At 33.0% G+C, this 56,440-nt stretch overlaps 8 protein-coding genes across 18 annotated transcripts; 5 read left to right on the forward strand and 3 right to left on the reverse strand.

The window, feature by feature from the left end:
- Positions 1 to 281: 281 nt before the first annotated feature.
- Positions 282 to 5,298, reverse strand: LOC142546924 (chlorophyll(ide) b reductase NOL, chloroplastic). 2 transcript variants are annotated; one of them, XM_075654903.1, is made up of 13 exons: positions 4,915 to 5,298; positions 3,913 to 3,981; positions 3,199 to 3,260; positions 2,903 to 2,989; positions 2,622 to 2,689; positions 2,500 to 2,548; positions 2,344 to 2,429; positions 2,018 to 2,075; positions 1,601 to 1,651; positions 951 to 1,001; positions 790 to 831; positions 514 to 624; positions 282 to 423 (listed from the first exon to the last, which is right to left on the reverse strand). In XM_075654903.1, exons 1-13 carry the CDS (start codon positions 5,159 to 5,161, stop codon positions 376 to 378), a joined length of 1,029 nt encoding a protein of 342 aa, XP_075511018.1. In that variant the 5' UTR covers positions 5,162 to 5,298; the 3' UTR covers positions 282 to 375. The 2 variants fall into 2 exon arrangements, 1 of the variants encoding a protein (XP_075511018.1); XR_012820551.1 differs by having other exon boundaries at positions 395 to 423; positions 1,594 to 1,651.
- Positions 5,299 to 5,737: 439 nt separating this feature from the next.
- Positions 5,738 to 12,358, forward strand: LOC142546925 (protein RBL-like). 4 transcript variants are annotated; one of them, XM_075654907.1, is made up of 8 exons: positions 5,738 to 5,873; positions 5,970 to 6,024; positions 6,125 to 6,223; positions 6,876 to 7,963; positions 8,072 to 8,333; positions 10,279 to 10,403; positions 10,975 to 12,212; positions 12,319 to 12,358. In XM_075654907.1, the coding sequence occupies exons 1-7, from the start codon at positions 5,838 to 5,840 to the stop codon at positions 10,987 to 10,989; spliced, it is 1,680 nt and encodes a 559-aa protein (XP_075511022.1). In that variant the 5' UTR covers positions 5,738 to 5,837; the 3' UTR covers positions 10,990 to 12,212; positions 12,319 to 12,358. The 4 variants fall into 4 exon arrangements, with proteins under 4 accessions (XP_075511022.1, XP_075511023.1, XP_075511020.1 ...); XM_075654908.1 differs by having other exon boundaries at positions 5,750 to 5,873; positions 5,987 to 6,024; XM_075654905.1 differs by having other exon boundaries at positions 5,826 to 6,024.
- LOC142546926 (uncharacterized) lies at positions 11,103 to 13,651 on the reverse strand. Of its 2 annotated transcripts, XM_075654909.1 has the most exons (3): positions 13,158 to 13,651; positions 12,131 to 12,912; positions 11,103 to 11,238 (listed from the first exon to the last, which is right to left on the reverse strand). In XM_075654909.1, the coding sequence occupies exons 1-3, from the start codon at positions 13,297 to 13,299 to the stop codon at positions 11,203 to 11,205; spliced, it is 960 nt and encodes a 319-aa protein (XP_075511024.1). In that variant the 5' UTR covers positions 13,300 to 13,651; the 3' UTR covers positions 11,103 to 11,202. The 2 variants fall into 2 exon arrangements, with proteins under 2 accessions (XP_075511024.1, XP_075511025.1); XM_075654910.1 differs by lacking the exon at positions 11,103 to 11,238 and having other exon boundaries at positions 11,970 to 12,912; positions 13,158 to 13,647.
- Positions 13,652 to 14,437: 786 nt separating this feature from the next.
- Positions 14,438 to 17,636, reverse strand: LOC142546927 (uncharacterized). 2 transcript variants are annotated; one of them, XM_075654912.1, is made up of 2 exons: positions 17,461 to 17,636; positions 14,438 to 16,859 (listed from the first exon to the last, which is right to left on the reverse strand). In XM_075654912.1, the coding sequence occupies exon 2, from the start codon at positions 16,834 to 16,836 to the stop codon at positions 14,614 to 14,616; it is 2,223 nt and encodes a 740-aa protein (XP_075511027.1). In that variant the 5' UTR covers positions 16,837 to 16,859; positions 17,461 to 17,636; the 3' UTR covers positions 14,438 to 14,613. The 2 variants fall into 2 exon arrangements, with proteins under 2 accessions (XP_075511027.1, XP_075511026.1); XM_075654911.1 differs by having other exon boundaries at positions 14,438 to 16,863.
- Positions 17,637 to 20,040: 2,404 nt separating this feature from the next.
- LOC142546928 (myosin-binding protein 1-like) lies at positions 20,041 to 24,125 on the forward strand. Of its 3 annotated transcripts, none has more exons than XM_075654913.1 (4): positions 20,041 to 20,101; positions 20,182 to 20,233; positions 21,414 to 22,465; positions 22,745 to 24,124. In XM_075654913.1, the coding sequence occupies exons 3-4, from the start codon at positions 21,484 to 21,486 to the stop codon at positions 23,884 to 23,886; spliced, it is 2,124 nt and encodes a 707-aa protein (XP_075511028.1). In that variant the 5' UTR covers positions 20,041 to 20,101; positions 20,182 to 20,233; positions 21,414 to 21,483; the 3' UTR covers positions 23,887 to 24,124. The 3 variants fall into 3 exon arrangements, with proteins under 3 accessions (XP_075511028.1, XP_075511031.1, XP_075511030.1); XM_075654916.1 differs by having other exon boundaries at positions 20,050 to 20,233; positions 22,745 to 23,769; positions 23,800 to 24,125; XM_075654915.1 differs by lacking the exons at positions 20,041 to 20,101; positions 20,182 to 20,233 and adding an exon at positions 20,262 to 20,413.
- A 3,933-nt stretch (positions 24,126 to 28,058) lies between these two features.
- Positions 28,059 to 31,687, forward strand: LOC142546929 (protein WVD2-like 2). 3 transcript variants are annotated; one of them, XM_075654918.1, is made up of 7 exons: positions 28,059 to 28,265; positions 29,334 to 29,712; positions 30,059 to 30,138; positions 30,238 to 30,328; positions 30,442 to 30,513; positions 30,649 to 30,759; positions 31,185 to 31,687. In XM_075654918.1, exons 2-7 carry the CDS (start codon positions 29,341 to 29,343, stop codon positions 31,470 to 31,472), a joined length of 1,014 nt encoding a protein of 337 aa, XP_075511033.1. In that variant the 5' UTR covers positions 28,059 to 28,265; positions 29,334 to 29,340; the 3' UTR covers positions 31,473 to 31,687. The 3 variants fall into 3 exon arrangements, with proteins under 3 accessions (XP_075511033.1, XP_075511032.1, XP_075511034.1); XM_075654917.1 differs by having other exon boundaries at positions 28,060 to 28,265; positions 29,337 to 29,712; XM_075654919.1 differs by having other exon boundaries at positions 28,082 to 28,209; positions 29,337 to 29,712.
- A 6,644-nt stretch (positions 31,688 to 38,331) lies between these two features.
- LOC142546931 (uncharacterized) lies at positions 38,332 to 39,967 on the forward strand. Its single transcript, XM_075654921.1, has 2 exons — positions 38,332 to 39,083; positions 39,791 to 39,967. The coding sequence occupies exons 1-2, from the start codon at positions 38,561 to 38,563 to the stop codon at positions 39,886 to 39,888; spliced, it is 621 nt and encodes a 206-aa protein (XP_075511036.1). The 5' UTR covers positions 38,332 to 38,560; the 3' UTR covers positions 39,889 to 39,967.
- Positions 39,968 to 46,583: 6,616 nt separating this feature from the next.
- On the forward strand, positions 46,584 to 55,796 carry LOC142546930 (uncharacterized). Its single transcript, XM_075654920.1, has 13 exons — positions 46,584 to 46,770; positions 46,883 to 46,945; positions 47,358 to 47,528; positions 48,063 to 48,194; positions 50,014 to 50,153; positions 50,942 to 51,028; positions 51,682 to 51,807; positions 52,935 to 53,087; positions 53,431 to 53,496; positions 54,268 to 54,369; positions 54,566 to 54,736; positions 54,867 to 54,946; positions 55,574 to 55,796. The coding sequence occupies exons 1-13, from the start codon at positions 46,740 to 46,742 to the stop codon at positions 55,626 to 55,628; spliced, it is 1,377 nt and encodes a 458-aa protein (XP_075511035.1). The 5' UTR covers positions 46,584 to 46,739; the 3' UTR covers positions 55,629 to 55,796.
- The last annotated feature ends 644 nt before the right edge of the window (positions 55,797 to 56,440 follow it).

A 56,440-nucleotide genomic window follows, 5' to 3' on the forward strand; every position in this document is an offset into this window, starting at 1 on the left:
TCAAATTTTATATTTATCTAGACTATTAGTTGAGCAACAAGGTTCTTTTTTAAAAAAAAAATTAAGCAAGAAGGTTGAATAATAACAATTTCTGATGAAATCTTTTTCGTAATTTCAAAACTGTCATTTAACATATTTAACTCTAATGCGTATTTAGTTTTGTAGAATATGTTTAAAATTTAATATTTTATAATTGTAGAAAAAATCATCTTACTAATTTTCATGTTATATTTAATTTTTTCTAATATAGTAATTACATTGAATAGATTATAGAATAAATATATGGATGTGTGAGGAAACAACAATTTCTTCATTCTGAACAAAAAAATGTACCATGAACTTTCTCATTGATTTTGTCTCTCAAATCAGTACATGTTAATCTTCAAGAATGTATTTATTCCTCCTGGCACCAAAAGCAAGTCTCTGTGTACCAAATGAAACGAAAAGATAGTTATATTTTGAATCAAAGCTAGAATAAACAGATTGACAAGTGCATATATTGTGTATCTTAACTGAGAATATCTGAGAGTAAGCTTTCAGTCCTGTAAGGAAACGTATGTACGTTGGCTTTGTTGACCCGTTAGATGGAATAGACCGAATGTTTGGGACGAGGTACTCAGCCACCTGGTAAGAGTGGCAAAGTATACGCGTGGGATGGTGATCTCTTTACTTCACAATGAAAGGAGATTTTCAACAGGGAAGAGACATACAGAAGGATGATTCGGGGCTGAGCAAATATTTGTGTTCCAAAGGGAAGGTCGTGAAAACAAGGCTTAAATGATAACTCACCACTTCAGATGGTTCAGCCAACACATTGATGAAGAACTTCGCCTGAAATATGCAGAAGTTGATCGATAGTAAGATCTATAAATGATATTATCCACCACTTCCTCAAAGATCAAGATTGCCAAACAAATAATAGTCCAAGATTCAAAATAAAATAATCCCACCTGCTTCGTGTTTGCACCAGACATGAGAAGATCTGTTGTCACCATTCCTGGCTGCACAGAATGAATAATAGAAATGAACCATGATTTATAATGTTCACAGGTATTGTTTTCCAATACCGCAGAGAAGGTTATAAGCTTTTGTGTTACAAACAGGAATTTTAGGATACAGATAACAGTGGATAGACAACTGAATGTGCTATAACGTACATTAAATATTTACGTATATAAATTAAAATCAAATAAAATATTTTTATAATTGAAAATATCATAGTAAATTAAGTTTTTAACAAAGTCTATCATATACATTTTTATGTTTATAAAATTGGTTTGTTTGTTTTTATCTAAATTTTGAACCAAACATTTTTTTCGGTTGGTTAATTTTTTAGACTCGATCCGAATAGTTAAAAACCAATCAAATATGCGGTTTGGTTTGGTTTGGTTCAGGTTCTTGCCTATCCCTACTTTAGATTACGTTTGGCGTGAATGGAAAAATGGATTTGGATTTCTAGTAGAGTTTTAGCATCTTTAAATTCAGGTCCTGTTAAAGTTCTGGATGCAAGAACCTTGAGAAGTGTGTAATGCTCCTATATGCTTTTACTGATGGAGTTTCTATTACATTACATAAGCAAATAAAAAGATGTACGTTGTACCGAAAGATTATGGACGACAACATTATTGACATCCTGCATCCTCAACTCAGCCTGTGGAAGAGAAGAAATGAAATTTATTACTTGCACACCATAATGTTTGCCATGACTTCACCAAATATGCAGCTGAAAATGCACATAACAAAGTTCAAACAAGATTTCTTCCGAGAAAAAGGAAAGAAAAGATAAAATTTTTTGCAGCCCATGAGACAGTAGAAGATGTGAAAATTTGATGGGTAAGAAATACAATGTCCGAGTAAGGCAAGTGCTAGAAAATTCCCAATTTAGCGTTTAGTTGTGAGGTAAAGATTAAAACGAATGCTCAAGAATGGAAAGTCAGTAAATACACGCATCTTTGAGAATGTCTGTATTTGCAAAATCATATATAGCTAACAACATTCATTTGAATTCCGCACACACTTGTAGTGATTTTGTCAGATGAACCACACTACGTTTAGTAGCTCCGTAGGCAGCAAATCTGAGAGACAAGAAAAAGAATATGTTAAAACGGACAGACGATCAGTTATCAAGAAAAATAGGGAGCCAAAAAGCAATCACTGGATAACGTAAGTTCCAAAATCATAGCATTGGAATGTGAATGTAAGCCCCGAGAAATCAAATCATAAGACATATTCTTTCAGCGTAAATTTTTTACAATTATGCAATCACAGAAATTGTCAAGCAAATCAAGAGAAGTTAATGAGCCCCAAAACACAAAAAACAAAACAAAACAAAACAAATTCTACCTTGGAGTTGGTCGTCCATCAGATCCGGCTCCATCAATATTAAAGATATGTCCTCCTCGAGTCTGTGTTTGCATCATCTTTATTGCCTAGAATTATCATGCATTAGGTAAGTCCATCTGTTTACAGGGAAAATGGTGATGAACAAATGATGTTTACCTCTCGACAACATATCATCAAACCAAGGGTATTTGTGGATACAACTTCACTGCAAAGAGGGTACAACAGATATAAAAAGCAAATCCTTACCTAAAAACTGAGAAAGTGTAACTACAACTCACATTAAATCTTCATCAGATGCCTCTACCAATGGTTTGTAACTATAGGCATTCGATCCTGCATTATTTATCTGCATCATTCTGAAGATGGGGTAATACAGAACAGATACTGGAATCTGAATATCTATCACTCTAGCAAAAGATGAAAGCAAAAAAATGATAAAACTATTGTAAAGCAATAACTCAGAGGAGATAATCAATGGTCCTTCAATTAACGTCCTGACGTGACACCACAGAAATTTTTAATGAGGTTGTGGTTAAGACATGAATTGTAAATCATGTACCCATATATCAATGTATTTGAGGTGTTCCTTTGCAAAAGCAACTAGTTTCCTCACATCATGCCCCTCTCTAACATCACATGTGGTACCCTGCACAAGGAGGGTCAATGACATAAACAACAAGCCTGGCATACACAATTTCAAATATACAAACTTCAGAGTAGCGGAGTGGGTTTTTGTATGTCTCTGATTATTCCTTCCAATTGATTCCTTGCGTGTATCTGAATAAGTTTTTCCAGGAAGTAACCAAGGCAGGGAAAAAAATTAATAATAAGCATGAAAAGTTGTGAAGGAGGTACCCACAGATGCTGCTTCCCTGATTCAATTTTCAATGTTTCAAGAGCAGATTTCACTCGATCATCTGAAATCATTAAGCACATCAAAATATTTTAAAGCGAGTGCTTAGAAAAAAGAGTAGAATAATGTTTCTGCAGTAGACCAAGACAAAGATTTCCAGAGGGTCTCATAAAAGTGGTTTTTCTTTTCAGTAATCAAGTTTCTGAAGGGTAATTATCAATAAAGAGAGTTTGCAGTATTGTTAAATTTCATCAGATTCCAAATCTTCTCAAAAGGATATTTCATACAAAATAGATAGACACGGGCAACATAAATAATAAAATGAGTACTATTTTGATTCTTATGGGTAAGTAATCTGAGTGTCTTTTGAAAAAGTATTGAGTTTTTAAAAAGATAACAGGCTTGGGATAGGATAGTAATGATTACAGGAAAAAAAGGATGGGGCTGAGTGAATTTATATTGCATATGGAAAGGAGCAACACAACATCCGACTAACAGTTACTTCTCTCAACTGGACTTAGATTGTTCATGTTTAATTTCCAGAGAAGTATGCCTCAATTAGTTCTCTTACCGGAGCCATATGAAGCTTTTGTTGGAGACTAATTGCCCCAAAATTATCCAGGTCAATTAATACATTTTATCAAAATTTGAAGACAGCATATGTTAAGTTTTTCTAAAGAAATATGTTGTCAAGTTAAAGAAAACCATCAATTTACCTGATCTGGAACATATCACGACATTGTCACCAGCTTTTAAGAATTCTCTTGCAAGTGCATACCCTATTCCTGAAATGCAAAGATGAGGTTAAGACATTCCAACCATAAGTATAAAAGAACTAAAGGTGCATAAACATGTTTATAGAATTAAGAAGTTAAACATATATATGACAAATAAAGCCATTATCGCGCCACACACTTTATTGATAGAACACCCTTTTATACAGAGGGTAGTTTCTTCATCAACTATTGCAAAAAAGTGTTGAAACAATTACTTCAGGGTTCTAGGATAATAATTAAGGGGGAATTTATTGAAATTTTTTTAGACAGTACATTTCTTCAAAAATAGATTGCCATCAGATAAACTTCTAAAACAAGTTTTATAACAGCCAACCAGTAGCAACACTTAGAATTGAAAGGTATTAAAACTACAATATATTGGAGAGAAGTTGCAGGAGGATAGGATATAAGAACTTTTGAGTTTAATACTTGAGCTCTAAATCAAGACCATTGTGTAGTTACAAAAATCCGTCTTTCGGAACAACATGTAACCTGCTTAATCTTTTGTATCTGTGTAAGAACTACTTACAAAACTCATTGATTGTCTTTTTGTTCGCATTCAGGTGGACTTGTTGGGTACCTACTTTATTGTCATCGATATTTGATCTTTTGTGTACAATGGATGAGGGGTTTGCAAACCAGCCTATAACTGCTCGGGTTATTCGGTAGGATATGGCATTTGTATATATCACATCATTCTTTAAAACCGTAACTCCAACATGTTGAACAGTTTCATAAGTGCAAACCATGAAATATAATCAAGAAGCTAAGGCAGCAGGCACATTGTTTATACTATTCAATGAAATGATTCATTACAGTGATGATACTTACTCAAAATGGGCAGATAAAGCAAAAAATAGAAAAATGAAACAGAAACAAGCAAAACTAAGAAGTGTCCTGCTTCATAAACAAAAAAGAATAAGAAAAAGAAGAAGACCCGACCTTTGGTAGAACCAGTTATCAAAACATTATAGGGTGCAACCATTGGCTCAGTTTTGCTGGCCATCATCGATGAAGCAGAAGACATAGCCTTTACTGGAAAAAGGGACTTTTGTGAATGGAGTTTAGATATTATGGGATCTCTTTTTATAGTGAAAGTCCTTGACAAGAAACTGTGTCGACCGAATTTTGGCACTGGCTCAGCATGAAATTTGAGGATGGGGGAATTTGACAAGACCGTTGCCACCATTGTTGAAGCCAAGAGACGAGATGAAAAGATCGAAAATTCCGGACGATTGGTTAGTTTGAGAAGACTTTTATCCCAAAGTTCAGGATTTGTTTCATCGGAATTTAAACCAAAATGAAGACTGATGTGGTCAGATTATTTCTTGGTAACACAAAATAATGATAGATATGGACTTAATTAATTGCATATAATAATAATAATAATAATAATTAGTGCACTGAGACACGCGTTGCGTACTTGTATAATATTTTTTATAATTTATTTAATTTATATTAAGAATTGAACCTATAAATTAAACCCTAAGAAATAATTACTTTATCTATTGAACTATATGTAACTTGTTTTAAAATTTTAACATTTTATTAATATATATAAATATTAAAATAGACCATGATACCAAAATTAGTTAAAATATTTTAAATTTAATAAAATAGTACACAAGTATAAATAATAATAAATATAAATAAATGTAAATATAAATAATAAATAAATGTGTGAATAGTCGAGTGGGGCAGAAATCCCGTGGCATCGGCTTTGAAAGCCCACCTCTCTTTCCCGCTTCCGAAGCAGAGACCCTTTCGTTGAACCCGTGCCGGCAGCGACACCTCCGCCGTATAATCAATATACTGTTAAACATTCTCCACTTACACCGCATTAATACGTAGAGCCTGCTTGTTTTATGCTATTATTCCGTCCAATTTCCGCTGAAGTCCTTGTCGGTTCCGTTATTAATCCTGTTTCCCAACTTTTTATTTTATGGGTTCGTCGTCAAATTTTGTATCACTCAGTGTTTGCTGTACTTATTTTTCTGAATCTTGATTCATACAGTTTTGAGATAAAGTGCATGATGAACGTCCCAATTATTGGTAATTTTTATTCAGATACTAAAAATTTCATGTCTTGGATACTTATTCACCTGTTTTGTCGCTTTATTTTCGTTGTTATTTTGTTCTTGTCTTTGTGGAGACCCTTTACAGGGGGATTTTCCAGAAGTGATAGATGAGTATCTGGAGTATGGGGTTATGAAATGTGTTGCCTTCAATCGCCGGGGAACCCTTTTGGCTGGTATGATTTTATTTTATTTTTCGTTGTCCACTTTGTGTCTATCGGTACTCTTTTGTATTGTTTAATTATTTATTCTTATTTTGTTTCTTTGGCAAAGTTACCGAGTATACGAACTTTCTGAGAAAAGCCTCTAAAAGGTGTAATAGCTGGGCAGTGTGTATTGAATTTTTATCGAACCCCAAGAATGAGTTTTGGATTGTCAATGAGCTCTTTATTCGAGTTGAAAGTGGGTTTGACAAAATTTCACCCTGTCAAAAGTTGGTGTTGCTTTAATTTGTTGAATTATGGCATGCTCCTTTAACATCAGTATCTGAAAAATGAAGGCCTGCTGTCACAATATAATGCTATGACCTTTTTGAAAAAAATTGTGGTAAACTGGCTGTGGCACTGTACTGCTGTCGATCCCCCTCCTCCGTAGAGTTTTAGTAAAATATTAACATTATAAAAGGTTTTGAGCTTAGAAATAGATTGTTTAGTTGACTAGTTTTTACAGTTTTTATGTTCTTCAGTTCATGTAATAAGTAACAACCTTACCGACCATCATTAGACATGCTTGCCTGTTTTTTGTGAGATACAACTTTCTGCTCCTTGCATGCTTCCGCTACCACATTTATCGGGTTCCCTATTTGATATGTCCAATTTCTTTCACCAGCTGGGTGCTCTGACGGAAGTTGTGTTATATGGGATTTTGAAACCAGAGGTGTTGCAAAAGAACTCAGGGACAAGGACTGTGTTGCTGCCATAACAAGTGTTTGTTGGTCAAAACATGGTCACCGCATACTGGTATCGGCTGCTGATAAATCATTGACTCTTTGGGATGTTGTCCAAGGGGAGAAAATAGCTAGAATGACTCTTCAACAAACGCCACTGCAAGCTCGTTTACATCCCGGTTCCTCTACTCCATATATGTGCTTAGCTTGTCCTCTGTCATCTGCCCCTATGACTGTTGACTTGAATACTGCAAGCACAACTGTGCTTCCCGTGTCATTGTCTGATACAGGAAATGGCACAGCCCCTCAATCACACAACAAATTTTCAGATGGATCCTCTCCTTTTACACCTACAGCAGCATGCTTTAACAAATACGGGGATTTGGTTTATGTGGGCAATTCTAAAGGGGAGATACTAATTATTGATCATAAAAGTAACCATATACGTGGTATTGTTCCTATTCCAGGGGGTTCTGTGATAAAGAATATCATATTTAGCAGGAATGGGCAGTATCTTCTCACAAACTCAAATGATAGGACTATCAGAGTCTATGAAAATCTTTTGCCTGTGAAAGATGAGCTTAAAGCTCTAAACGAAACCATTTGTAAAACAGACGAGCAAGATGAGGTTGAAAAGTTGAAAGCTGTCGGATCAAGTTGTTTATCTCTCTTTCGTGAGTTTCAGGATTCAATCACCAAAGTGCACTGGAAAGCACCATGTTTTAGTGGTGACAGTGAGTGGGTGATCGGAGGTTCTGCTAGCAAAGGAGAGCATAAGATCTATACGTGGGACAGGGCTGGCCATCTTGTAAAAATCCTTGAAGGTCCCAAGGAAGCTTTGATTGATTTAGCATGGCATCCTGTGCACCCTGTTGTTGTGTCTGTCTCCTTGGCTGGATTAGTTTATATTTGGGCCAAGGATCATACTGAGAATTGGAGTGCATTTGCTCCAGATTTTAAAGAGCTTGAGGAAAATGAGGAGTATATAGAAAGGGAAGATGAGTTTGATCTGGTGCTCGAAACAGAAAAGGTGATTGAATTTTTTTGGATAAGACTTTCTTGTAATGTTTTTCTTATTATATATTTCTTTATCTTATCACTTGTGTCAAATGTGCTTGCGTGTCAAATGTGCTTGCAGATGAAAGATTCAGATATCAATGAAGATGATGAAATTGATATCATGACAGTTGAGAGAGATCCTGCTTTCAGTGATTCAGATATGTCGCAGGATGACATATCTTATTTGCCTCCTGATCCATCTCCAGGTGTTCCTGAGCAGCAGGATATCCGTGTTTTAAGTACTTCAAAGCTAGAGGACACTGACCAGTCCACATCTCCTCTGTCAGAGGACATGGAACTGAATGGTCATTTAACAAACCATGAATCCAGTCCACTTAATGGTAACATCCATAAATTTAGTGATATTTTTTCAGGCTTTATCAGTAATTTCCACTTACTGCTTATGCACCTATTTTATTAACTGGATATAGTGCCTGAACATTTATTCAGCTTGGGGGGTATGTTTGTTTTATGTCATTTGAATCCCTTTTTTTTTTTTTTGGGGGGGGGGGGGGTTGGTAAATTGTCTAGTTGTTTCACATTTAACTACTGTTCCTATTTGGGTGGGTGGGTTGGTAACTGGTAAATTGTCTAGTTATTTCACATTTTTTACTACTGTTGGGAGTGTTGGGAGGTAAAAGACCATGAACCCATGACACAGTATCAATATTGAAATAGCACTGAACATTTTTTTTTCCAATTGAATTTACACCCCGAATTATTTGTATTAGAATAATCTTTGCCTCCATTACTTCATCATGGAAATACATTTTTCTCTGCACACCTTAAATCCTACATCCCCTCCGTGGGGTTTTCTCCCCTTTGAAGTGTAGTATATCTTGCATGGCTAGTAATATTTTAGTTGGCAATCGACCATGTTGGTTCTGTATGAGCCTTTGATTCCTTGAAATCTGAACAACTATTGGTCAGATTTTCATTTCAAGTTTCTTTGCTTTGTTCTTATGTAATTTCTGTATGAATCGGAGCATGAATCCTTTGTCGTGTTGTTGGCCTTTAAAAGCAGCAGTATAGAGGCTTAATGTAGAATGCATTGTGTTCCACGATTTTTTTCCTGAGATACTTGGTGTCTGCTTGGACGTGTGCAGAATTTTAACTAAAAATTTGTTTGGCGTATAGAAATTGGTTTTCAGATTTATTTAATGTTATAATTACGTGGTTTTGAAGATGCATTTGGATGGTTTTGAAAAATACATAATCTGGCTTGCATGAGTGCACAGAATCATGTCGATCAAATATCCAAAGAACAATTATAATAGTTGATAAATTATTGTTTATTTTTAATAATTATGTTACATTTAGAAAAACGTATATATTATTTACATGTCCTTCAATGTCATCAATGTGCGAAAAATGAATGGTAAGCTATCCCCTCTACATAGAGCTATTTCCGTTGATCCTCTACCTCCACTTCTGCCTTCTATTTTAAAGTTAGAGTTTTGTTTTTCTTTCATCATGATAAACTAATTATTAAAGGTTCATAGTTGACTTATTAGAGGAAATAATGGTAGTTGTGGACTTATGTGCTATAATAGTGCAACAGAAGGAGTGTGGTTTCATGAGCCAATGGTGAACAGCGGTGGTGGTGCTTGTGAATTGAGGTTTTAGAAAGAAAAGAAACTGTATTGTGTAAGCAAATTCTTTGATTTATGGTGTGTATAAGTTCAATGTTGAAGATGAAGTACAGGCTCGTCTGGAGTTGATTACACTTAATGGTGAAAAGTTTGTCAATTTTAGAAAAACTCTTTTGGCTGTTTTTGTTTTTGGTACTGTTTACCCTTAGATATTCCAAAAATTAAGAGCTGTTAGGATAACTAAAGGTGTTTTCAAAACTATGACAGGGATGACTGACCATCCTTAAAAAGGATTAAAAAACTCTTTCGCAAAACATATCCAAACAGACCTTGAATTTTGTATCTGCTTAATTCATACTGTTATGATACTTTATGGTGTGCAGTAAGTTCCTGGCAGACAGATATCTTGATACCGACTTATCAGTTAAAAGGCGTTCATAAAATCAGCGAAACAATAATCCAATAAGATTGATGTTGGTGCTATGGTTTGATAAGTCTTGAGTATCCATTATACTCAGAAAGGATTTGAATCGTAAATTTGAGTTGGGGGGGCCTTTACTGGATGATTTTTATGCCTTTATTTTACAATTTGCTTAAGCTTTATTCAAGCGCTATTATCTTTCAGCATCATGTGCACATAGCGAATCATCAACTTTTATTTTTGTTCTGTTGAAGTGTTTCAATTATGCTGCAGAGGACTTTGGTGGAGCATCTTTTAAAAGGAAGAGGAAACCCTCTGAAAAGGTCTTGGAATTTCAGGCCGAGCATGTTAAGAAGCCATTGTCAAAGATGAAAACAGATAGCAATTTACTGGAAGCTGTAAGATCGATCGCCTGCTCTTGTACAGTTAGTTAAGCACAGGGGGAATGCAACACATTCGAATGGATTTATCTAGTCTTGCTGTTTCATGTGCTGTTGCTAAAACTAGGAAGCCAAAATTTCCTTTTGCTGCAACTAGTTTAAATGAATGATATCATGCCCTTAGTTAAAAAAATGTTCCCAGTTTGAACTATTTTCAAATTTCATGCGACACTTTAGTTTGGGGTTAATCTGGGGCCAAGCTTTGATTTTATGTGATAATAATCTGTAGTAATCTTTTATAGATGGACAATTTGGAATTAAAGATTTTTTAGAAATGGCTGATACTGTTCCCACAGACAAAATGCCTTAAAAGATGTATTAACCTTTTATCTTTCAACTTTTTCTTGCAATATCTTGCCTACTTAAAAGTGCGTGAGCAAATATTTGTTTAGTCATGAGCCTGAAAGATTTCAAATATAAATAGCAAAAGGATACTCGTCTTTTCTTCTTTTTAATCATTTTTAGTTTATTATTTTTTTAATTGATGCTTTTAATCAATTTGAGACTGCTGATACTTTGACACCAACAGGGTACTGCATCATGACTTGGGACTTTGTGAACACACGATCTGGAGGGAACAAGCAATTGATGATAAAACCAGAGGCATCTCAGCAGTCCGATTCATTTCACTTGGTGCATTGTCAATTCTTGTCTGTTGATGGTAATATCATGGAAAAATGATAGGTACAGAATAGGTTGATTGCAACACTTCTGTCCATTCATGTTGAAGAAGCAAAGATTGGAGTTTGTCTGAAGATTACTCCGAGAATTTTTTCCTATGTCTCCTGAACTCGTACATTATGAAATTAATGTTTATATTTATATTTATTGAATTTATAAGATAACAAGTTTCTGTTTTTTTAATGGTTTAGATCAGATGTGTTACTGACTAAAGTATATTATCGACCAATCACTTATGATGGATGAATAGACAAAGTATACCTGTGGCTTATATATGAGAAAGCTCACTTGTTCTGTTTTTCTTATATCAGTGTATGTTTATTCTGTCTTTATTTTTCATGGTGATGGAAACTTTCCTTTTTGATTCTTCATTTTCAAGGTTCTGGATATTATTAGAGAAATATGGCTTTCCATCTTATTTCAGTTTAGGGTGCTGTTTTATTTTTTTGTTTAATTATCAAAGAAGTGTGAGTCTTGTTGTATCAGAAAGTTTGCTGTAAAAGACAAGTTTACTTGAGCTTCAATCCTTTTCTACAATTATGACACATCGAATTTTTTGTAGAAATATGGTGATCTGCCGGGGTCAATTTTTTGTTTGAATGGATTTTTGTTCCGTGCCTCAGATACCCCTTATTACAAATGGTATTTTTTATTGTTTGATATTATGGATTTTTGTTACGTGCCTCAGATACCCCTTATTACAAATGGTATTATGTAGGCGGAGGTATGATCGTGTCAGTTACTAATAAAATGCTTTTATGAGGTATTCCAGTATTCAATATCTTTAATGCTTTTATGAGGTATTCCGGTATTCAGTATCTTTATTAATTTTGGTTCCGGCACTAATACACCATGGAATTGTATATGCATATCAGGCTTTACAATCAAGGACATTATCTACTGTGTCTAGATTTTCCTTGTACTCGTTGTATACTTGAAATTATTTACATACTTGCACATCTCTTGAGTCTCTAAATTTTAGCTTTTCCTGATGTAAATTTGTAGGTGACATAAGCACTGAGCGCCACAATAACTAACACAGCTACCCCCATGTTCACCAGCAATTGCCTTTCCTCATTGAGTTCTGTGAGTGCTTTCACTTTTTTCTTGTAGTTTCCCATTTTGAAAGCACCGTAATCACCTTCCCTTGAATGAATCTTTTGTTTTCCTTTTGATTCTGTGTCTTTGGAAGTGCCTACAGCCTCATCTTTGTCAAATTTCTTCTTCTCGACGTTCTCGACCTGAGGTAATTCTTCTATCTTCTCCAAGTTCTTCCTTTCCTTGTCCACCGTGATTGTTGGTACGATCGCTTGATGCCTATTTGACGGTACATGGTCTTCTGTCAACTCTATGTCTTGTAGAACTACATTTTGGTCATTACTCACTGGAGTAGCGCTGTTTTTGTCCCTTTCATCATCCAATATCTTTTGTTGTCTCATATTTTTCTCATCTGGCAATTCAATAGTTCCCATGGGCGTGCTATTTTGCGGGAGAACTTTATCCTGGCCCTTTTGAAGGGTAGCGTCAATGCTCGTAGTTTTTGGAGAAAAGGTCTCTGGAGTTTTCTTGGGAGACTTCGTGCCTTTGTCCACATATTTTTTCGGCACTGTAATGGTAAGGTTGGCTCCTTGGTGCTTGGCTCGAACTGAATTCATTTCACAGTTTTCTGGAATCTTGAAATCCTCTAGAAAACGGCTCCATTTGTTTCCAGCAACTAGACGTTCCCCCCGAACCCGGATAATATTCCTGCCTTCTGTTGAAACCTTAATCTGTTCCTTCATGAAACCTGACCAAAACAAAGGAAAAATTGGAGTAAATGACTAGTCCCTGATTCCCGTGCTATTTTTAGGTGCAGCACATTAACTTCTTCTGAAGTTCGCCTTTGTCACAAATTTATTTTTCCCCGAGTATAATTGGGTAAGAATGTGTTTCATAGGTTGTCTCAACTTAGGATATCTCCTTTATCGGGGGGAAACATTCTGTTACCCACCAAACCATCTATTTAATCGAAAAGTGAAGGGAAGCACGTACCAGGAAGATAGATGACAAGAAAACGAGATTCATCGTCTTGTTCCCATTCTGAAATGGGCTTGAAATCTTCATACACAGGTCGAACCCCTGCAGACCTTGACGGCGGCTTCGCCGTGCCACTACCTCTCTGCCGCATTGCCATTTCGGTTACAATAAATGCTTGTACGTATATCTGTTTGTTATGACGATTTTGATGGTCTTATGTAGGAGCTTTTCCTTTGGTTTGTGTTTATATAGAGAGAGAGAGAGAGATAACGAGGGAATTGAACAGAGGTTTGCTTTCAAATGATGCTTGGATGAGGTATATCTCTTGCCAAGTTAAATCTCAAATAGAAAGAATCCCTTGTTTGGGTAACGCGGTTGACCACATTACTAGATTTGCTATTTCCTTTGCTGAAAAGAAACAACTTTTCCAATATTTGTGGCTTAGCATTACGTGTCAAAGTGGCTTTTTCCAGCCCTTAGCCACATACAAATGTGGCAAGCTTTTGGCTGACCCGGTCTGTTATTTTTTATTATTTTATTTTCTAGAGACTACAAAATTTTAATAAATTGGTGTAAAAAGAACTCCAAAATTGGAATATTTCATAATTACTGACAATATTTTCTTTGTTAAAATATAAGAAATTATAGCCAATGATCGAGCTTAACCAGACCGGATTTCATCGGACAAGATCGATGTTCTAGATTTCGGTTTGTATCCCTATATTCCACACGTTTGTCTGAGTGTTTTACTTTAGTCATGTGTTGTTGATTAAAAATTATAGTATTATTTTGTATTCAAAAACACTAGTCAAAAATTTACTACTCTCACCCCCTCTCTCTGTTTTAACGACAGACTGATCTACGGTCAGCCAACATTCCGACATGTGTTTGACTGTCCATCACATTAAACTTCAATCATGGTTTCAAATGTATATCATAGTTATACATACATCATTAATTAAAGTTAAACCCCAAAATGACTATTTTTCGTATGTTGACGAAGTTTTTTTTTTTTTTTTTTAATTCCAGACGTACCCTTCAAGTTAAACCCCAAAATGACTATTTCAAATGTCTCTTCTGCCTGTTACGGGTTCAAATTTTTCATCATCTTGCAAGAATCGATCATCCCACCACCGCATGAACTCCACCAAGATTTACCCTTTGTATCAAATTTGATGGAATCATAATTGTTCAAACACCACTTGGATCCGTGAGCTAAAAAACATAAGATTGAAAAAAACAAAAAGATCACTCGATCCCGTTCTAGCGTTCCATCGAATTTGAAAGTAGAATACTGAAAACAACACATATGAAGCTTAATTATTCGAGAGGATGAACAAGAATTACGCTACTCATCTGAAACTGGACTAATAATAAATAATTAATAACAAGGAATAAGAAAATTCCTGCACAGATAAGCGCTTGGCCTAATTTTATTGTATAAAATCAAATAACTATCCAAGAGAAGCACTCATATTGGAGCAGCACAGGTCGTCCTGAAGTGTCCGGTTTGATTGCAGCGACTACAATGTACGACCCTCTTCACACGGCCACGATCTTCCGCTCTGACTCGTTTCTTCCTTGGACGGCCAGGTGGACGCAAGGATTTAGGTGGATTGATAATAATGTCCATTGGGTTATTATACACAATAATATCAGTAGCTTTGTTGGAATTAGAATCTCCTTCGGAAAACTCCTTCCAAAGCGTTTTATCAGGGATGGGATGTATAGTTTGGGAGTACGTTTTCCGATAAGTGGCAACCGTGAAACTACTCTCAGTAAATCGATGGACGTTCTGTCTGCATGAAAGTAAGGCTGCAACGGCATGCGCACATGGTAAACCATAGAGTTGCCATCCCCGGCAAAGACAGCAACGGCTCCGAATATCAACAATATTCGTTCCCTCGTGAGATATTACCTCGAACTCTGCTTCATTTGCTCGGAGAACCTGATAAGTTCGAGCACGTTCAAGGGCCTCTGCAACTCGTCTCTCAGCTGTAGGAACAAGAATGGAAGTCCACTGCATACTAGCCTCTCGACGTTCATTGAACCAAGTCATGAGCTGCCTTCGAATACATTCCATCATCTGAATTATCGGAAGACCCGAGGCTTCTAAAATCCAAGTGTTCAGCGATTCCACTATATTAGCAGTCAGATGTCCAAATCTTGTTCCCTCAAAATAAGCGGTAGCCCATAGACGAGGGGGAATTCGCCTTATCCAGTAGGCAGCATCTTGAGATATCTCTTCAATCTCTAGTATTTTGGTGTCAAATTCATTAACAGTTAAAACATGAGCGGCTTCCCATAAAAGGTTAACGAGCATAGTATTGTTAAATTCTTTGCGGAAGCTTTCACTTAAATGGCGCATGCAAAAGCCATGGAAAGCAGTGGGAAAATTTGCTTCCACTCCATCTACGATGCCCTTCTGCCTATCTGATAATATCGTAAGCCTTGGCATGTTTTCCGTATTAACCTCGAGCAAGCTATGAAGTTCAGATAGAAACCACATCCAGTTATCATCATTTTCCTCATCAACAACACCAAAGGCCAGAGGAAAAAGGCCACCGTCCCCGTCAAAACCAGTAGCAAGAAGCAAAGTACCAAGGTATTTGCTCTTCAAGAATGTTCTGTCCAGCCCAAGAAGAGGTCGACAAGCATTCAGGAAACCATAGATGGATGCTTGGAATGAGATAAAGAGGCGCTGAAAGCAATTGTCAGCCGGATTTGTATAAACAGATGCAATACTTCCTGGGTTCGTCCGTTTCACTTGCTCACAGTACTGCGGAAGGAGACGATAGCCTTCTTCAAAGGATCCACGCATGGCAGTCATAATCCTCTCCTTTCCACGCCAAGCTTGCTTGTACGATAAAGTAATACCATGAACTCTGTGAATCTCTTCCAAGATCTCTTTCGGCTTGCAATTGGGATTTTCTCGAAGGCGTTGCTCCACAGAATTGGCAACCCACTGGACTGAAGCTTGCTGATGCCCCAGATGGCTGATTCCTCCACACGTATGGCTATCATTAATGGTCCTAATTGTGAAAGTCGGTACACCAGGGAGTTTCGCAGCATGAATGCGCCAAGGGCAGCCCTCACTGGCACATTTAGCAGTGAATCGAGTTTTATCCGATTTAATGGTCTGCACTTCAAAGTGCAGAGCTATAGCTGTGTCCCTCAATGCCCTGCGACAGGCTTTAACATCGGGGAATTCTTGCCCCACCACAAGTTCATGGTTAGGACTTAGAGCGAGAGTTCGTTGCTGAAGGACAGAAGCGGGAGTAACTACTAAAGCATTCTGGTGAACAGTCATTTCATGCAAGGATCCAATACTAATGTCCTCATGCTGGAGTACAGCTAAATCCATATTCTCGTCAAGTTCTTGGTTATCAGATACAGCCAAATTGTGCTCGGGGATAACAAGTTCGATGTTCTCTCCATGTAAATGCACCTCTTGAACTTCGTGTTCGGGTTTCTCTTCCATTGCTAGCCCGTCCACCTGCTCATATTCGTGCTCATCAACACCCTCGGACAAGTGGCTCTGCCCCAAACCAGCCTCATGCTCAGGAGTCTGTCCCATCTCCAAGCCACGCATTCGTGCAATATCCGTGTCATGATTAGGGCCTAGCACAACCTGCGGGTTCTGACCGAGGTTTCCATTATGATTCTGTCCAAGCCGCAATTCCCGGTTCGTCATTTTCTATCGTCCAGGGATGATACCTTCCTTCACAATGCCACATAATTGACATCTCAGAGTTAATTTAGCCAGAACTTAATGAAAAGAAAAATCTTTAGAACGCAAAGACACTTTTGTCTGCTAATCTAGCATGAAAATATCCACTCATTCTCAAAAATACACGAAATCAACAGATTCTTAAAAAAATTTACTTACCGGATTGGCTAAACAGTATAGAATCATATTTGTTCCACAAACATAAAATAATTTCCAAAAGAAGCAGCAGCGGAACAAGCTTATATATCATTCTAATACAGTAAAACGTCAATTAGCAAAGAAAAGCATATGCCCCCCAGTATTACACCCAGAAACACGTATAGACAAGTGAGAAAAGGATCAAAACCCACATAAAAGAACAAATCGAAACAGTATCCGAATTAAAAATACCCAAAAAAAAACAATTTTTTCTCAAGTTTTCAACCTTGAACCCATAATAAACAAAACCCAGATTCAAGAACACTAGAAACTACAATAATCTTGGGAAAAAAACACTACCGATCAACCCCCAGTAATCTAACTCAAAACCCAGTAAGAATCAAGAAAGGTTATGCTTAAAAAAGATTGATTAAATAATTAGAGGGATACCTGACAAGTAACAAGATTTTGAAATTGGCGGGTAAAAAAGGTATAGGAAAGAAGGAGAAAATTGGGAAAAAAGAGAGAACAAGGGCAGAAGAGGGGCGGGGCGTAGGAAGGAGGGTTGAGATGGGAATTCCAGGCGCTCCCGAAGCTTTGAGAGATGGGTATTTAGGTCAAAACTTGTAGGGGATATGTCATTCTTCTTTTTCCCCTTTTTTTGTACTTACCATAATACCCCTTTTCTATTTTCCTTTTTCTTTTCTATTTTCTCTATTCTTTTCTTTTATTTTCTCTCTATTTTTGTGAAGAATGTCAAATTGTAGTTCCGACATTTCAAAATAATAATGAAATGATATTTCAATATTATATGTATCATTTAATATCAAGTTGGACCATAACATTAATTTCATTTCGTTTTTTTCTAGTGATCGGAGATGACAACGTACGGATATCTTAAAATGACGACAAAAGAGTCGAAATACCTAAAATTGAATACTCCGAACGAAAATATCACACGTGACAAATCATAATTCAATATTTCAAATTGATAATCGAAATATTTCACGTCAAAAACTCTTTTTTTTAACCAAAATCATGATAGATTTGGAAATAAATATACATTATCGTACAATTTTCTCATGTACTTTGCTGCATTGCTCTCTTTTCAGTCGGGACATTAAAATTAGATGACTACATTCTTTTTCGATTTTCCGATAAGTTGGACTTGTTGCTGTTAGGCTTTAGCCATGAGTAATACTTAAAATAATATATATATATATATATATACACACACACACAAATGAATATATTTAATTATAATTTAAATTTGTTATACCATTTGAGATCATATTCAAATAAGGATACAATCCTATTATCAAATAAAATTATTTATCAGTGCATTCATTATATTAATTGAATAAAACTGTTATTAATAAAAAAATATTATTTATCTATAAAATTTAAAAAAATAAATAAATATTTTTCAAAAAATAAATAAAAAATTTATAATTAAATAATAATATTGATGTATGGATAGTCAATATACAAAGATTTTACGATGACATTCTTCACTTAAATTTTAAAATGTAATATTGCCTAAAAAAAGTTATAGTTATAAATTGTGAGACATATCTTTTACGCGATCCGACTCGTGAGAAATATAATTTTATGTGAAATTATTATTTTTCACTCAAGATATGAATCAGGTCGACTAGTACTATGAATGTAGACATGTGAGATCGTCTCACAAGAGACTTATTCACATTAATTTAAGTATTTTTTCTACCTTGAGTAATTTTTTGTAAATATGTTGACAAACATTTTATTTAAACTATTGATTTCTAACAATTTTTAAGGATTGTAACACATTATTATTTGTATTTTTTCTTTGAAAAGATATTAGAATGAATTTTAAGATAATTTTTTTTTCAAATATATATATTTTTTATTTATAATATATATTTATTTAATTTAATGAACCATAAAAAAATTGTAAACACTTGAATAATTCGTAGTTATTATGTATGTCATTATAAATTTAAGTTTTTCAAATAAATTTATCTCTAGTGAAATAGTAAATATTTGAAATCTTATAAATTATTACTTTAATTAAATATATAAATATATTCTTATTTAATACTATTTCAAAATCAATATATGAAAAATAATGAGGAATATTACTATTTTTTAAAAATAAACTAATTAATAACATTGAAAATTGGAACATCATTAAATATAACACTAATTTACATATATTTTTTAGCATGAATTTTTTTGTCAATCAAATCTTTATCTTAATTCATTTTTAATTTTTTACATCAACTAATTTGCTAATCATACTTTATAAAATTATAAAATAATCACTCTTGTTTAAAATTGACAGCTTGACAAAATAATAAATTATTATCGAACCCGGCGCTTTAACTAATTTTTTTTTTTTAATAGAAGTTTTGTCTCATTCAAAGACATTATCGTAAGATGAAAAACAATAATAAAATCGAATGAATCTTCAAAATAAATTATGAAAAAGTAATTGCTTTTGATGGAAAGTGGGGAAGGGTGGCTGCCTTTCGGTAATATAGTATATTGACAACTCCGAGTAGATCTTTTTTTTTTTTTTTTTTTTTTTTAACTCCGAGTAGATCATTCATCACCAAATGAATACAAATTTACATTTTCTTGTCTAAAATCATGTCTAGATAATTTATGTACTTACACGATCTAATTATCGGGAGATGAAATATTTTTAAAAAATCAGAGAGGAAGAAAAATAAATTATGAACATTAAGAAAAAACGGGGGAGAAGTCGAAGATATCTTAAGATTATTAATAAATAAAAAAATGTCTGTGAAAGTAAAATGGAAAGAAAAAAATTGGTAACAAAACCGTGTTTCTTAGATGTTCAAGTATTATAAATTAATAAAAATAGTCAGTTTTAGAATAAATAGCATCAGAAATATATAATTCATGGGATGTAATATGTCGAATATGTTTTGAGATTCACCTATGTATGTATGTATGTATGTATATGTCATAATCATCTGTCAATGTCTGTTTTCTGTTTCAACTTGCCTTTAGTTTTCAATATAATAATCATATTTCAACCAATCCCACCTCTGAAAACTGCGTGCACAACTCACATGTACATGTAACTATTTGCAAATCTTTATCGGTTCTTGACTTTTTCCGTTTCTTGGTTTGAACCCAGTCCATTTTGTTTCTATACAGATCAGCTTGGTTACCCAAGTCCTCCTTGTGGAAACTGTCTTCAGCTTATCGGGTTTGATTCTGCCTGTCTTCTTGTCATTTCTTCTGGCTTTTAGTTGTTTATATAGATTTCTAAGCTGATTTCTTGGATTAATAATACCAACGAAACGTAGTGATTTAATTCTTAAATGGGTTATGTTTAGGCTTCTGTTTGCACTTGATTCTATGCTATTTGGGGCAGACTTTTGCAGAGGTTATGGTCATGGGTTATGGAATTTTTTCTGTTTTTAGACAATATGATAATGAAATTTGATGTTTTTATGATCTGAAAAAGAGCTTTGAAATCTTAAAACTCGAGTATGTATGCCCGTGTTTTTGTTTATATAAAGGACTTAAATTTTTACTTTTTATTGATCAAGTCTCTTTGGCAATTTATCTGATTTACTATTTCCAGTGGTCTCTGTTTTTGAGCTTGGTTCAAGATACATGGGGGAAATATTTTTCCCCATTCATACTCCATACAAAGAAATATTTATATGTACGACCCATGCATCTCACTATATTTAGTGTTTATCTGGTGTATTATGAAACTATACTAGGATTGTTTATCTGGAGTATCAGATTGAGTAAACTGATTATTTCTTAGCATGATGATATTTGTTTATGCGTAGTTGAATACCTTCCTCTTACGCCAGACGAACAATTGTGAAGTATATTGCCATGATCACATGACAATTTCATGAAAAATAATGGAATGATCAAAAGTTTGGAGAATTCTTAGGCTTAAAAGTTTAGTGCCTTGAGTTTGGTCTGTCTTCTTAAGCTTTTGAGCTTGACATACGTAAACACGATCCGTTCTCACGCTTTGTAAATTAATCTTCAAATGGGACTTCCTTGTGGACTTAAGTCTTCTCATTGCTCGCTGAGAGCCGAAACACCAGCCATTGACCTGTGTCCATGATGTGGAAATATTTTGGCACCAAGTTTGGCCAATTGAATGAGATTTATCGCGAGTGGGCCGTTGTAGTCATTGACTTCTGAAGTGATGGGAAATTTTACGTGTATCACATTGGTTTTGCAAATAACTGATGAGTGTACTTGATTGAGCTTAAGTTTGATCAGTTATGATTGTTTTACTTTTTCAGATGATGCATAAAGATTGCTTTTAAAGTTGATTTATATATTTCTGTAAGCGTATGCTGCCTTAAACCTTAATTTTTGTCTCACATCATTATGTTTTTCAATCTTTCCAGTTGTGGGATTTGAAGCTGTTAATCATCAGCGGCATTTTGAGCAAATTGGATCCATTTTTTTATTGGAGATATGGTCAGAATGGAGACGAGGCAGACTCAAAAGGTTGAAAATGAGCAGAAAGCTTCCCTCAGTATCGCCTCTTCCTTAGTTTCAGCAGTGCATGAATGGCTGCTGATTTTTATGCTTTTTATTGATGCCGTTTTCTCCTACTTGGTCACGACTTTCGCTCGTTACGTCCGACTCCAAATCCCGTGTTTGCTATGCTCAAGACTCGATCATATACTGGGAAAGGAGAGGCCTGGCTTTGTTTGGGACTTGTTGTGTAACGAGCACAAGTTAAAGGTCTCTTCTTTAGTTTTTTGTAAACTTCATAATAACCTCGTAGATGTTCACGGGACGTGTGAAAATTGCTTCTTTTCATCTGCTGAAACCAAGAACGTGCCAAATGCCGAAACATATAGATTGCTGCTTGGGAAATTAGGGAATGATCCTCAACATTGGCTCGATGATGAATATAAACTTGGTTCTTGTAATACAAGGATGTGTTGTTGTAATGAACTATGGGCCTCAAGAAATCTTGTGCCGAAGTTTTTCGGTACCAAATCAACTGATTCTGAGAAATCTGAACGATCAAAACTATACTTATCGAGGAACGAGGATGCTGGTCTTTTGTCACACGTAGAATATGCAAAAGTCAAGGTTACATCTGACACTGAATCAGAAACTCAAATTTCAGACGATGAAACTCGTGGTAATCATATTCGTGAAATTGATATGCCAGAACAGGATTCGGCAGCTGTTGATGGCCTACCAGAACCACAAATTACTACAGTTACTGTCTGTCCAGCTTTGGAGAAAACAGTGGAGCCAGATGGGGCTTTCAGTTCGGGTTGTAATGCCAAATCCAAGGTTCCTCTTGGGCATGGATTAGAGGAACTTAATTGGCATGACAAAAATGATGTTAACACACCTTCCGATCTAATTTCTTTTACTGAGGCACCTCCCTGGCCCACTGTTATTGGGGCTCATTTTGAAGAACCCAAAGAAACTAGTAAGTCTTACTGCATATTTTTTTTCCATTATGTATCATACTTTTAGTGAATCCCTATACCATTTCACCCTAGTTGCTATAAAATGGTGTAATTGGGGCAACAATAACCTCTGTTGCTCTGTGTTGGGCAGCTTTTGAAAGATGATGCTTGAGATTTGGAAAATCTGATTTATATGTTGCCATTAATTTTATTGGTATAGTGGGGACACATTTCATCCTCTAGGTAGTCAAAAGATCTGTCCGATGATCTCTGACCTAATCTATGTTTTATTCCTTCAGATCATTCAAGAACCTCTGTCTTGGAGCAAGACGCTATGGCTGAACATGGAGAAACTTCTAAGATGGGAAACAACTCAATGGACAGAGCAGATTTAATGAAAGAAAAATCAGTAGAACGTGGAGAAATTTCAGTGATTAGAAGTGATCCCGTTACAGCAAATGAAACTCAAATAGATCCAAAACATAGTACAACCGATTCAAGTTTGCAAATTGCGGATTCTTTAGAACTTGTTGATGCTTATAGATTAGCCATTGGGGCTAGGGGGAGGCAGCTGTCTGGGAAACTCTTGGAACAACAAATGTCTATGAAAGAATCTAAGAGAGCCAGTGAAGATTTGAAGCTCTTGTTTTCACAAATATCTCCAGCCAGAGGGATTGAATTATCCTTAAATGATAGCCCTAGGATGGTGCACATAAATAATGAAGATTATATATCTATGGATGATTTTAGTCCTTCCTTAGGGGTGCAACTATTTCAAAGAAGGATCTCGCTTGAGAGAAATGAATCGAGCTTATCGCTAGATGGGAGCACAGTGAGCGAAATCGAAGGTGAAAGTTTGGTAGATCGGTTGAAACGTCAGGTTGCACATGACAAGAAAATAATGGGTTGTTTGTATAAAGAGTTGGAAGAAGAGAGAAACGCCTCCTCGATTGCTGCCAATCAAACCATGGCCATGATTACAAGGTTGCAAGAAGAGAAGTCGTCGATCCATATGGAGGCTTCTCAGTATTTAAGACTGATGGAAGAACAAGCTGAGTATGATGGTGAGGCCTTCCAACAAGTAAACGACCTTCTCGTGGAGAAGGAGAAACGTATTCAATGTCTTGAGGAGGAGCTTGAACAGTTCAAAAATGGCTCATCAAATAACTTTTTCGGGCAAAGTTCTATACCAGATGTCCCGGATCAAGAAACTGAAAAATATTCTATTCTAAAATCTTTGGAGAAACTTGAGGAAAAACTATTTGTCTTGTCAAAAGATGAAGTTCAGCTCAATGACACGAGGTGTACTCAAGAACCGGTCGGAATAGGAAGAAAGAACAATCTCTTAGAAAACACGTTCATGAATAGAGATTCTGAGTTGGGTTCTATTCGGTATGAGCTTTCTGTTATCAGGAAAAGATTGGAAGAGCTTGATGTATAGACATTGTGGTATCGAGTGTTGAATCAACTCAGAGGACAAGGGCTCAGAATATAACGAGAAACTAAGACTTCATACATGGGAAACTCTATCTAGTTTACATGTGCATTGATTTTACACTTCTGATTCTGAAGCATTATCATTTCAGTGTAGCATTCAAACGATTGGTCTTGTGCCAGTTCTTGGTGTGATTTGGAATCCAGTTTTTTTCCAAAAAATAAAATAAAAAATATTTGTTGATGATGGAAGAAACACAAGTCCAATATCCAACCATTGAAGAATTCTTTAATTCTGTTCACCTATAATCATAAATTACCATAAATTTGAGGTAAATGCATAGTTGAAAATATGTGGTCCATTTAAGTGTGAATTATAGTGTTGAATATAGAGGTAGAGAGGTAAGAAAAATAATAATATGACTGGCTATTTGTTAGTCAAATTGCTAATAACAAAAATATAGAAGCATAGAACGAAAATAATCTCGTAAAGACAAAATACTAAACGAAAATGGTCATATTATTGAAAGTATGAATTCATATATAAAAAAATAACAAGAAATCAGTAAAGCAAACCGAGGCTAGTACGAAACACAGTTGTATAGATGAAATAACACATAATGATATTGATGGTGTAATGTATGATATCTTTATGCTTATTCTGTTCTTGTTAAATCGATCAATTGTCATTAGCCTTTTGTCGGTGGATTTTGTGTTGTCACTGTTATTTCAAATGATTTAATCTATGCATGATGCATTTTCCTTTATTTCCTGTCTTAAATTTCTGAGAAAATATAGTTTTATATTTTGTTTAAAAGAACGTACTTACGAGGACAACAAGATTCATCTTCATTTGTCGTCCCACAACCAATGAACTGATATAAATAAATCTTTATAGAAAATATGTTTGAATTCGATATCAAGTGATAACAAAAAATATATATAGCGTCATTATGTTGATGGTTTCTGTTGTCTTCATTTCACACAAAACTGTTTGAAATTAAACAAGCTTATTTTGATTGATTAAAAAAGTTCGTTAAAAATTCAAATTCAGGAAGTTAAGTTTTATAAATTCGACTTATTTATTTTCTCCATTTACTAGAAAATAATGAAAATGTACTGATTGTTTCAAACTTCCACTGCTTGTAGTTTACTGGCACTCAATTCCACGGGCCCACCATGTCCGAAATAAAGAAATCTTCTCGTTTAAAGAAATATGGTGAGATATGTCTTCAGAGACTCCGTGTTTATTGACTTATTCTTTAAATACTTTGATTTTTTTTTTGTGTCAAAAGAATATATATACACTTCGATTTTTTTTTTTGGTCATGAGACATCATCTGACTCATACAGAGAAAAAAATTTATCGCTATCGATAACACTTTTAAAGAAAAATATCGATTTATTATATATATATATATATATATTCTTTAGATACTTTGAATTTTTTTTTTTGGTCAAGAGACATCTGACTCGTACAAAAAAAAAAGTTTACCGCTATTGATAACACTTTTAAAGAAAAATATATTCTTTAGATACTTCGATTTTTTTTTTTTTTTTTTTGTCAAGAGACATCTGACTCGTACAGAGAAAAAAGTTTACCGCTATCGATAACACTTTTAAAAAAAATATCGATTTATTATATATATATTTTTTAGATACTTCGATTGTTTTTTTTTTGTCAAGAGACATCTGACTTGTACAGTGAAAAAGTTTACCGCTATCGATAACACTTTTGAAGAAAAATATCGATTTAGTATCTATATATATAAATGCTATATATACATATAAAAAATATACATGTATTATTAATTTATGTGCATGTTATCAATATTCAAATACTTAAAATAACAAAGTAAAACAATATTTAAAATAAAAAATGTAGAAATCGCTTTATAAATATATATACTGTTAAACATCTGTTAATTAATATTTGATAAATTAATAACTTCTTTAAAATAATATTTTTTTATCGCAGTTTTCTAAAATAATAGTTTTGATAAATTAATAAGATAATGATTTTTCATATAATGTATCCGTCAATATCATAAATTAATAATTATCTAAAAATAAAATTTTATAAGAAAATTTTGTAAAATATGATTATATTTTGTTTGTTTTCCTTGAAATTTAATCTAGTAATTTGATTTCTATTGTTGCTTATTTGTATGATAAATTTTATTTGATTAGTCAATATATTGAAAATTATTTACTTATTAAGAACAATGAATATCACTTACTTATTTTTATAAATATATATGTAGGATAAATTTTATTTTTTTTATATCAAATCAAGGAATATGATACAAACATTAGCGAAACACAATAATTTTTTATATAATAAAATTTATGTTCGCCATTTTAAAATAATAATTTATTAATTTATCTATTAATTAATATATCTCTAGATTAATAAAAATTTATGACTTCAGTATTATTAATTTCTAGAAGTTTTACTCTCATGTTTGATTTTTCAAAATGATTATATGAAGAATAGTGAAATATATTTTAAGAGTATGTGTCTTGTGAGACGGTCTCACGAATCTTTATCTGTGAGACGTGTCAACCCTACCGATATTCATAATAAAAAGTAGAGTAAGTATCTTGTGAGACAGTCTCACGAATCTTTATTTGTGAGACGGGTCAACCCTACCGATATTTACAATAAAAAATAATACTCTTAGCATAAAAAATAATATTTTTTTCATGGATGACCCAAATAAAATATCTGTATCACATAATACGACCCGTGAGACCGTCTCACACAAGTTTTTGCCTAAAAATTAATTTTCTTAACATAAAAGTAATATTTTTCATGGATTACCAAAATAAAAGATTTGTCTCACAAAATACGACCCATAAGATCTTTTCACACAAGTTTTTGCCATATTTTAATTAGAGTTGAGAGAAGATATAAAATGTAAGATGATATGGATTTAAAGAGTTGGACTAGATTTAAATTGTTTGAAAGTGGATATATTTTTAGTTAAGATAATGTGAAGTCAAGGATAAATAGTTATTTTATCACTGATCAAATTACAAATATATACATTGAGTGTAGGGAAAAATAATACATAAATGTATGAGATTTATATGTGTGAGGAATATTTATTTTAAAATATTTAGTTATGATAATTTATTTTATAAATTCATGCTGACATTATTTGATTAAAAAAATGTAAAAAAACGAAGGTGGTACTCGATAAAAAAGGAGTAAGATGAGAATTGAATGAACATTCGCATTTTTTATACTTATAATATAATATAATTGGTATGACAATGTCTATTCCAATTATAATTCTTATGTTCATGGGATCAATCATTCATCCACTCCACATCTTCTATATTTATAAAATGTTTTCCCTATTTAACTTAACTTATATAAATCTATATCTTAATAATAATAATTTTAAGAATAACTTACCTAATATAAAACTATATCTTAATAATAATAATTTTAATAATAATAACAATATTTTATTATAATTATAAAAATTAAAATATCAAAATAATAATCATGAAAATAATAATAATATCAAATAAATCACTGTCATTTATATATAAAAAAATTGTTGATAAATAAAAACTTAATGAGCATAAAATAACAATATATAATAAAATTAAATAATTGTTAAATAATAATTATTATAATATTAAATTAAAGGATAATTATTTATAAAAAAACTATTACTTATAAAAATAAAATTAATATCGACGATGATAACGATAATTTCATAATAATTAATAGAGTATCAATATTTATAATTTTATTATTTTTTAATAATAATATTAATAATTTTTTTGAATATATAAAATTTAATTTTACAAAATATTTTATAATTAAAAATATTTCATTTTGTTTTAATATTTTTTGATATCAGTCATTTGATACCGTATTCACAATAAAAATTACTATTTTTTCATGGATGACCCAAATAAGATATCCGTCTTACAAAATACGACATGTGAGACAGTCTTACACAAATTTTTACCAAGAAATATATATAATTAAAAAATGCACACCCTAAGAATTTTAATTATACAAACATAAAGAAATATTTTCTATTCAATCCTTGTGAAATTAAATATTATATATTTAACCTTAGAGAATGGCAAAAAAAAAAATAATTATGACAGATAAAAAACAAAAACAAAATAAATGAAAGACATTAAAAATGAGAAACAGTCCAACGTTTTCGAGATTAGAGACTAACCAAAGGACTGGAAAATAAGCAAAAAAGGAAGGTTAAAAAAAAAACAAAGCCAAGAAATGAAAATTCCTCTGGTTGGCGAGGGAAAAAACGAGTTGGGCTCGCATTATTTGTAGGTGGTGTGCTGTTTTTGGGGGGAATTTGTTACGTTGTTCGGAAAGATTTAATTTTTTGGGTAAGTTAATTGGTTGTACTTTTGATTTCTCTATCGTTTAATGTGTTTGCTTTTGCTGTTTGTTTGTTTCGATCTTTGTGTTTCTCTTGAGTTTTCATGATTATCTTGTTACGAGGAAATTATTTGATAATCTTGTTAATTTATGGATTTTTCTTTGTTTGTTTGTAGCCTCTTTTTTTTTTCCGTGTGGTAATGGGGTCGACAGATGAGGGAATTTTTTGGTGTTTGCCATTTTCTGTACGATTATCTTTACTATGGATTCATTGTTTATTTCATTGATAGGATTTGATAATCTTGAACCGACATCAATAATCTTTGGCTTAGGAGACAAATTTGCTACTCTTCTCATTCAATTGATGGATTTGAAAGTCAGGCCTTTACTATTATTTTATTTTTGAGTTTCAAATGAAATTTTAGCTTTTAAATTACATTTATGTACTCCTAGAGTAGGACGTGTTCAGTTTCTTTTTCCCGAAAAGTCTTCTGCTAATGCCATGGGAAGAAGCCCAACAAGTCTTCTGCTATGTCATGGGAAGAAGCCCGACTTTTGTTCTTGTTAGAAAAATAAAGACGGTTAGTTATTTTTACTGATGGTCCTAAATGTATTTATTGGAAAACTTGTTCTTTCCTTTTTAGCGATTTCATTTCCTTTAGGTTCTTGTTATTCCCTTTTGAAATATCTGCAGAGAAGATTCACTATTCTTCTAAATATTTTTCATTGAATTCTAAGTTAAGACTCTGTAATCTTTGATCATCAACGCAACTATAGTTTATCTAGCTTTGTGATTTTTTCGGTGTTGTTTCATATTTAATATATATGTTGCAACGTTGGTACACACCTAAATAACCACAGGTAAATATTGTCGAGTCATGGTTTACACTATATTTTTCAGTAAACGTGCTTAAGTCGCACAAATTCCACAACCTTCCAAGGTTTCAAGATTATTTTCCATGACCTTGAGTTTATTTTATGTCCTTGAAGTACCAAAAAACTTGTATCATAATTTGAAACATTATTACGTGTATCTGAATATGGATATCACTTTGATGTTTTGTTTTATTATCTAGCAGACAAATGGGGAGAGATGTTGCAGGATTACATGTTGGCAATAAGCCCAATGCTATCAATGTGAAACCTAATGGTACCGTTCTTGTTTCACCCAAAGCCGTACCAGAAAGTGTTGAAACTAAGGATAGTGAGCCAAAGGGTCATGCTACAAAAGATGACCTTCCAGAGAAAGTTGTGAAGGCCGGGACTCAGAAATTGAGTGATAAAAAATCAAGCTCGCCAGTAAAGCCTGTGTCAGGTTCAGTCATTAATGGGACAAATAATGCAAATTCTTTTGAGCCTACGACCCCTGGCGTGGAGGGTGAAGCCAGTGATTCGGGTCCAAAATGTTCGCCGATGTCTGGTGATTTGCTGTCTCCCAGGACTGGAAATTCACAGGTAAGTGCATTATATGTGCCTTGTACTTGTAATCTCTTCCCGATTCTTCAGACGTTGAACTGCTTATGAATTATATATGCTAGTCACCAGGTATATGCATTGAATGTCCACATATTCAATATTTGTGCAAAAGGTTTTATGTGATTGAATAAATATTTGTAAAATGCAATTTAAATTTTGGGGTTTTGATCTCATATAAGTATTTTGCTTGGTATGCTCTACGCTTCATGAGAGACAGATGTCTCATGTTGCGAGCTTTAGAACTTAAAATAAGCCTAAGATAGATAAAGATATTGGTTGCTTGGGAATTTGCATTTGGTTCTGATGTTGAACATTTTTGTTCCAGCTCAACTGTCCGTTTACTCCAAGGCATCCTCTTGACAAAAAATACCTCGATGACGATGATAATTGCTCCTTGGCGTCCTCGTATCCTAATATTTGATTTTTTCCTCGTTCTTCTCTTTGCTCTCGAATATCTCTCTTTTGCTGTATTCTTGCAAAGTAAAATATCCTTGATTTTTGTAGCACTGCAACATCCCGAACTAGTAAATTCCAAGTTACAGTGGCTGTGGGCCCATCATTCGTATGTGCGGACCGTTTAGAGAGGCGCAAGGAGGTATTTCTGATTGAGTGCTGCAGAATTAATAATTTCGTTCGGTCATTTATTCTCATTTATGTTTTCTGTCCATTTAGCAAAAGAAATCTTATATTTTTCTTCACTCTTTATAGTTTTACTCTAAGTTGGAGGAAAAGCATAAAGCTTTGGAACAAGAGAGAGTTGAATATGAAGCTAGAACCAGGGTATGGCTTTATGATTTAGTTCTGTTATCTTTGTTCTTTATCATTATTTAATAGGCTTTTCTTTTTAGCCGCAACCTGCAGATCCCTTCTATCTTCAAACTTTATTCATCATTCTGTATCTTGATCTGTAAGTAGGATGAAGAACAAGAGGCTATAAAGCAGCTAAGGAAGAGCATGACATACAAGGCAAATCCAGTTCCTGGTTTTTATCGTGAAGGGCCTCCCCCGAAAGTTGAGCTTAAAAAGGTGCTAAGAAATCGATTTTCTTATGTGGTTTGGATGGAATGGCATGCATATATGTATGTGCGATATTTATGATTCGATTTTGATTTGTTTACTTCTTAATACTTAGGATTAGACCTTTTTCTCGCATGATTATTTGATCTTCATCAAAAGGATGAATTTCTGTTAGAAATTCTTACTTATGGTAGCAGAGCTAATTTAAGATAGCAGCGTCTTTTACGCAGATCACATCATAATTTCTAAGCACTTCTACTAATACTCTTTGTTATTACATCTATCAAAACCTCGTAACATCAGTCAAAACCTTATGGTAGGAGGGCAAGGAAAAAAGCGATGGCCTTGTCATATTTCCCATTTTCAATTAGTAAATAAAGTCCCAATTTCCTTATTGTTTTACCTACTCGTCACGAAATATTCTATTAATGCAGCTGCCTTTGACGCGTCCCAAGTCCCCAAATCTGACCCGTAGAAAGAGCAATGGTGATGAAGCCAAATCATCCCCGGCCAAAAAGGGACTTTGTGGACAAGCAACTCGTCACAGCGCAGGCCTTTACGGAGAAGGTAAAGGCTCTCCCTTTACCCCTAAAATCAAGGATCGGATCAATGCACGTAAATCAAATGGAACCAGCAAATTCAAGGACCACCCTCGGCAACTGAAAGAGGTAGCTGAAAACCCTCCACTCAAAGAGCTTGGAAGCGCAGAAACGGCCTATTGAATCGTAATTTCCTTCAGTAGGCTTAGCTTTTTCTTTTCTTACAATTGCCATAGTGACTTGTCAAAATTTATATCTAAATTGTGTTCTGTATATTTTAATGTAATTCATAATGTTTTCATGTATCGAGTACAATGGCTGCCTTTTGAACTGGACACTCTTATAATGCTACTTGTATTGTGTACGAGGGTTGCTTTTTGGAACGTTATCGCTTTGAATTATTTCCTCCTTCCTATCTTGTAGAGCTCCATATGTCTATGTGTCTTCCCCCCATGAGTAAACGGATCTACAAATTTGAGAGAGCCGGCAAAATATGTACCTATGATGCATCCATGGTCGACACGACACAAACTCGACATGAACAAGGTGTGGTAATATGTATTTTTTTCAAAAACTTGTGTCCATACCGCTATAATACTCGTGTTTTATGTATTTCTGGATGTATATTAATTCAACACTGAAGCATGTTGATATTCTATTGTACATATAAATTAAATTTAGCCAAATATGTCACACGGATGGGATGTTTATATTATGTTGTATTTTTTGTCAAGAAATTGGATCCCTTTTTTAAGGGTACATGCGTGATAGTGCGTGCCGTTCCATTGAATTTGATGAAATTAGAGTTTAACATGATATAACCTTAAAATATTAATTATAGCTAAGACAATTTATTTCCCTGTTTTCTGGAACTCGACTACTTTTTAATCCATATAGAAATAGTCAGACTTCTTAAAGCTAGAATTATTGGCCTTCCACTACATTGCAACTACTAATCAATGTGTATTTTTGTAAAGTTGTTTTTTTGTAAGGCAAAGATTATGCAAAACCAAATTCTTAGCTTGACCCACCAAATTTATAACATATGTATGTGACTTTCAAATTCAAATATGCCTCAATCATCAGGTAGCAACTTTTTCATGTCACAAGAAAAACAAAAAATTTGTGGACAAAGGACAATGTTTTCTAATTGTGATTTGGAAAAACTAGCTTTTCATCCACACTTTGATGTGTAAACCATAATCTATCACATAGATATTTTGGTCGATCTATTTACGTGTGAGGCACACATGTGGGAAAAATATTGTCATCATATAATTTAATTACTAAAAATGGTGAATTATTCATGTTGGAAATAAATATTATAATTACAATAATCTAAAAAACTTCACCTAAAAAAGAAAAGAATATGAATACTTGGTCAATTTTTTTTATTAATATTCTTATTTATTAGTAATAAATCAAGTCTTCAATTATCATGCTATAATTAAAATTAATTTAAATTAAATATAAAAAAAATCCAATATCCAATATTTTCTAGCTACAATAACATTGGACGGATGATCAAAAATAAATTGCTTTCATATCAATGTAAGAAGAAAATTAACAAGATAGTAGATAATTTAACTTCATGTTATAAGTCCAAATATTTCATATGTGCCCTTTATTAGTTAGTTAGGAACATTATAGTTAGATATATATTAGTCTGATTATTAGTTGTCATTTTTTCTCCATTTAAATTGTTCATTTTTTCTTTTTCTCTTTTTGTTATTTTTCTTAATGTATGGTGCGTGGATGGATAAACAATTTTTTTTTAAAAGTTTGTTTCAATCCATATTGTTATATATGTGTTATGTTTATTATCATTTGTTAATAACACGGGTTTTATAAATTGAATTTTAACTGTATTTATGTCCCTTGGCTTATAAAACTCACTCTATAAATAGTCCTCTGCAGGCATTCATTACACACTTTTTGCATCCTCATTTTGCTACATTCATTTCTTTCCGAAACTTGAGAGTTCCAACATACCGCTGTTCGCTGCCATCCAGAACCTGTTGTGCAGCACTTTCTAGATTGACTCGTTGTATCTTAGAGACGATTGCCGCCAACGTAAAGCATTGATTTACGGGCAATTTCGTCTTGCGGACAAAAGATACATCATTGCTTCGATTTACTGTTATTCTTTGCTGCACATTATTTCTGTCTACGAGATTCATAGTAACAACAGTAGTTTGGACCTTTAGAGCCCCGGATCAGAGCTTTTGATCTCCCTCGTCCGATGAGGTGTCAAAGCAAATATGACACGTGATGCAGAAGCATGTTCAGAGATTCGGAACTCAGCCTATATGCCATTCATGATTCATTTCCATGTGCACCTCTCAAGCTTTCACTCTCGAATTCTGATCATATGTTAGGCATTTCTAGCCATTTCCAAAGACCGCACGAGTTGCAAAATGCTTCTGGGGTAGTAAGAAACTCAAGGACCGAATGACAAAGCAATCATCTCCAAAGTACTGACGACGAAAGTATTATCCAAGAGCTTTAGAAATCGTTTAGGGATAAAACATAATCTTTATAAAACATATTTAAAAGATATGAGCATACCAGATCGAAAGAACATGTAACTGAAAAGCTAGTAATTTTATTATGTTTGATGTCTAGGAGCAGTGAGTAGACATCCAGTATCACAAAGACAATTTAGAGGTAGGTAAATATTGATTGAGATATACAGTTGAGTGTGCATTCTTATGTGTTAGGATAATTACTTGTCATATGATGCATGTTAATATTGTCATAGATGCGACATTGTATATCATGTTGATCGTGTTATCCATTGAGATAACCCTTGATCTAGAAAGGGCCGCACACTTAGCTCTCTCTCTTGAACAATCGGGTATTGGAAGCCACCCACTTACTCAACGGATCAACGTGCTTTGGTGACTCACGACTTTTGTAAATATAAATTAATCTAACATACGAATATATATGTTTATTACATAAGTGTGTGTAAGAAAAAAAATTTAAATTATTTTACACAAAAAGTTTAAGTTTTGAAATCTGCACAAAGGGGTGGACGTCGTGTCGAGTATTGTCGGGTTCGAGCAGTCATTTTGACTACCCTTACATGGCTCGAATTTTTTTCTTTTTCAACTTATATATGATGCATGTAAACATAATCGTTAATGTTACATGCAATGATCCAATATATTTTGGAATAAAATTATCATTTAAAGATGATTATAATGTCATTAAAGAAAATTCGAGCAATTTATCAGCAACCAGTTTGGAAAGACCAAAAGTTGGTTTCGAGCCTTAAAATGGATTAGACCGTCTGAAGGTGAGTTCGGACCTTCCGTACCCACTTGGCCAGCAAGAAAGAAATACGTTCAATGAGCATCGACACGTAGCAGTTTGGACTTTCTGAACCTTGGATCAGAACTAATGTTCTCACTCGCGACCTTCCAACCCACTTGGTGAGCAACACATAAACATGTCAGATGAGCATCGACACGTAACAGTTTTGGCCTTCCAAACCCCTAGATCAGAGGTTTTGATCTCACTCGTCCGATGAGGTGTCAAAGCTAGCATGACTCGTGGTGCAAAAGCCGAATCAGAGCTTCCGAACTCAGCCTATAAATAGGCCATTCAGATTCATTTCCTAGTATACCTCTCAAGATCTCTCTCTCTCGAATTTTGATCATATTATAGTCATTCTATCCATTTACAAAGACTGTAAGAGTTGCGAAACTCTTCTGAGGTATTCGGTAACTCAAGGATTGAAGACGAAGTGATCATCTCCAAAGGGCTGACAACAGACGTAAGTATAATCCGAGAGCTTTAGAAATAGTTTGAGGATATAATATGAGCTTTATAACACATGTTTAAAAGATATGAGCAGACTAGCTAGAAAGAGCATGTAACTAGATATATAGTAATATTGTCATGTTTGATGTCTAGGAACAGTGAGTACACATTCAGTATCAATAGGAAAGTTTATATGTATGTAAATACTGACTGAGATATCGAGATAAATATGTATTCTTATGTATTGCATAATTATTTGTCATATGATACATGGTTATATTGTCATATATGTGACAATGCATATCATTTGATCATGCTATCAGTTGAAACAAGTCTTGATCTAGTAAGGACCACTCAATTATCTCTCTTGAAGAATTGAATATCGGGAACCACCCACTGACTCGACGGATCAGCGTGCTGCGATGAACCAAGACTTTACATGTCCAAGATCTTGACTGAAGCGTGGGAGCCAACCCTTCTGACTCGACGGACGAGCACACTACACACTCAAAGTATCCCGTGATTGAGCTTGAAATTTCAGTGTTGATCCCTAATCACAGTTCACTGTTCATGCATTTGCAAATATATATATATATATATATATATATATATGTGTGTCAGAGGATAGGGAAATACATAGGAGAGACCCAGAGTTTCACCCGTGGAAATACATATGAGAAATTTTTAATTTTGATTTTAATTTGATTTTAATTTTGATTTTGATCTCGAAATTATACTCATAGCACGTATATGTATTAAGTACCGCGTAAATGTACCCAACAAACCCCCCCCCTCGCCCTTGCACGCACCCATTTCTTCTCTCTTCCTCCTCGATCTAACACTAGCTCGGTGTTTCGCACCAAACCCATTCCTTCGATCATCTTTTTGGCCATCTTTACTATGAGGATTCGTGGCGCAAAGCAAAGCCCAGCTGCAGATTACTCCGCCATTTCTAGATCTACTTCTTCATGGTCTTCTTCTTCATCTTCCTCATCATCATCAGTTACGGCCGCCCATTCTTTAGCTTCGTCTCAGGATTCATCCAATTCCTCCCCATTTTCTCTAATCACTGCATCTTCCCGCTGTCCGGGCCTCGATCTGCTGGTTAAGGCCATTCACCAGATCACCGCCGGATCCGTCGTGGGTGTTCCATACATTCAGCGACGCGTCACTATCAGAAGGAGGAGGAGGAGAATGAGTAGCTTGGACGGGTTTATTCATACTGGGATTGTGGGAGAAAAGGGCCTACATAATGAGAAGAAAACGTGGACTATCACTAAGAAGACGAACAAGAAGAAGATCGGGCGGAGGACTGTATATCAAATGGGTATGCAATTTTCTTGATTTTTATCTATTTGTAATGTAATATTGGGAGGTGAAATTTTTGGATCCTTGTATTATGTGATCTAATAACTTAGATCAGTAATAGATGTTTGCTTTTTTCATGTTGTTTTGAATGGGTCGTTCGATTTCTTCTTGTATCGGATTTTATGTAAGATAAATGAAAAAAACATAAACTTGATATATTCTTTTTCCTGGAATGTGTGTTTCTTTAGCAACATAAACACTACAAAGCTAATTGAGTCATACCATTCTAAGTTAAAATTCATGAAAACTGTATCATCTCTGTAAATCTGTGACCTTTTCTCTTTCTCCTCTTTTGGTTTTCTCGAGGATAATGGGATTTCTATTATTGGAAAAATCGTGTGACTGTAGTAGGAATATGAAAAAGATTTTGGTGCTGTTGAAATGGGTTTGGAAGAAATTTCTTGATTTTTAATTTCTTTGTCCAAAAAAACGGAAGGTGGATTTTTCTTCATACTTAGATGATTTTCTTCAACTTGGATAATGTTCTTGCCAGGACCTTTTTATTTTCATGTATATAGCTTAAACTGATCATCACTCAGATGCTCTTTGCATGAAGTTTGGAACGTGAATCGCGAGAATAAATCATATATGATCGATACATAAATCCTGCTGAAATCTGAATTGAGTTTGGGTTCAAAAAACTGAAATTTTATTATATAATCAGTGTAAATCCTGCTGAATTGAGTTTGGTTTCGTTTCATTATTCTCTGCTGAAGATTCATCAAAACTTTTGGGTTGCTTAAACTTAGTGTTATTCGTGCTGGCATCTATGTTCTCATTCAGTATGAAATCCGTGCTCCAACTATAGATTCTCAAACTCGGCTCAACACTTTGCACTAAAGACACGCTGTCCTCTGATTCCTCATCTGACCTCACTACTACATTTTGCTGTTCTTCGACTACATCTTCCCATTAGTCGGTTCTTTAGAGTATCTTAATCAGCTCCTCATCACTCCACCGGTTGGATATATTGTATATATGTGTGTTTGTATGTATAGATCTATATAAGATCGCCTACAAGTTCATTCCTTCCTCCAGCTGAAACTGTTTTCTGGATCGTATTTGGCTGCTGTCATGCTTCATACATCTATGTTCCTCAAATGGAATTTCTGAGGCCACTGTCGATTACTTGCTAAAGAGGTGGCATTTCAAGGTATGTACACCGTAAGTGAGGACTATAAGCAGGGGAACATAAAGAAACTTGTGGGAAATCCGTTATCAATATCAGAACTTTGATGCTCTCGTTGCTTACAATGAAATGATTGAAATGGGAAAGGGCTACACCATGGGATTACTCCTCCCATTGATGTAAAATACTGTTGAAGTCATTGAGAATTCGATATGAAGTGATATATAACTATGGACAATATTCAATTGATCATTCTATGGTTATTCAAACTAACAAAAAATTTCAAAAATTTTAATTCATCCGGATTTATAGGTTTCTAATACATTAAAATTTAATTTAATTTTTTGTTTTAGAGAAGCAATATCATGAATTTCAAATCGAGTATTTTATGTTATTTATATAGTATTTCATGTTAATTATGATAAATTTCAAATTCATCAAATAATATTGTAATATGAAATCAATTTTATTTTGCCAAACTAACGTGTAAATAAGTATAGTTTACATTAAAATTATAATCAAAATCAATGGATTTCACAATAAAACTACAATAAAAATAAATGGATTTCAAATCCATCTCAAGTGCACCCTCTACTTTTTTATGTAATTGAATTGAATGGCTGATGATAATACGGTTTTTTTTCTTAATATATAGCAAAAAAGTAATACAAAATATAATAAGAAAGAGTTTGTTAAAAATGAAAGGTGAAGATAAATTAGAGAAGCTCCATAATCAAAGGGCCTCCTCACCCATTGAAGCTCTCTCAAATCATAGTTTCCTCTACAAGTGGTGACGTTCTTATTGTTCATCATAATACCAAAAATTTAAAATATTAAAAGAGAGAAATCTTGATACCCTTCAAATTTTGGTGAACAAAATCACTTTGTTGATATCCACCCGCCGGTGGCCCGAGGAGGTTCGCCACCCTCCTCGCCGCGTACTGGAAGTCGTCGAAACTCGCATTGTTCCACAGTACATGCGTACATTTAGTTAGAATCTGAGTCCATGGGAGAACAGGAAATTAAGAATTCATCAAATACTGAGAATATTATTGCATTATCCTCATCATCATCTTCATTATCTTCTTCTTGTGACGAAAGAGAGGATTTGCAACGTTTAGAGCGTGCTCCACCCTTCTGGAGGACGAAGAAACGGCTGTCGAAACAACTCTCTATGTGCGAAACACCCCGTGACATGGCGTGGGAGAGGCGCCGTCGTCAATTTCTTTTCCAAGAGAGGCGTCGAAATGGGGTAAACGATGATGTGATCACGGATGAGGACATGTATGAATTGAAGGGTTGCATAGAATTAGGGTTTGGGTTCAACGAAGAAAATGGTCAGAGGCTGTGTCCCACCATTCCTGCCTTGGATCTTTACTTTGCTGTGAGCCGACAGTTTTCTAGTAGTCCCATCTCAAGCCCAGCTAGCAGTAGTGGCTCCAACTCATCCTCGATGTCCCTCGGGGTCCGATCATCATCGTTCGGGAGCCCGACTAGCGATTCTGATTCATGGAAGATTTGCAGTCCTGGTATGTTCCAATATATCATTCTTAGGCCAGTTCGATCATGTCTGACTATTTCCATATATGTTCCATACATGGTTTTGAATAAAAATCAATAAAATCATGTCTTCACAACGAAAATTTTATATCAAACGCTTTTCCGATTTCAATATCACGTTCTTTTTGACAGGACAAAAACTCGTGTGAGACGGTCTTACGGGTCGTATTTTGTGAGACGAATATCTATTTTGATCATCTATGAAAAAATATTAGTTTTTATGCTGATAGTATTCTTTTATTGTGAATATCGATATGATTGACCCGTCTCATAGATAAAGATTCGTGAGACCATCTCACAAGAGACCTACTTTTTTTTGCGAGTTATTTCCTGTTTATCATATGTTTTCACACCATTATTTACATCATCCACTCATTATATCCTCCATATAAATATTTAACAAAATTATATTTGTTTGACGATGAATTTGAAACATTAACATTTGTTTAATATTTGTTCATTGATCGGAATAACTGATCCAATTTCAGATTTCCCATCCAATTCTATCCAAGATATGGGAATAGATGTAGTTTTAGGCAATAATGATATAAATAGACATTTAATACACAGAGAGAAAGGTCTTAGGCAAAAATTAAGGGGGGGAAACTAATTTTGAATTTTTACAGATAAATTAAATTAACTTTGAGTGCCTAATAATATATATGTATGGGTGCAGGCGATGATCCTCAACAAGTAAAGACGAAGTTGAGGCATTGGGCTCAAGCCGTGGCTTGTTCTCTCATGCAATCCTCCCCTTCTTCCTCTCTCTCTTGAAGCTCTACATTTTTATGGATTGCTTGTACAATGAAATTCAAGAGATTGACGATTAATGATTTTCATTTTTTCATGAATATTCACTACAAACGATTATTTTTAATTATACACAGCCTCTCACCAATCCAAGTACTCATATTTTATAATCAGAGACGGAGCTAACATCTTAATTAGTGTAGATAACGATGTACTATTACTAATCTATATCTATATAAATATACAGATTGAATTGTGAATTTTCCTTTATTATCTTCATTAAAATTGTACTCTAATGACACTTTGTCTTCTTTTTATGTAATTAGTTAATTATTATTAATCCATTCACTAATTATTATTTATTACTCTCTCACTCAATTTCATGGCATGACTACAAATAATATCAAAGTATTTGTTCAACAACTAATGATTCGAATCAATATGTAATAATATTATTTATAAATTTAATTGATTTTGTGAAAATACCTTACAAATAATGGTAATAGTGTTATACATTCTTTTATTAAAATAATCAATATTTAAAATATTATCTATAAAATTAATTGGTTTTGTGAAAATACCTTACAAATAATAGTAATAGTGTTATACATTCTTTTATTAAAATAAATAATACAAAAAATTTATATTTAACAAAACAGAAACATTCTTTTATTAAAATAAATAATACAAAAAATTTCAATATATAATAATATTATTTATAAAATTAATTGGTTTTGTGAAAATACCTTACAAATAATAGTAATAGTGTTATACATTCTTTTATTAAAATAAATAATACAAAAAAATTATATTTAACAAAACAGAAACATTCTTTTATTAAAATAAATAATACAAAAAATTTATATTTAAGAAAACAGAAAATAAGAAATTATAAATTTATATGTCGAGGTTTAATCTATATCTATATCTATATTTATATACTAATAATCAATATATTTTTAAATTTAAAATTAATTACTTTAATATTTACATTGACACCAAATTCACAGGAAATCACTATCATAAATACATGTTTATTTTTTTTTGTTTTTCATCTACTCATTTAATAATAATTATTAATATATTTTTATTTTTAAATTTAAAATTAATTACTACATGTTTTCTTTTTCATATATTCTTTTAATAATAATCATTAATACATTTTTATTTTTAAATTTAAAATTAATTACTTTAATATTTACATTGACATCAAATTCAAATAAAATCACTATCATAAATACATGTTTATTTTTTGTTTGTTTTTCATCTATTCATTTAATAATAATCATTAATATATTTTTATTTTTAAATTTAAAATTAATTACTTTAATATTTACATTGACATCAAATTCACATAAAATCACTATCATAAATACATATTTATTTTTTTGTTTTTTTCATCTGTTCATTTAATAATAATCATTAATATATTTTTATTTTTAAATTTAAAATTATTTACTTTAATATTTACATTGACATCAAATTCACAGAAAATCAATATCATAATGTTATAAATTTAAATAAATTGTTAATATTACGAACATGAAGGTAATAATGGGAAAACGAATAGAGATGAGTGTGATTAAACAAAATTAAATTATTAATAAATATTAAGGTCATATAAAACTATTTTTTTTCCCATTTAGAAGGTAGATATATATAGATTACTTATGTATCAACAAAAATACGTGATTGAGAGAAAATGTTTATATGTAAGTGATTTCATTGCAAACATTTAAGTTATTTAATCAATTTTCAATATATGATGCTAAATACATATTACTAAATAATATATTATCTATTAATTAATCTATTAAATATATGACTTTCATTTGTGATCTTACTATTATATTATTATTATTTTTTTGTTTTACAATTTGTCATGTTAATGATATTATTTAAGTCATTTTTTATCTTAGTTTAATAAGATCATTAATAGTGTATTTAACTCAATCCAACTAATTATTATTTTAATTTAATTTTAAATTTAATTTTAATTACTTAAATTTATATATTGTCGTCAAATAATAATATGAAGACAAACGGAGATGAGTCGGACTGAATAAAAATAAATTATTAATAAATATTAATGTCATACAAAATTTCTTTCTCCCATTTAGAATAAAAATATTTTCAGACTCTTTATGTGTCAATAGAGATATGTGATTGAGAGAAATGTTTGTCTGTAAGTGATTTCAAACACTGTTTTTAAGTTATTTAGTCAATTTTTTTATAAATAATGATAAATAAATATTACTAAATAATATGCTCTATTTGATCATTTTTTGTTCTTGCAATGAGAGAAGTTTTTTTACCCTAGCGTTAACATGTTTGATTGTTATATGTCATTTGTATTGATCATGTAATTGTGTTTGGATTGTTTATGTGATTTGTTTGTTTGCACAAAAAAAAGAGAAACAAAATCAAATATCCAACAAAAATGGTTATTTTTCAATTTTTTATTGTTGAGATATTTTGTTAATTTTTAAACACATAATGCATGTTCTCTGTTTGCTTAGATTACTTAGTTTGAAGTGACTTACAAAATATTAAAAAAATTGAAATATTTCTTCGTTTTTACCTTATGTCTCAGAATATTAAGAGATAATATTTTTTATTTATTGGGGCAAATGTATTTCCAAACTTCTGTCTATAAATCAATATTTAATTTTTTTACGACATTATTATATTCTCTAATCAATTTTTTTTACTTAGATTGATAGAAGGCATTTTAATTTGAGTTTTTATTTTCTTGCTTATATTATTTTTGTAATATTATTTATTATGAAAATAATAGGTGAACTACAAAATTTGGTAGGTCTAAGAGTCCTCTGATGAACGACAAATATGGATAAATTATTAAAATATATAATATCCAGTAGATTTTTGGCATGCGATTTTGTTCTAATTCAATGATTATGCATGATTCTAAATTTTAATTATATCACAAGTTAACGCATGCTTTGTTGTTGCTATATATATTTTGTCAATAGTATAATATTTTTCTATGGTTTAAGAAAAATTGTGTGACTTTGAATTATATTTTTACGGCTGCTTTTCTAAATGGTTTTATTATGATTTCAAGGCACCATTTTTCATTTGTGTTTTTTTAAAGAAGTGAAATGAATATCTATAAAACGATGACATTAATAAGGTGTCTTCTCTTTATTTGAAAAAAATATTAGGAAAATTTATACAAATTGTGAATAACATGAGTTAATATTTAATTTGAGAGTGATTTATGCTTTTTATTGCTCGTATATACTTCAATTTCCTTGTTATTGTACTAAATAAATTATTTTTAAACTTTGAGTTATCATTTTTTTAATCGAGGTTGTTTGTGTTATGATTTTTTTATTCGTTTTGGTTAGTATTGTTGGCGGTAATTGATTTTTCTGATATTATATGATGTGTCTTGTTGTTTATATAAAAATAAATATGAAAGTATACCAATCAAAGCCACGTATTTTGGGTCTTCTGTTCTACGAAGAGAATAATAAATAGTTTCTGTAAATTATATAATTTCTTGGTTTTTCATACATATAGTCTACGAAATGCGTCAAATTTTGAACAAAAAAGTTAAGACAAACATAGTGGATGAAAAAAAAAAGACATGTTAAATAAAAAAAAATAATGTTGTGTATTACTATGTTGGGTGCAATAATTGTCCCTGTTTGGTAGAGCCGTCGAACCGTGGTGCTTGAGCTGCTGTGCGGTTTAAAAGATTTGAGTTGCACCATTACTATTAGCTATAGCTTTGGAAAAGCGGCAAGCGCTCGGCCCTACAATTGGTATCAGAGTCAAGGTCACGGATTCGATTCTCATTGATTGCAAGAAGTGCAATTATTGGGAGGGATATTGTCGGGTGCAATAATTGTCCCTGCTTGGTAGAGCGGCCGAACCGTGGTGCTTGAGCTGCTGTGCGGTTTAAAAGATTTGAGTTGCACCATTACTACTATCTATAGATTTTGGTAAAGCGGCAAGCGAGGTCCTATATACTATGTCCTAATTTCTGTATGATATAATTCAAGCACATTTTTTTATAGATATTTGAAATTAAGTCCAACTAAGTAACATGAAACATATACATATATATTAAATCATATTTAAAGCGAAATATTAAGATCAAGAATGATTCAGATTTAAATTTAAACGAAGCACAATGAAGAAGAAATTGAAGAATTGTATGTGTACGTTAAGTGTTATATATTGATTATGTTGTTACTTCATGGTTGTGCGACATATGGATGTCATATAAAATGTCAATATTTCTCAATAAAATAGTTTTCAAAAAGAAAAAATTCTTCATTCAGAAAAAGAAATACATAAAAAACAAATTGTGCATAATTCTCATTCTATTTATAATGGTATGAGAACAATTCTAAAGCTTTGTTGACACAATATAATAGATCAATTTTGTGCATTTTATTGAGACATTAAGTCAGTTTCACTTTATTTCCTCCAATATTATCTCGATATATTTCGATGTGACTACGAGATTTTTTTTGTCTCTTTTTTTAGTCAAAGTGTCTAACCAGCTAATTCATAACATATATGATGATAGCATAGAAAACTTCTCGTCAAATAAATTCACTTAGCCAACTATTGAAATTCAAATAAAATTCTACAATATTTCATCAAATTAATTTTGACTATCATAAAATGCTCATGAAATCCAAATGGTTATATTATTAGATGTGATATTGAATAAGACAAATACTTTGACATATATTTGAATGATATCTCATATGCATATCTTAATTACATTATTCGTATCTCTTCTCAAGATTTTTAAAATACAATAATTAATTTTGTATATCGTTCCACAAGATATAAAATATTATAAAACAAAATATAAACTCGATAGAAGAAAATTTGTTTTGTTTCAATGAATAATACAATATTATGTTCTAAACGCAACAAATGAGATTGAAACTATATCATCCTTATGACATGATGCACGCAATCATTATTTCAAAGGTTTCAAAAAATGACGATCAATATGACTTTCTTGAATTGCGTCAAATTAAATGAGGACACAATTTTAAAATATAGCCATTTGAAGAGATTTCAAGTATTTTTCTCACAATGATTGAGAAATAGTTGTTAAAAATTTATTAACCTTATATCTATATGTTTATAATATTGATACTAAATGTATAAAAATGATATCACAAATATCACAATATTTGAAGAAGGTGCAACATCATTCATTGATTTTGTTGTTGAAGAATATATAAGTTATACATACTTTTAGTCACAGTGAAAACTTATCGCGAGTAAAAGCATTTTTTCTTAGGATTTATAGTTGATGATTGTCAAAAGCTGAAAAATCATTTAACAACAAAAAAAATAGTCGGAAAAAATAAGATTATCAGATAAAAACAATGTAGAAAACCGAAAGAATGTCGTGATAAAGAAGCAAACTATGAGCATGTCAGATCCCGGATAAGGATTGTAAATAACATAATATATGTTAAATACGATCAGATACTTGCTGAGCATACCAAAATAGTTATATGCATATTATAACAAACTACGACAAAGAGTTGTTGAGTTCTCAAAATCAACCAAGAAGCATATTGGAAAGTGTTTCGAGTGGATAAGATAATTTCTCTTATTCATATACCGTCTATGGTCATGATTTTTTATTTTTTATGGCTTAGTTTGTTTCAGTTGATAAATGTTATTAGCCATGTTTTAATTCATTTAAATATTATCAAAATTTCGTACATATATTTTCAACAGTTTAGGTTTTTACGTGCAACGCACGTGCATTTTTCTAGTAAATTATAAAATATGTATAAATCTTTTAATCAAGTAATTATAAAATCTAATTGCTTTGAATTTAATTGACATATATTATTTTATATTATGTTAAGAAATTTTTTAGCTTGGATAATATTAAAATTTATGGTTCCACCATCGTCGGTGTGGATTAGGGTTACGGAAGTTCCGTGAGTGTGAAAACAAGTAAGAAAAATGCTTAACAAAGTGTGGTTGTTTTATATATATATATATATATATATATATATATATATATATATTACGAAAGTTCCGTAACTGTGAAAACTTTTTTGGAAGTAAGAAAAATAATATAAAGTTCCGTAAAGTTTAAAATTCTAGTTCAGTTGACCCAATTTTCTGGCTCCGGTGAGAGGAATAGCCGATTCGGCCTAATTCATGAAAAATATTAGTTTTTATGTCAAAAATATTATTTTTATAATATGAATGGATCATGTTGAATCGTTTCACATATATAAACTCATGATACCGTCTCACAAAAAACTAATTCCTCGAATGGGATGCAACAATTAATGTCTTTGAATAATTCTACAAGTTTATCTATCCGAAAATCTTATGAAACAACACATAATTTTTTAATGTCAACATCATATTTAAATATGTCATAAAAAAATAATTTTGTTTTATAATAAATTTATGTTCATACTTCATATAATCAAGCATCTTCACATGATAAATTTTGTAAAGTTTTTTTATAAAAAAACATAAACATATAATTCAGCAACTACGATTGAATTGATCATACATGTATTGAGTAGATTATTAATTAGTGATAATATTTATTTATAGATTTCTACAAAATCAATAAGATCTTAGATATGTTTTGCACTTAAAGTTGCAAAATTTCAATATCTAAGTTGAATTTTCTAAATAGTTTTTATCTTTTAATTCATAGTTGAAACTCTCAAATAAAAGACATTCCAAAAAAAAAAAAGAAGAAAAACTCGTATAGCTCGACATTGATTCAAGAAACCAGGATTCATATAAAAGTGGTGCGGGAGTGGTAGCAAAGCAAAGCAAAGCAAAACCCTGCTGCCCTGCTCTGTTACAGCTTCAACCAGTTGGCGGCTATGGCTCCTGATGCTTCCGATGCTCTGGCTGGTACTTTCTGCTTCCTTTTTTTAAGTGACTTTTTGTCTAGGAGATGAGAAAATACGACCTACCCTTTTCAAATAAGTTTCACCTATGCGTTTGTTTGTTTGTTTGATCGCAGTGAGGGAAAAGGTTCAAACTTTTTTGACTTCTGCCAAGACTGGGAATTTAGATCTCCTCAAGAGTAAGTGTTGCTTTTACTTCCTCGTGCAAACTCTATTTCTGTTGTATATCATACGTTGGCTCCTCAGGCATGCTTCAATCTTGATTGGGTTTCATTTGGATTGAGTTCTTGTATTGGTGCTCTCCTAAGGATTTACGGATAAGGGTGGATGATAATGTGGTCAGTGTTAATATTGTCGGGTGGTGGATAAGCTGCATAAATACTAATCGGTTAATGGCTTCTGGAACTTTGTCGCTTTTGTTGTGGGCAATGCTACATGAATTTTTAAAATAATTCCTTCTGACTAAATTAGACTTTTTTTTATGTGCTCTTCTGTTGTACTTAAATCCTCATATTTTGGTTCCTTTTTATCTATGTCTGTTTTCGTTTTGCATTGGATTTTTTAGTCAGTTTTATTTGGTTGACAAAGTAGAATTGGCGAAACAACTTGATGATGGAAAAGGTTTAGCGCAAACAGTAGCGGATGTTAAGGATGCTAACCAAAGAGGTGCTCTTCACTTTGCTGCAAGGGAGGGGCAAACTGAGACGTGCAAGTTCTTACTTGAGGAGTGTGATATTGATGTTAATGTGAAAGATGAAGATGGTAATTTCTTATTTCCAAGTAATTTTATCCATTTTTTCTTCAATATGCTATCTGGTTTTGCTTAAGTTATGACAATTTTATGAAATTAATTGATCTGATTAAACCTTGTTTGCTTAATGTTAATTAACTTAATTTCTAGTTCATTTATCTTTGTTACCTTTTTGCCACAATAGCTGCGCATAACTTTTAGCTTTGGTGTTTGTTTATACCTTAGGAGTTGATATCAATCCCATTCTTCTGATTTTAATTCTATTCAGTTGTCTAGGTTTTGATTTATATTTAAATGGTGAAAAACATTTGATTTTTTTATGCATAATCATCCTATTTGGAACTCTAGTGGTTTCTTATGGAAGTTCCCTCGTGAATTTTGGTTTGAATTTCGCGGTGGTGAACATAGTTTCATGTTTTCTAATTGTGAAAGGCATGTCTTTGTAAAAATTCCCAATTTTTCGTGTAATCTAGCTTACCATTTGGTTGAGATGTGTGATTGGATCACTCTCCTTAGTTTTGTCTTCATATTTTATCCATGAATAGGAGAGACTCCTCTTATTCACGCTGCTCGGCAAGGACACACTACCACTGCCAAGTATCTTGTGAAATGTGGCGCCGATCCTTCTACACCTAGTGAATTGGGGGCTGCTGCGTTGCATCATTCTGCAGGAATAGGTAAAAAATTTCTGGTTTCTGGATTGCTTTTTTTAGTTCATTAGTTAGTTTTGGGTAAGTTTCCTTTGTTACTGGTATACTCGTTTGGTTTCATAATCAACTGTAATAAAACTCCTATATAATCAATAAATTTTCACGTCTTATTCTTTTCCATTGTTTTTAAGTTTGTGAAGGAAAAAAATCATCTAGTGACACCGAGACTAAATGAACTATTGGATTTTGGAGTTGTAGCAAATACCCAACATTCATTGTGAAATACCAATTTCACCTCTTAATATCTTTTTTATCAAGTGTACAACTGCATCTAACTTCTAAAATTTTTTCTAGTACAGAATAAGTAATCATGCAGTTTGATTCTTTTCTGCTTGTTCTAGTTCTTCCTTCGAGTTTTTAACCAGCAAGGAAAAGGTGAGCTATATAGCCCTGTCAAAGAGTGTTAAACTTGTAATCAAGTGGTTGACAAATGTATTTAGTCCAATCAACATGGAGGGGCGACTAGAATTTATACAGCAACTTTCCAAATACCAAAGACAGAAATCTCTTTTGTTATGCCCCAAGTGAAGTCCAATGAGAAACAATCAATTGCTAACTCCACTTTATTTCAGTATCCGTGCTAGTTATCCATTCCATTCTAAATAAAATATCCTCTTTGATCCATTCCATTCTAGTCGCCCCTCCAATCAACATGGAGGGGCGACTAGAATTTATACAGCAACTTTCCAAATACCAAAGACAGAAATCTCTTTTGTTATGCCCCAAGTGAAGTCCAATGAGAAACAATCAATTGCTAACTCCACTTTATTTCAGTATCCGTGCTAGTTATCCATTCCATTCTAAATAAAATATCCTCTTTGATCCTTTATTAGGCATACAAGGTGGTCATTCCAGGCAGTGTTTGTTAGAGGAATCAATGTTTCAAGCCGAAACTAACAGATGATAAAGGGGAGAACAATGCTTTACGTCTGCACCTCATATCTTAATTTGTGCACACTCACAAAATTGACACAAGTTTAATGAGCTGATGTCTGAAAGATAATGTAAGAAGGTTAAGTTGGGTTCTGTTATCAACAAGTACCTACCTCTTGATGGAGATTTTTGGGATTGAAAGAAAAGCTGAACCTAGATATTGTGAAAAATTGGTGGTTGTGGAACACTGCAGCTGGAAAATTAATTGGTATACTATCAACCAGAAAATAAACTGTAAAAATGATGGCTTTCATTTGGAATAGCTGTTGATATTACATGCTTGCTGCCACTACTTGTCATGTTCATACTCACTTGGTGTGATCAAGTTAGCTAATTATGATTACCCTTTAACTGCACATGTTTAAGCACTACTTAATTGTTGCCAGGTGACATATTATCTATGGTTATTCCTGTCTAATTACATCGATATGATATTTATAAGAACAATTGAGTAACATATGAACAACGTTGTGGTGGTTTATTTAAATTCATCTGTTGTTTTTGTTTCATATAATAATTTCATGTTCATCTTGTGCTTTACCCGTTAGGTGTTAGCCAGAAAATTTCTCCACTTTATGCTTTTCATTTTTGTCTAGAACAATGTTCATCACATTTCCAATAGTCCAAGTTCTTATGCAGTTGGTGGCCTGTTAAACCTGATGTTTTTATGATTTTTACTATTTATTATGTAAAACTAGGTCTAGCCAACATTTATGTGGTTTATGCATTTACTTATATAGCATTCCCAATTTTCTCTTGGTCGACCGATGCCTTTGTTATAATACGTTAATTGAACAAAATTGTGTCCCTCACTTCATAATGTAATATGTTTGAATTGAATCTCGGTTTGTAGGGGATGTTGAGTTGTTGAAGTTCTTTCTTGCAAAGGGTGTAGATGTTGATTTTCAAAGTCATGTTGGTACTCCCCTTATATGGGCTGCTGGAAATGCTCAGCATGATGCTGTCAAAGTGCTACTGGAACATAAAGCCAATGTAAGCCATACACACTATTAGCATCAAAAGGTTTAGTTTGGATGCAAAGGTATCATGCATCTCTGTGCAATAACTATATGATATTTTGTTCGAAGAAAACTCTTATTTGCATATCCTCAGCCTATAGCAGAATTGTCTTACACGGTGGTGTGAGGTTAAGAATTGCATCTATGAATCAAAGATGATAATACGTTGATAAAGGTGAATTTAAAATAAAACCAACTATTCATTCTTTAATCGACACCCTTCTACTAATTAGGAATGCTAAAAAATTGACTACATTTAATGTTAATAACCTCCTACATCTGCTGACGAGTCATTCCATTTTAGCAAGGTTTGGATGACCATTTTTTAGTTAAAGATTTTAAGTTAGTATTGTGCTAAATGGACCTCATGTGGCAGAACTATATGGCGTAATTTAAGACATGGGAGCACTTAATACCAGAAACTGTGACAGTTTTTTACCCTAAACACAACGTTCCGTGTACCATTAAGCCTTCACAACCAATTAAATGAATCTGACAAATCATACCGCTTCAGTTAGTTAATCTCTCTTCGGCCTTTGATCCTTGCTGTTATGAAATGCTGCAAGGCTTTCATGGGAAACACATAGAAACTGAAGCATGTAAAGAATTTATCATTACCTTTTGAAAGATTAATGTAATAGGATCAAACAAAATATACCATTTTTCATTCCTTAACCCTCAGTTTCTTAACAATTACATTATACGGCCATCCATTTGATTAACTCGAAGTTTGTTTTTTGTTTTATTTTTCTCCTTGATCAGCCTAATGCCAAAACTGAAGACGATGTTACACCTCTGTTGTCAGCGGTTGCTGCAGGTTCATTGGCATGTTCAGAGTTGCTGATTAAGGTTCTTTGTTTCTTTTGCTTTTGCTCTTTTGCTGCTGTTGCCATTGTCCTGTTTATTGTAAAGGTGCTATTATTTAGTGTTTGTGTTCTGATTTCTTTTGCTTTTGTTAAATTTAGCTAACTTTCCTACCGTGTTGATTATGTGGCTGATGTTAATTATTTGGCGGATATTTCTTTAAATGAATAAAAAACCCAAGAAGAAATCACATTATTTTGCAGCTATCTACGACGCTGTTGAAATATTTTGTTGGTTTGCATGAACTAAAATATTTTCCTGCAACTTACATGGAAATCATGAAATTGTATTGCTTTTTCAAAACTATTTGATATAATTTTCTATTTGAAGTTCGACTATATCAATTTAAAGTTACTCTGACAAACAGATGGTGTTTTTAAAATCATCCAACTTGTTTTAGCTGGCATGAGCAATGTTTGAGCTAAAAGTGGTTTAACAACTGTGGATTTTACTATAATTGGTTATGTAAATTGTATTTGTACATATAATGTAATTTTACTTCAAAAGGATGACGAGCTTTGAAAGCTATAAAATTTTTGTGGATATGGATCCATTTTTCTATGGAATAATGTTCAAAGTGCTGCAATAACATGCATTCTCTGGTTCGTCTAAAAATATCTTTCTTGTTTTTCATACAGGCAGGAGCAAATGTCAATGTTTCTGCGGGTGGAGCAACACCCATGCACATTGCTGCTGATGGTGGCAACCCAGAAATGATCAACTGTTTGTTACAAGCTGGAGCTAATCCTGATGCAATTGATGAGGTACACGACTATTATGTCCTATGATAGTCTCTTTAGATATCTGTTTTCTCTTAATAATAAAAATCACCTTATGTCCATTAGTTTTTCCAGTTGTGGTACTTGATTTAGAGAGATTCTGACACCTTTCTTTGATATGATCTCCTAAATAAATCCGCAGAACATTTGCATCCTTCATGTTTCGTATTTTGGATCCAAAATTCAATTCGTCTTTCATGCACACACTGGGTATGGGCGTACAGTGTAGAGAGATATATTACACACGGGTTTTATTTGGCTCGACCATGACATCCACGAGACAGATATCCAAATGTACCGTTTGGTTCATGGTATAAGACAAACAATATGGATATAAATAATATTTTTTAATAAAAAAATATATAAAAATGATAGTTAATATAATGTTTGATTTGATTGATTAATTTGATTAAATTTGAGATAATGAGATATTATCGTTTTGTCTTTTTGAAAATATTAATAAAATATTTATAATATTATTATTAAGGGTAATATTGTAATTTCAATTCAATGATTTGATTTATGTGAGATAAATGATTGATGTAAGATAAATGATTGATAGATAAATAATATGGTGCACTAAACATGAGATTAGATTGGATAAAAATATAGATAAATAATATAGCGAACCAAACGGTACCAAAGAGTATGATTTTAATTATCACAATCAACATTTCTTGGCAGCTAAATGGGACCAAAACATAAGTAATATGCATGATCAACCATAGAATCGAAATGAGGCATGTGGCATCCAAGAAGGAGCTGCATGTACTTCAATGGGGTCAGTTCGGTTACCAGTGATTCACTTTATTAGTAATTAGTTCAGTTAACTTATTTGAATGTAAAACGTCAATGCATGTAATTGTTCAAAAAATGGGAGGAAAATGTGTTAGAAGAATCCTGGAACGACTCCAGCTAAGGAGACTCAATTATGTATACTTTCTTTTTGTTAAGTATAGAAGAAGCTATATTTACCACATTGTCATTATAACAGTATCATATCCCACGTTTTGGGGCTATTGGGCTGGAGAGGAAATAAAGAAGTTTGCATCCCTGACTTTGATCTTTCTCCATTTAAGTTGGATTTTTATTCGAAAGCTTTTGCGCTGCAGGACGGCTTGAGGCCTATACAGGTTGCAGCTTCAAGAGGAAACAGGGTTGCTGTTGAAATTATTTTCCCTGAAACATTGCGATTTACGGATGCTCCAGAGTGGAGTGTTGACGGAATTATTGACCATATGCAAAGTGAAACAAGAAGGAAAGAGGTGGGTACTTCGCCATATACTTGTGTTTGTATCTTTTTGAGATTGGAAACACCGTCTTTTGCTAATTTGGGTGAGATTTGTAATGTTTATTTTCAGTAAAATCATAGCGGGCAATGGGTAGTAATCCGGTGTCAGCTTTTATGATATTGTTGGTTATTCTAGTATTAGAATTCTTTTGTTTTCTATAAGGATCTTGGTTTTTTTACCCTACTCAATAATAACAAATTTTAGTTGATGTTATTCTAACATAAGTAGCCACATAATCAGCAGAAGCTGGTGGCAAGTTTTTTGATTCATATGTTCTCGTTAGATTTTTAAGGGGTTGTAATGTAAAACATTGCAGGATGAAAGAAATGGATCGCGGGACACCAGCAAACTGAAAAATGTTATCCCTCCAAAGCAGCCTGAGGTCTTTCTTGAATTGCATTGAACCTAGTTTTTTTATCTGTTTTATATTTGTTTTAGTTGGAACTGGAAATTGTTTTAAAGAAGTACAGGTATGTCATGAAAGTGCTACTAGTGTCATTTCTTGTATCGCTAATTGTCCCTGTTTAATGCATAGTGAGTGCACAATATGCCTAGTTTAAAAATAGTTTGCATTTTGAGTGTGCATTTTGTTTAATATGAAGGTTAAAAAGTGACATTTGGGCATTTTTTGTATTTTTTTATTTGAAAAACAATACATCCTTGATTTAAAAAAGGGCTATTTATGAAATTTTCGGGTTTAGATTATGATACATTAGTCTCAGACTGTAGTACGTAGCAGAAAGTAAGAATATGAAAGTATGATTATTGGGAATTGCCCAAAGAGAGCAGAAAATTTAGTACACTTTCATGTTAGACCCATGTGGATGCTTGCGAATTCCCAAAAGGAGTTCATGTTTAGGCATAAATTACATGGAAATGTCCTATCTTACATTTATAAGTAAACATTGCAGTGGATTGAAATTGATTATCAATATTTTTTGACAAAATTACTGGTAGTGACGACTTTTAAATATTTCGTGTTTATTTTCTTAAAGAAAGTGTGTACTGAGATATTTTATTCCACAGCATGTTATCTTCCTGTAATCGTGACATCTTGGAAGTATGCATTTGCATTCCTGCTGCCAAAACTTGTTTGAATATAAAATAATGAGTATTTTGAGGCTCGACTTATTTGTTAGTGTTCAATATCTAGGTAACACCTGAGGCCAAGAATAATGCTGCTGAAGCCAAAGCAAGAGCTGACACTGCCTATAGAAGGAAAGATTATATGACTGCTATTGATGCTTATACCCAGGTCTCTCTCTTTCTCTCTCTCTCCCCCCTTGTGCTCTAAGTTACAGTTATCTTTTGCTTAATTATATTTTGAAAAGTGGAATGATAGGGGAGAGATAAATTTCAACATGCTCCTTTAGCTTTACCAGTAGATGTATTAAATTTTGTAATTTATTAATAACATGTTTTTTCGTTTTGGACTCTTTGGTGGATGTCAGGCAATTGATTTCGACCCAACTGATGCCACTTTGCTATCTAATAGAAGCCTTAGCTGGATTCGTATGGGGCAAGCCGAGCATGCTTTAGCTGATGCTAAGGCATGCAGGGATCTTAGACCAGATTGGCCAAAGGCCTGCTATCGTGAAGGTGCTGCTCTCCGACTCATGCATGTACAGTCTCATTCTTCAAAACCAAATAGTTGACTATCGAAAATCATTAGCTTTGTTCTTACTCGACCTTTTTTTTTCTTTTCTTTCCTTTTTGTTCCTTCCCGTCTTTCAATATATTATCATACTGCAGAAGTTTGAAGAGGCAGCCAATGCTTTCTATGAAGGAGTAATTCTTGATCCTGAAAATAAAGAGCTTGTAACTGCTTTCAGGTTACAATTACCTCTTTTTCCATTTAGATATGTTGTTTGTTTAAACTTTGAACTTTGCACGTCTTTATGAAAGTTTTCTTAGATGGGTTATTTTTCATGATGCTTCAGCTTCTCATGAGAGCACACGTATAGTTGAGTGTTTTGTTTGTTTCTTCCATTATTAAAGCCCCCATAGAATTTATGTTATATAACTAGCTTCTATCCTTTGAGAACTGGTCTGCAATTTATTATTTGGCTGTTGGCCATATAGTAGCTAAAGATAACCGAGTCAACTGCTTTTCTTTTTACTATATATCTTTTTTAAATTTGGACATTGATGTTTTACACGGATCTCAAACTCTAGACCTCGTCCCATATTGGGAAATTATGTGCCACCGGAAAGAGCCCTGACACCCAGTCTCTTGGTTTTTTGATGGTCAACTTTACTGCAATTTGTACAGTATTATTATCTGGTGCCAAATCAAATGCACACGTGCAATGCAAGTATATAAATGAACTATAACTAAGTCAAGGAGTCCACTGATTACTAGAAGGCACTTTGTACTTCTATGTTGGATTGCAAGGAATATAATGGTTTTAATGACTGCGGTCGGGCTGAGATGCTAATTAATGTTGATTGTATTTCAGGGAAGCTGTTGAAGCTGGAAGGAATTTTCATAGTACACAGCAGCCAAAATCTTGATTTTGTCTTGGTTTTAGCCTGTTGGTCTTAAATGGTTTTGACTTCTTTTTTTTTTTCTTTTAACTTTTGGAAAAGTTTAGCTTTACCATTTTTCTTTACACTCGTTCGTTCGTATAAAATCTATGACCTAAGTATTTTATTGAGCTGGGACGAGCGTGTTAATATTTATGGAATTTTATACAGGGATTGTGAGTAGCCACTAGCCATATGAAGCAGCACACGTGTATATATAAAAAATCAATCAAAATAAATACAAAGATAGAGCATGTAATTCAAAAATTTTACTCTCAAATTACGTAGGCACCACCATCCTAGCCCTTGTAAAAGATTTTATCCCACATATACAAGTACATGGAGAACGACTTGCCTCACGTTCAATTCCAAATTGATGTAGTTACTTGAGACTTCAGTCAAATGTGGCAATCAGTGATGACTGATTAAGAAAATTTGAATAGCCTTGTTACTCCACTGTGACTTTGAATAAAGTGGTGGCACGTCATTCTGAATCTTTGATATCCCCATACAACCTGTCTTTCCAGAGAAGTCGCTCCATCAAGCATGTTTCAGAATGTTTTGATATAAAATATGCTTAATTAGGTTCGCATTTAGCAAAGTTCACATAATACCTCATCTGCTCAACAAATTGAATGAATGCCAACACAGAACTGCACAGGAAAAGAAGTTATGCTAGTCATTTATTCCCCTTCCTACGGGTAAAATTATAGTCTTTGACAACATAACTAAGGTCATCCACTTAATACTATGGCTATAACGGCTGATAATATGACGGGAGTGGCTGTTTTCGGATGTTT

Source organism: Primulina tabacum, chromosome 5 (assembly GCF_025594145.1).
Source record: "Primulina tabacum isolate GXHZ01 chromosome 5, ASM2559414v2, whole genome shotgun sequence".
In the NCBI taxonomy this organism is placed as follows: Eukaryota; Viridiplantae; Streptophyta; class Magnoliopsida; order Lamiales; family Gesneriaceae; genus Primulina; species Primulina tabacum.

Coding starts and splice junctions, on each gene's coding strand:
- LOC142546924 (XM_075654903.1), bottom strand. CDS start 5,161: ATGGTGGCAACGGTCTTGTCAAATTCCCCCATCCTCAAATTTCATGCT. Junction 3,982..4,914: donor GATAACTGGTTCTACCAAAG/GTCGGGTCTTCT, acceptor TTTGCATTTCAG/GAATAGGGTATGCACTTGCA. Junction 3,261..3,912: donor CGTGATATGTTCCAGATCAG/GTAAATTGATGG, acceptor TAATGATTTCAG/ATGATCGAGTGAAATCTGCT.
- LOC142546931 (XM_075654921.1), top strand. CDS start 38,561: ATGGGAGAACAGGAAATTAAGAATTCATCAAATACTGAGAATATTATT. Junction 39,084..39,790: donor ATGGAAGATTTGCAGTCCTG/GTATGTTCCAAT, acceptor GTATGGGTGCAG/GCGATGATCCTCAACAAGTA.
- LOC142546929 (XM_075654918.1), top strand. CDS start 29,341: ATGGGGAGAGATGTTGCAGGATTACATGTTGGCAATAAGCCCAATGCT. Junction 29,713..30,058: donor CCAGGACTGGAAATTCACAG/GTAAGTGCATTA, acceptor TTTTTGTTCCAG/CTCAACTGTCCGTTTACTCC. Junction 30,760..31,184: donor CGAAAGTTGAGCTTAAAAAG/GTGCTAAGAAAT, acceptor CTATTAATGCAG/CTGCCTTTGACGCGTCCCAA.
- LOC142546928 (XM_075654913.1), top strand. CDS start 21,484: ATGGTCAGAATGGAGACGAGGCAGACTCAAAAGGTTGAAAATGAGCAG. Junction 22,466..22,744: donor TGAAGAACCCAAAGAAACTA/GTAAGTCTTACT, acceptor TTATTCCTTCAG/ATCATTCAAGAACCTCTGTC.
- LOC142546925 (XM_075654905.1), top strand. CDS start 5,838: ATGCTATTATTCCGTCCAATTTCCGCTGAAGTCCTTGTCGGTTCCGTT. Junction 6,025..6,124: donor GATGAACGTCCCAATTATTG/GTAATTTTTATT, acceptor GTCTTTGTGGAG/ACCCTTTACAGGGGGATTTT. Junction 7,964..8,071: donor TGGTGCTCGAAACAGAAAAG/GTGATTGAATTT, acceptor ATGTGCTTGCAG/ATGAAAGATTCAGATATCAA.
- LOC142546927 (XM_075654912.1), bottom strand. CDS start 16,836: ATGACGAACCGGGAATTGCGGCTTGGACAGAATCATAATGGAAACCTC.
- LOC142546930 (XM_075654920.1), top strand. CDS start 46,740: ATGGCTCCTGATGCTTCCGATGCTCTGGCTG. Junction 50,154..50,941: donor TACTGGAACATAAAGCCAAT/GTAAGCCATACA, acceptor CTCCTTGATCAG/CCTAATGCCAAAACTGAAGA. Junction 51,808..52,934: donor ATCCTGATGCAATTGATGAG/GTACACGACTAT, acceptor TTTGCGCTGCAG/GACGGCTTGAGGCCTATACA.
- LOC142546926 (XM_075654909.1), bottom strand. CDS start 13,299: ATGGCAATGCGGCAGAGAGGTAGTGGCACGGCGAAGCCGCCGTCAAGG. Junction 12,913..13,157: donor TCTTGTCATCTATCTTCCTG/GTACGTGCTTCC, acceptor TGTTTTGGTCAG/GTTTCATGAAGGAACAGATT. Junction 11,239..12,130: donor CGCTCAGTGCTTATGTCACC/TACAAATTTACA, acceptor TTCATAATGTAC/GAGTTCAGGAGACATAGGAA.